The 72,089-nt window shown below is 40.3% G+C and overlaps 2 protein-coding genes and 2 non-coding genes across 4 annotated transcripts; 1 reads left to right on the forward strand and 3 right to left on the reverse strand.

Annotated features, from left to right (window-relative positions):
- Positions 1-12,175: 12,175 nt before the first annotated feature.
- Positions 12,176-12,907, reverse strand: LOC141629889 (uncharacterized). Its single transcript, XM_074442810.1, has one exon. It carries the CDS (start codon positions 12,905-12,907, stop codon positions 12,176-12,178), a length of 732 nt encoding a protein of 243 aa, XP_074298911.1.
- A 690-nt stretch (positions 12,908-13,597) lies between these two features.
- On the reverse strand, positions 13,598-14,539 carry LOC141629890 (uncharacterized). Its single transcript, XM_074442812.1, has one exon. It carries the CDS (start codon positions 14,537-14,539, stop codon positions 13,598-13,600), a length of 942 nt encoding a protein of 313 aa, XP_074298913.1.
- Positions 14,061-14,168, forward strand: LOC141635390 (small nucleolar RNA R71). The gene has a single exon (XR_012540083.1). It is a non-coding gene; the product is annotated as a small nucleolar RNA R71 (small nucleolar RNA).
- A 23,996-nt stretch (positions 14,540-38,535) lies between the features above and the next one.
- Positions 38,536-38,642, reverse strand: LOC141636678 (small nucleolar RNA R71). Its single transcript, XR_012541276.1, has one exon. It is a non-coding gene; the product is annotated as a small nucleolar RNA R71 (small nucleolar RNA).
- Positions 38,643-72,089: the final 33,447 nt, after the last annotated feature.

Below are 72,089 nucleotides of genomic sequence, written 5' to 3' on the forward strand. Positions count from 1 at the left end.
AAGAAGCATGGGAACAAGGCTAATTCGGGGACTAAATGTGCTCTAATTATGGTCACATCAAGTATCCTAAAACCGAACCTTTGCTCGTCCCGAGTAAAGAGGTGACAAAGACTAGGACCATTATTTAAACTAACCGAATAACATAGCCGATATGAGACAATTAGCGGGTCTCACTCCGCCCCTTCAACTCACAACAAGACAACCATGAGGTAGGATGCCTTCTTGCAAGGCAAGGTGGATCTTGCCAAAATGGCGACACATCCAAACATTAAGCACACAAAATCAAGTAATGGTTGCATCTACAAAAGAATAGCAACTTTCTTCATCTAAGTGGCGGAAATTATCTACAAGGGAAGCAATTCAAGGGTACACACTCCTTCATAGATGCAATTTCTTCAAACTACTAAGCCTAGAAGGATACCAATAAATAACCTCCAAGTTATGTCAAGCTAGGGTACCTTTGTCCTCAATCGTTAAATGCTTTTGTCAAGAATAGACTCCCTATGGTGTTAGAAACACTGGAGGATCACGGAATTCCCCCTCTTGCCTAGACAAGAAGAAGGGTCGTCCCCTCTCTACCATGCACAAAAGTGGATACGATGGATAAAGGGATCGATAGATATTTGAGTTTCACTTTAGGAGTTTGCTTTTGTTTTTGTTTTTCCCCCCAATTTCTTGTGGCATTTGACATTTGAGAACACTTTCTTTTGCCATTTCTTTTTTATTTTTGGCATTTCAACACTTGACAACTTTCAACTTTTCTTTGCATTTCTCTTTCAACATTTTCAAAGTCACCCCATATGTAGTGAGGGTGGCTTATATTTGAAGCTTTAGGAGTTCTATTTTTGCTCCTCTTTTCATTTGATGCATTTTTGCAAACTTTCTTTCACTTTTCATTTCATTGAACTCAAATTGATTTCTTTTTGTGCCCATTTCCTTTGATGACAAAAATGTGGTAGAACATGGATGATGGATGGATGTATGGTTTCAAGGGTCACCTTGGAATAAACGGTAGCCAAGGAGTTATCACACCACAAGGTACTCTTGACTAGGCCTTAATCCATGGGTCAAAGGATACTAGCATGACACATCCTAGGGTGTTTTACAAGTATTCTAACAAGCAAAGTCTTCAGAAGAAAAAGCATCTACTAGGGCCTATATACACTTGTCAAGCTTCCCAAGTAGACGGTTTCACAAAATTTTTCTAACATGCAAACTACATGCCATGATGCAACTAGCATATAAACATCCTAATGCAAATGATTCTACCAACTAATATGACATATAAACTAAATGCAAGTCCTAAGTTCACATTGTTGTACCGCATCAATCAAAATAAAGCCACATAGTCATTAACATAAAGAGGAAAAAGGAGATTGGAAAGATCATACCATGTGGTCTTCAATATCCTCATGTCTCGGATGTGGCGTAGTCGATCATTGTGAACAAGGATAAAACAAACACAATATATACAACAATATATACATGACTACACTACAAAGGAAATGAACTTGTTTTTGGTTTTTCAATATTTTTCAAATTTTTATGGTTTTTCAAAAAATTTCAATTTTTTTGGATTTTTGAATAAAAGTTAAGTTAGAATTCCCCATCCCCACACTAATATGGGCATTGTCCTCAATGGCCAAAATGATGGGAAATCATGCAAACATGATGCATGAATTCTACTCTAAATGCAAGCTACACTAATCTACACTACATGATGCATGGTTTTTTGTTTATGATGGAGAGCGTCATTTAGATTACCTCCTGTTGCGTATGCACGTACTTCCCCAAACCGAGTTAGACATTATTTCTAATGTCCTAAGGTTGGGTGTAGTTCATGCACACAAGATGCAATGCATGAAACTAAATTTGTCATTTTGGATTTTCAAAAATGGGAACAATGAAATAAGAACACCTCAATGGGGCCGAGGTGTTAGTCCTCTATGTTGCTAGGAATCAACCAACCATGATCAAGATTAATAATATACAAGTTAACAAAACATAAACTTCTTTCATGAAAATTGAAACTAAAGAGAGGAGATGAGGAAACTTCACTTAAACTGAGATGGGTGCCTCACGCCCGCTCCATCTAGCTATGATGTGATCCTCTAGAGATTGCCCTCATCTCCCTCTAGATCACTATCCCATATCTCCTTTGATGCATCACTTGTAGTCGAGTCCATGAACTCGTCCTATTCACTTTCAAGCTCCACCATGTCCCCTCCGCAAGAATTGTTGCTCCCTTCCTCTTGTCGCCCGTTTGCTCCTTCATTTGCCTTCTCCGAATTGGGAAAGAGTAGATCCATTTGTGCCCAAGAGGGAAATACTACCTCCTCACTAAACTTTCCCCTATGAATCATATCGTGGTATTGAGGATAGAGTGCATAATAATTGTCCACGGTAGCTTCATATTGTTGGAAGTGCAAATCTTGTAGAATTCCCGTGACAAAGTCATCACGGGGAAGGATAAAGGGGTTCGGATGGTTGTACGGTTGATAAGGAAATGGGTAGGGAGGCACTTTGATTTTCACATCTTGAGATTGTTGCTCTTGTTGTTGAGGATTTGGAGGTGGTGGTGCTTGTCTTGTTTGGGTTGGGTTTGGAGGGATGAGTTAGGATGGGATTGGTGATAAAGGTCCTCTTCTTGGGCAGATTCGTGGTAGGCCGGTCATTAGTAGATAGATCGGATCACTTCCTTTCATTATCCACTTGATCCGCTTATCAACCCCCTTATGGGTTATCCAATGATGATGAATAAGTAGAAGATCTTCATTTATCCTTGTGTTTCCCGAAAAAGGAGCATACTCATTATTCTCATTGAGTTTCGGATTGAAATGCTTCGGAAGCCTTGTAATGAGCCCTCCATTTACAATGTGTTTCATCCCATCATCATCACCATTCCTAAACTTTGCCCATTTTTCGAGTAGCACGAGAGGCGCATTGAAGTGGTACACATTCCTTCCTTGAATATTGAGGTAAGATTCCATGAACACAAGATCTAGTTGATTCACGATTGCCGGGTCTCGGCGAGCAAGGAGGGTGCCGGAGAGGAACCGGTAAATGAGTCTCAAAATAGGATTTTGAATATGAAAAGCGAGACACTCCTTGGTGTGTATGAAATCTCGGCCGGTCATGGCTCTCCACAAGGGCTCAACACTATATTTCTTTGGTTTCGATGTCCGGGTAGGCGAGACATCGAGACCAAGCAAGTTTGCGAATTCCACCAAAGTCATTATCCTTGAAACACTTTCCAACCTAAATTCTATGCATATTGTTTTATTCAAGGTTGTAATCTTCAAGAAGCTCAAAAATTCAAGCACAAGGAATCGGTAAGTTTGCTCATACATGTGGAAAAGGGTAGAGAGACCAAATACTTCAAAGAGAGCTTCCACTTGGTGATAAATCCCAAGTTTCATCAAGCTATCATGACATAAAAACTTAGTAGGGAGAATGTTCTTACTTAGAAGCCGGTGTAAGACTAGTCTTTGCACATCATTGACAAATTCGACATTTGAGAAGTCATCAAGCCTTGTAAGATCCACAATTTCTTCATGCTCCCTTCTTAAGGTGTTGATTTGGGAGGTAGAAGAACTTCCTCTTACCTTTGGTCTCCTCCCATCCCTAAAAGAAGATCTCCTTGGTGCCATTCTTTGATTATCGAGATGGAATTTTGTTTTGTTAAAGAATAAAGATGCTCCTTGTGGATTGAATGTTGTCTTTGAAACCCTAGGAATTTGGGGCTTTTTGATTTTGTGGGGTAAAAGAGTGATTGGGATATGCTTTGGAGTCATAAGGAGGTGGGTTTTTATAATACAAGTGGAAGTAAGGGTGATGTGTAACAAATTGTGTGGTGGGGTGTAATAAAATTAAGAAAAGTCAGGCCGAATTATCGCAGGAAGACGGGCGGATTCGAGCATAAGACGCTTGGATTCAAGCTTCTCGGGACGGGCGGATTTAAGCGAAGACGCCCGGATTCTGTCACAGTTAACTTTCCAAAAATATGACGCCACAAAGACGGGCGTCCCGACCCCAAGACGCTTGGATTCTTCTGAAAGGAAACGGGCGTATTTTCCCAAAGACGGACGGATTCTGAGACAGTGAGATTTCTTGAAATGCACAGGCAAAAAGACGGCCGTCTTTCTGGAAACACAGGCGGATTCCTTAGGCCGAGCGTCTTCCTTGCTGAGACGCTCGGATTCTTCGACAATCCCAAAATTTTCAATTTCACAGCTTAGAGGGACGGACGGATTCTTCCTAATACGCCCGGATTCCAGCAGCATGGGTGGATTCCAATGAAGACGCTCGGGTTCAAGCTGCGAATTTTTCCTTTGATTTCCTTTCCTCTCAGAGATGCTTCCCCACACTTGAAGATTGGTTCCTTCCTCCATTCAAAGTTCGTTAGTGACCCTCCCTCACTTACTCTCATGGAAAGAGTTTATGCTTATAATTAAAAAAATGCAATAAAATTATAAATACAAGTTAGAGGGTTAGTATATTTACAAGTGGTGGTTTAGGGAGGAGTCCACCAAACTCTCCCTTTTGATGGTTCTTTCAAGGATGAGAAGGCCCGAGGTAGGTGACCTCGACCTCTCCAATAAATGCTCCCTCATAGTATGACTTCAATCTTTGACCATTGACCTTGAACTTGCTTCTATCATCCGCCTTGATTTCAAAATCTCCATATTTTCCAACTTCGGTTATCACATAGGGACCCATCCATCTAGAGTTCAACTTTGCTGGAAAAAGTCGGTAGCGGGAATTGAATAGAAGGACTTTGTCCCCTTTGTGCAAGGCCTTTTGTCTAATCCTCTTGTCATGGAGCAATTCCGTCCTTTCTTTGTAACTCTCGGCATTCTCAAAGGATTGTAGTCGGAATTCCTCCAACTCTTGAATTTGAATCATCCTCTTTTGACCACTCAATTTTAGATCAAGATTAAGTGCTCGGATTGCCCAAAAAGCTTTGTATTCCAATTCGATTGGAAAATGACATGCTTTTCCTTAGACAAGCTTGTAAGGGGAGGCTCCTATGGGAGTCTTATAGGCCGTCCTATAAGCCCAAAGAGCATCATCAAGCTTTGTGCTCCAATCTTTTTGGGTCTTGTTCACAACTTTCTCAAGGATTTGTTTGATCTCTCTATTTGAAACTTCAACTTGACCGCTTGTTTGAGTATGATATCCCAAGCCGGTTCTATGTTGAACATCATATTTGGTCAAACGAGATGCGAGTTTCTTTTCATGAAATGCGTTCCTCCGTCACTTATGATTTCTCTCAGAACTCCAAATCTTGGGAAGATTATTTTCTTAAAGAGCTTGGTGACCGTTTTTGCATCATCATTTGGAGTGGCAATTGCCTCCACCCACTTTGAGACGTAGTCTACAACCACAAGGATGTACTTATTCCCATTGGCTGTCACAAACGGACCTTGGTAGTCGATCCCCCAAACATCGAAGATCTCCACCTCTAGAATGCCCCTTTGTGGCATTTCGTTCCTCCAAGAGATATTCCCCGTTATTTGACAAGCATCACAATGAATGATGAATTCCCTTATGTCTTGAAACATTGTAGGCCAATAGAAGCCCGATTGAAGAACTTTTGCAATGGTCCTCCTTGCTCCATGGTGCCCACCGTAGGGTGATAAGTGACACCCTTCCAAGATTCCTTGGACTTCCCATTGAGGGATGCATCTCCGGTAGAGCCCATCACTACACTCTTTGTAGAGGTTTGGGTCATCCCAAAAGTACCTCTTTACTTCGAATAGGAACCTCTTTCTTTGGTTGTGGTTTAAATTTGGAGGGAGTACTTTTCCAATAATATAGTTAGCATAATAGGCAAACCATGGGGTGATGTGTCTCTCAAGTTGTGTTTGAATGGCCATCAAGATATCGTCGGGAAATGAGTCATTGATCGGGGTATCTCCATGTTCATCATGAAACCGGATCCTTGACAAGTGATCCGCCACTACATTTTCGGCTCCTTTCTTGTCTCTTATTTCCAAGTCAAATTCTTGAAGAAGCAAAATCCATCTCAACAACCTTGGTTTTGCCTCCTTCTTTATCAAGAGATGTCGGAGAGCACGGTGATCCGAAAAGACAATCACCTTGGATCCAAGTAAGTAGGAACGGAACTTGTCTAAAGCGTAGACAATGGCAAGAAGCTCCTTCTCGGTGGTATCATAATTCACTTGGGAGGGATCAATAGTCTTGATTATATAGTAGATGGCATGAAGAGCTCTTCCTACCCGTTGGCCAAGAACCGCTCCAACGGCGTAGTTAATAGCATCACACATAATCTCGAACGGTAGTTGCCAATTCAGAGGTTGAATGATCGGTGCCGAGATTAGTGCTTCCTTGATTCTATTAAAGGCTTCAACACACTCATCAGTGAAATGGAATTGGGCATCTTTAAGTAAGAGTTGAGTGAGAGGTTTTGCTATTTTTGAAAAATCATTTATGAAACGGCGATAGAAACCCGCGTGACCGAGAAAACTTCTCACCCCTTTAACATTCACGGGAGGTGGGAGTTTCTCTATCACCTCAACTTTAGCTTTATCGACCTCGATGCCCTTTTCCAAAAGTAAGTGACCCAAAACAATTTCTTCATTGACCATGAAGTGACACTTTTCCCAATTTAAAACAAGACTAACATCTTCACATTTTTGCAACACAAGAGAAAGATTATGCAAACATGAGTTAAAGTCCTTTCCATAAACACTAAAATCATCCATAAAAACTTCCATTATGGTCTCTAGGTAGTCGGAGAAGACACTCATCATGCATATTTGGAAAGTGGCGGGGGCATTACATAAGCCAAAAGGCATCCTCCTATATGAAAAAGTACCATAAGGGCATGTGAAGGTGGTCTTATGTTGGTCATCCGGGTGTATAGGGATTTGGAAGAATCCCGAATACCCGTCAAGGTAACAAAAGAATTTGTTGGAGGCTAACCTCTCAAGCATTTGGTCAATGAATGGTAGGGGGAAATGATCCTTTCTTGTTGCGGAGTTCAATTTTCGATAGTCAATACACATACGCCAACCGGTGATCTTCCTTGTGGGTATTAGTTCATTCTTTTCATTTGTCACTACCGTGGTACCTCCCTTTTTAGGTACCACTTGAACGGGGCTAACCCACAAAGAGTCCGATGTGGGATATATGATTCCCGCATCAAGTAATTTCATAACCTCTCCTTTGACAACTTCTTGCATGCGGGGGTTCAATCTTCTTTGAGGTTGAATGGTAGGTCTATGGTCCTCCTCTAGATGAATTCTATGCATGCAAAAGTTGGGACTTATCTCCTTAAGGTCATCTAGAATATAACTTATAGGCTTCTCATGTTGTTTGAACACATCAAGCAATTTTCCCAATTGGTTCTCATCAAGTCTATCACTAACAATCACGGGTTTGGTCTTTGATTCATCAAGGTAAGAATATTTCAAATTCGGGGGAAGGGGTTTTAGAGTAGGAGTTTGTACCTCACTTTCCACCTTTGGAATTTCATTGAGAATTTGCTCCATCTCCATTAGACATTCCATTCTCATGGCATATTCAACTTGTTCTTCATTCTCATCAATCTCATCACATTCAAATTCCATGATGGATTCCTCTTGCTCTTGAGCTTGTAAAATTTCTTCTAGGATGGATTGCTCATCCTCTATAGGTTAACATGCTTCCACAAGGATGTTATGCACCAATTCGAATTGTGCATGAGTAAGTTCTTTGTTAGCTAGAGCGGCCTCAAAAAGATCTACCTCCAATTTCCAATACATATTTTTAGCCTCACTTGCTTCCAAGGCCTCCAATGCTTGCATGGGATATTTGAAGAAAGGTATACTTAAGTGGTCCTCTATAAGGTCCATCTTGCAAAATATCAAATAACTTAAAAACAATTAGAACAAACCTCGAGGAGTTTTACTTCCCCAAGGCGAAGAAAGACACAACTAATAACAATATAAGAAAATCTAAATCAAGTTAACACCGTCCCCGGCAACGGCGCCATTTTTGGTCGGAATTGTTTCAAATTTTTCGGTTACTTGTCGTTACGAGCACCTAGACCAAAACACAATTTATAACTTCACCAACAACGCTACAATTAGTAAAGAGGCAAGTAAAGGTCGGATCCCAAGGGATGAGAATTGAGATGAGATTTCTATTGCAACTAGTGGTATCTTAGGGGGTGTCACAATTGGGGTTTGATGTAGAAGATCACTAAACTAAATAGCAATGAAAGTAAACAAGCAAGAAGAATAAAAAGGGATGTAAACAATTGATAAAAAGCACTAGGGTGTCATGGGGTCATAGGGGATTCATGGGAATTGATCATACAAACATGTTCTCAAATTATAAGCAAGCAATTATTGTTGTGATGGATCGAGTTGGTTTATATCTTACAATCCTAGGAAAGTTTGGGTCCCGGAGCCGAATCGATTAGATTGTACAACACCTACAAGTCGACTTAGTCTTCCCTACTCAACAACATGCATGGTCTAATGAGACTCGAGTTGGTTTATGTCTTACAAGTCTCATTGAAAAGATAGGTGATGGGTAAAAAATGCAAGGATTCATAGGCTCACATTTCATCAAACATAACATGTGCATGAGTTGAGATCACAACAAGCAAGCAAATAAACTATGAAAGCATATTAATTTAAGCATGAATCATTCCCCATGTTGGTTTCCCCTAATTACCCATTAACCCTAGCTAAGTAACTACTCACTTATTATCATGTTGAACATGCTAGCAAGGTTGTCAATCATACCAACAAAGTGAAACATGATGAATAAATGAAGGTGATTAACAATAATTAAAGAGGGATTAAGAGAATTATACCTACTAATGATTCCAATAATAAAGCAAAGAATAAAAGAAGTACTTGATGCTTGATTGAGAGGTTGTCAATCTCCCAATAATAACCCAAATAATCTTCAATTACCCAAAATAAAGGATGAACAAAAGAGAGATTAAGGAAATAAAACTTGTATTAAAACTTGATTAATTATTGATTACAAGATTATAGAGAGATTTGATTGATATTAACTACACTAAAGATTGCTAAGAAGAACATGATCTTCTAATTAGACTAATGGGGTATTTATAGTGGGGATTAGGTGGATGAATTAAGGTTAACTAAGGGCTTAAATGACGATTAAGTCCCTACTTAAGTAAACGCCGGTCTTTTTGGAAAGACTCCGGTCTCTAGGGAGACTCCGGTCTCTAGAAAAAGATGTGAATCCTTCCTTGAAGCTTGAAGAAGACGAAATGGGTCTGCCTGGGAATCCAGGCGTCTTTAGCACGGGACGGGCGGATTCGGTGGTTTCTGCCCGAGCGTCTTGGGGTGAAGACGGGCGTCTTCTGGAGTCTTTGGCCAGGCGTCTTGGGGAGAAGACGCACGGATTGTGGTGCTGGAGACGGGCGTCTTCTGGGGAAGACGCACGGATTGTTGTGCAGTCTCGTTTCTTCTTCTTTTCTTCCTTTTTCTTCATAGAATCCTTGGGGATTTCCTCGGGGATGCAAGGATCTTTTCTCATCATTGCCCATCTACTATAGTATGTACAAAGGCCTTCTAATCTTGTCTCTCCTTGATGCTTGGTCATTGAATTCAATCAATTTAGCCTCATTTTGCCATGAAAATGCAAGGTTTGCACTCCTTTCCTACCAAGGGATCAAAACCTTAAAGAATATGCAAAACAAATGACTAAAGACAATAAATGACCCAAATATGCACTAACAAGCATGGGAACAAGGCTAATTCGGGTACTAAAAGTGCTATAATTATGGTCACATCAATGATAGGCCAAGCCTCTTCTATGGGAAACTCCATACTTAGCAAGCAATGCATCAAGTTATTTTTCACCAAAATGCGTGCCACGGTCACTAATAACCGCCCTAAGGATACCAAAGCGTGAAAATATGATTTTCTTGAACAAGGTTATTACATGACGAGCATCATTAGTTGGAGTAGCAATTGCCTCTAACCATTTAGAGACGTAGTCAACGACGACTAAGATGTAACGATTACCCTTTGATGAAGGAAAAGGGCCTTGGTAATCAATACCCCATACATCGAAAATTCCAACTTCAAGTATCCCGGTTTGAGGCATCTCATGCCTCCATGAAATAGAGCCGATTCTTTGGCAAGCATCACATGTCATCATGAAATTCTTGGCATCTTGGAACATGGTGGGCCAATAGAACCCAGATTGGAGAATCTTAGAAACGGTCTTAGATGGTCCATGGTGACCACCATAAGGGGAAGAATGACAACCTTCTAGAACACCTTTCACATCCCATTGTGGTATATATCTCCGATACAATCCATCAAAGCAATGCTTGAACAAATAAGGATCATCCCATAGATAAAACTTGGCATCATGCATGAACTTCTTCTTTTGTTGATATGAAAGGTTTGGTGGCAACTCATGACCAACAAGATAGTTGGCATTACGGCATACCACAGAGTATTGGAATCCACCATCATCAAGGAGTCATCGGCAAAAGAATCATTAATTGGAATATGAATACTTCCATCATCAACTCTCAAGCGGGAAAGGTGATCGGCAACAACATTTTCAGCCCCTTTCTTATCACGAATCTCAATATCAAATTTTTGCAAGAGCAAGATCCATCGAATAAGCCTTGGCTTTGCTTCTTTCTTTGATAGTAGATGTTTTAAGGCGGCATGATCGGAGTGGACAATGACTTTGGATCCAATCAGATAGGAGCGGAATTTGTCTAAGGCATAGACAATAGCAAGAAGCTCCTTCTCGGTGGTGGCATAGTTTATTTGAGCTTCATCCAAAGTTTTGCTTGCATAGTAGATAGAATGGAGCACTTTGTCCTTTCTTTGTCCAAGAACGGCACCTACCGCATAGTCACTAGCATCGCACATCAATTCAAATGGTAAATTCCAATCCGGTGATTGGATGATAGGTGCAGAGATCAAAGCCTTCTTAATCCTATTAAATGACTCAAGACAAGCATCAGTAAACACAAAAGGAGCATCCTTTAAAAGGAGCTCGGTAAGGGGCTTGGCAATTCTGGAACCTTAATGAAACGACAGTAGAACCCCGCATGGCCTAAAAAGCTCCTTACACCTTTAACATTCACGGGAGGGGGAAGTTGTTCAATAACTTGGACCTTAGCACGATCCACTTCAATACTTCTTTCCGAAACAAGATGACCAAGCACCACTCCTTCATTCACCATGAAGTGGCACTTATCCCAATTTAAAACCAAATCTAATTCTTCACATCTTTTCAAAACCTTGGTTAAGTTAGCTAAACATGCATCAAATGTAGTGCCATAGACACTAAAATCATCCATAAAAACTTCCATGATTGACTCAATAAAATCCGAGAAAATACTAGTCATGTAATGTTGGAAGGTTGCGGGTGCATTACATAGACCAAAGGGCATCCTACGGTAGGCAAAGGTACCATAAGGGAAAGTAAAAGTGGTCTTTTCTTGGTCATGAGGGTGAATTGGTATTTGAAAGAATCCCGAATAACCATCTAAGTAGCAAAAGTGTTTATGACATGCCAACCTCTCTAACATCTGGTCAATAAAGGGCAATGGATAATGGTCTTTTTTTGTGGCCAAATTCAACCTCCAATAGTCAATGCACATGCGCCATCCTGTCACAATTCTAGTGGGGATGAGTTCATCTTTATCATTTTTTACTACAGTGGTCCCTCCTTTCTTAGGAACCACTTGGACCGGACTTACCCATTTCGAATCGGAAATTGCATAAATAATTCCCGCATCCAAAAGTTTCATGACTTCCTTTTTTACCACATCTTGCATGTTAGGATTTAAACGACGTTGACCTTGGACACATGGTTTATGATCCTCTTCAAGATGAATTCTATGCATGCAAAAATAAGGGCTTATACCCCTCAAATCATCAAGTGTATAACCAATGGCTTTCCTATGTGTTCTCAACACATCCAACAATGAAGACAATTGACTCTCACTCAAGTGGGTACTAACTATGACCAGACACAATTCCGACTCGTCAGGAAAAGCATATTTCAAATTCAAGGGGAGGGGTTTAAGCTCGGGTTTTTGTACCTCAAACTTGGTAGAAGTAGCAACCAAACCTATGAATTTAGAGCTTTACACCAATCGTAGTTCCTCTCCATCTAATTCCACCTCCAAAGCATCAATTTCTTCACTTCAAATATCTCCATCACCTGAAAAAGATTTCAACAACAAGAGTGCCTCCAAATGATCTTTGCTTAAAGATCGAGGCAATGACTCATCTACAATAACATCAACAACATCCAAAACTTCAAGGAAATAACATGACTCCTCTAGCATTGGACTCTTCATAGCATTATTCAAATTATAAGTGACCTTGTCATCACCTACTTCCAATGTTAACTTACCATTCTTGATATCAATGACCACGCCCGCGGTATGTAAAAATGGCCTTCCCAAAATGATTGGGATTTGTGAATCTTCGGCAATGTCAAGAACAATAAATTCAACCGGAATGAAAAACTTTCCAACTTTGACGGGCACATCCTCCAAAACACCCAAAAGGCGTTTTATATAACGGTCCGCCATTTGCAAGGTGGCATTAGTACATTTTAAGACACCCATGTTTAGACTTTCACAAAATGAGTATGGCATCACACTCACACTAGCACCTTGATTGCATAAGGCTTTATCAATAGTGTAGGTGCCAATAGTGCATGGAATAGAAAGGCTACCAGGATCTTTTAACTTGGGAGGGGACTTATTTTGTAAAAGAGCACTACACTCGGCGGTGAACGCTATAGTTTCAACATTATCAAAAGTCCTCGTCCTAGTTAAAGTGTCCTTCATGAACTTAGTATAAGAAGGGATTTGGGTGATTAATTCGGTAAAAGGAACGGTTACCTGCGAATTCTTCACCACTTCCATGAACTTACCAAATTGAGTCTCCTTTTGGGCCTTCTTTAATATATGAGGGAAAGGTACTTGAATCTTTTCCGGCTCTTTGACTTAATCATCCTTCTTTGAAGGAACATCCTCCATATCTTCCACCACTATTGGCTCATCAACTTTCTTTGAAACATCCTTAACCTTTCTCAACCTATCAACCTTGTTGCCATCTTTAGCATCACCACTTTCCTCACCAACTACCCCACCATCATCGTTAGGCATAAGGGGTTCATCAAAAGTGGTACCACTCCTCAAAGTGATAGCATTTGCGGTGTCATGAGGTTGTGCACCTTGAGGTGGTAATTAACCTTGTTCTCTTTGGGCACTTGAGGTGGCAAGTTGGGCTATTTGGGTTTCAAGCATTTTGATTGTCGTATCCCTAGCTTGATCGCTCTTTTGAATGTGGGCAGCCATATTCCTTTGTGTCTCAACCACTTGTGTCAACAAAGACTCAATCTTATTTGATCCTTGGTTGGATTGTTGGTAATTTGATGATTGATCTTGAGTTTGTTGATTTTGGAAGGGTTGTTGAAAGCTTTGTTAGAAATTTTGTTGATAATGAGGCCTTTGAATTTGATTTTGAAAACCCGGTGGGGGTGCTTGAACATGCCTTGGTTGTTGTGGCACATTTTGGATTTGATGTTGTGGATTTAACACATTGGTGCTCTTTTAGGACAAGTTTGGATGATACTTTGTAGCTTCATTGTAGGTGTTGGAGATAGGACTGAGATTTTGTCTAAAACTTTGAAAAGCATTCACCTCTTCAATAGATGCCCTACACAAAGCGGTGCCATGTCCCGCACCTCCACAAGCTTCACACACCATCACTTGGCTAGTAACATTCACTTGTTCATGAGATTGGGATGAGCTTGTTCCTCGGTTATCCATTTGTTGTTGGAGAAGAGCCACTTGAGCTTTCAAAAGAGATATAGTTGTATCCTCTTCCTTGTCTTTTAATGAGGTGTTACGAGAGTTGACGTATTGGGAATCATGCACCGCCATGGATTCAATGGTAGAATGAGCAAGTTCCGTATCAATTTGGTCAAACCTCCCGTTGTTAGCGGAATCTAGAACTCGACGAGACTCGGCACAACAACCATTATAAAATGTAATGGCAAGGAACCATGGATCTAACCCGTGATGAGGGCACTCTCTTTGCAACTCCTTATACCTTTCCCATGCATCAAACAAACTTTCATAACCATTTTGACGGAATCCCGTGATTTGGCTTCTCAATTGTTGGGTCTTCTCCAGGGGAAAATACTTTTGATAAAATGCAAGAGCCAATGAATCCCAATCGGTAATTTCCATTGTGGCTCTATCAAGGCTATTAATCCACAACTTGGCTTTGCCTCTCAAAGAAAAAGGGAAAAGTATCTCCCTAATTTGAGCTTGTGTAACCCCCGGTTGCCTAATCATCGAGCAATAGTTGCAAAAAATTTGAACATGTAAATTAGGATCTTTCATTGGACTCCCACTAAATTGCTTCCTCTCATCAAGGCTAATGAAATCCGGCTTGATTTCAAAATCTGCCGCACCAATTTGGGTAGTAACAATGCCCCTAGGAAGCATTGCCGCGGTGGGCTTGGAGTGATCGGATAAACGAACCATCTTCTTGATTGCTGGTGTTGAACTAGAATCCCCCTATTCCTCAATAATTTGAATATCTTCTTCATAAGATCTCCCCACACTTTCAAGTCCTTCAATAGATTTTGTTGGAATATGTGTCCTCCGACAATAATGCGATCACGACTGTTGATCATGATGATCACATGTTTAAGTCTCATTATAAAGAATACAATTGGGAAGTAATTTTTACTGTCAACTGATCAACATATATCGGTAATGATTGCCTGACTAGAGTTTGACATTACTGTCGTGCGACGGTGGTGATCAGTTGATCCCCTAGGTCATACCTGTAGGGCAACACTCTTAATTGATCATTTAATTAATCGTATAACGTTACGAGTTAATTAAATTTCTTGAAAATTGACGGACGATTTTGGAAGTAAAATTTACGTATCACATTGGAATTTGATTAAATGAGATACGGTCTGAGTAATCGAATTGTATTATTACTCAGATGAAATTATTGTTTAAAGAAACAATTAAAATTGAATGAATTATTATAAATACAATTTGTTGTGATTTATAATTGGTAAAATATTTTGGTACAAGTAATTATGAATTACTAAAGTCGATTTTTGTATATGACGTATTTTTAATACGTTGATTTTTAATATGTTAAAAATACATAACAAATTTATATTACATATGACATGTGATATAAGACAAATTGACATTTTGACAAAGATAATATGGAGTCCATATTATCTATGTGTGCCGAAATTAAGGGAAGAATTAGGCTAATATTGTGTTGTTTAAATTAGTGGAGAACATGATGATTGTCCTAATTGTCTAGCCATGCATACCTATTGCTCATTGTGAAGAACAACTCAAGCATGCATTGGCTCTTTTCCCTTCCCCATCCACCCGGTTTTTAAGAGAAGAAAAACCATGGGTTTTTCTCATCTTTTTACCCATATACACAATAATGTAATTGTTGTTCAAAATTATTCATTCATTCACCAAAATATTTTTAGAGAGATAAAAATATTTCACCTTCCTCTTTTCTTTCTCCTACCCGGTTTTAGGAGTCAAAAACCAAATTATTTTGGGTCAATTTTTCTACAAAAATTAATATTGTACTAGTATTTATAATATTAATTTTAATTAAGAGTGAGCTTTGGGTATAAATCCTTGGGAGAGGTCCTACACTTGGGTCTTTTTTCATCCAAAAGGAAAGCTCAAGAACAAGAGAGAAGGAGATCTCTCTTGTGCCCTAAAACCGAAAATCCAATGTAAGGATGGATGATTCTTCTCTTATTTTGTTTATAGTTTGCATGCATAAGATCATTTAATTAATTTTATGACAAATTAAAATAAAACATATATGAGTATGTTAAGTATATAGATCTACTTTTCCTTCAGATTTAGCTTCAGAAATCTCCTTAAAGAAGCGTAGTCGTCTATGCAAAGTTGTTTCGGGCTCGGGATCGATTGGAAGTAATTCACCAATCCGAGAGGTTAGAGTATAAAGATTAACATATAAAACTTGTATAATTTGTGTTAAACTTGTATAATTTGTGTTATTATGATATATCACGAAACTTGTATAATTTGTGTTATTATGATATATCACGAAATTAATTTATGCATGTTAAAATTTCTGGTCCTAAAATGTTTTTAGGATATTTTGGTTAATTTACGGATTTTTATTGTTCATATTATACAATAATGGCATTAAAATATGATTTTATGAGTAAAAATGTCGTTTTCGGACTAAAATTAGCTAAACTTCGAATTTTCCAGTGATTTTTGGATATGTTGTCAGATATATTATTTTGAGATAACCTGTAAAGTTTCATAATTTTTGGACTTCTTATGCTCGAAAAATGGATTTTTCATTATTAAATTCGGATTTAGGTGAAAAATAGGTTAATATGTGATAAATTACGAATATGGTCATAGAAATTTAGTATGTTGTCACATGAAATTTTACAAGATGTGTGTAAAATAATAGGCTATAGTGAAGTCTTTTTGCATAATTTATGGATTTTTGAAGAAAAATAGCATGAATAGTGACTTTATTAGTGAAATATTGATAAAACATACTCTATGACTAAGGAAAAACATTATATGTTGCATTTTATTATCTTTTTCAGATCTAAAATTGAAAAGTTGATGTATATAATTTTTCACATGTTTTAATGGTTATTTTAGTTATAACCGATAAACCGCAACATTGTTTTTCCGGATAAAATTCGAAATTTTTAACCTAAGTTTTTGAACATTATGAGTGTCATGGTATTTTTTCCAGAATGTTCATTATTTTAAATTTTGAATTTTGAATTTATTTGAAATTTTTGTGATTTATTTGAAGTTTATAGCTTATTTTTATAATTTTAAGTCCATTAATGAACAAATTTTAGAAATATGAGTTAATTATGGTCAAACAATTAGTGAAGACTAAATTTTGAGTCCTAAGAGGTTAGGGTAATTAACTTATGCATAAATATGAATTTATGTAATTTTGTGATTATAAAATGTTGAAATCACGCAAATCCGTAAAAACCGAGTAATATACGATATTGGCTAATTAAAGGCGATTTAGCATAAAATTGGGCATGTTCATACATATTATAATGCTGCATTTTCTTTATGATTGTCATAATTTTAATTTATGTAATTTTTGAATTATGTAATTTTTACTTAGTACGACCTTAGTTTTTAATTGGTATTTCCCGAAATCTATGGGAATATCGATTCGGTTGTAATTTTATTGTGATCTCGTATCACCGTTTTGTAATTTAATATATTTATTTTATTTTAGTTACAAATGTATAATAGGAAATTATGTAATTTTATTCATTTCGGAGTTCCCAGAGACGGATTTCTTCAAGATGGCGATATATAAAGACGGTGTTACCTCGAGGTGCGTGCCACAACCGAAGTTCAAGGGACCAATGGAGTTGGTTTCCGAATATGTAATAGTTAAATAGTTTTTCTATTTTAGGAAGGCCATACTAGGATTTATTTTTATGTTTTGCATTTTATTTATATGTCACATGCATCGCTAAATCGCCATAACTAAAACATGCATCTTCATCTTCATCGAGTTTATCGACCGTGTCAATTAGAATTATCGTAGTTCACCGCTTTAGTTCACTTAAAACGTGATAGATAATAAATTGACATGACCTCTCACTAAAATAATCAATTGAGACATAGCCTTACCAAATAGTAGAAACCATGAAAACCTATTTCGCGAGGGAGTGCACTCGGCCCTACCGGGGTACAAAACTTGTTACGTAGGGGAAGTGGGTGATAAATGTCTATCCACCGAATTCATGTTGATAAGGGATGAATCGGCCCTACCGTGCCCGAGTTGATGTGGATTTGAATCATGGACACATTTATTCGAAATTTGGATTGAGCTCAACGGAAGTATTCGTGACTGTAGTCGCATGTGTTCCGGGCTATAGATAAACATTAGAGTAATTTTATCGACCAAGAGTTCTAAAAGTAGAATCGATTAAACGTTAATCCACCGAGTTATATTGATAAAGGATGAATCGGCCCTACCGTGCCTAAGTCGATATGAATTTGGGTCTTGGAATCATTTCTCTAGTTGGGTAGAGGTCACTAGAAAAATGCATAAAACTTGTTTAAATTATAAATTTTTACGAGTATTATTATTAAAACATTTGTTTTACTCCTTCTATTTTGTTTTGTAGACCACTTCTTTTTCTCATAACAAATGGCAACACCAACCCCTATTGCCACGCCTCTCGCTAATTCATCATGGCTTCGATCCTTCATGGATCGATGTAAACTTGAAAAGAATGGGTCAAATTTCTCCGATTGGGATGCCCAACTCAAATTAGCCGCCCAAGGTGACGACAAGCTTCGTTACCTTACCGAGGCCTCTCCACCCGAACCTACTACTAGGTCGACCGCCGCCACTAGGGAAGCATATGAGGCTTACCAAAAGGAGTCCGCCGCAATGAAAAATGTCTTGATATTTGCGATGGAGGCGGATCTCCAAAGGAGAGCCTTTAAAATGGGCAACGCTAATGAGATTTACTCCAAGCTTGTGACAATGTTTTCACAAACTCCGCGGATCGTCCAATATGAGGCGGCCGCGGCATTCTTTGATCTCGACTTCAAAGAGGGCCAAAAGGTTAGCCCTCATGTGCTCAAACTTATGGAGCTAGTTGAGACCTTGAAGATTCAAAAAGTTGAAATCCCCAAAGAACTCATTGTAGATAGGATTCTACACTCCTTGTCCAAAGTCAAAGCATATGTTCAATTCCGGGTGAATTTTAACATGCAAGACAAGGATGTGTCTCTTGAAGAATTGCACAAGTTTCTTGTGCAAGCCGAGAGGGACATGGGGTTAAATGTGAACCCTCCAAAGGATGTGCTTAACATAAGCACTAAGAGTAAGGGGAAGTTCAAGAATAATGGGAGGAAGGGTAAGAAGCAAGCTCCCACTTTCACCAAAGATAGGACTTGTGAAGCTAGCACTTCGAAAATCAAGAAGGGTCCTCTTGATAAATGCCATTATTGTAATGGTATGGGACATTGGAAAAGAAATTGTTCCAAATACCTTGGTGATATTAAGGCTGGAAAGATTACTCCAGTAGGTAAATGACTATCCTTTCTTTTATGTTTCTAATTCAACTATGGTATTGTGATACAAAGTTGTGATAATGTATCTTCCTCTTTATTGTAAATAGGGCCTCCACCAAGCAAAGACAAAGGAAAAGAAAAGCAAGCTTAAGAAACCATCAAGGAGCTAGGAATAGCTTTCATGGAGCTTCGCTTTTCATTGTCTTATTTAAATTATGTTTTGGATTTTTAGAACCTTAAGTTTGCGTGTTTGACATGGAAAGGTATTTTGGATAATTGGTTGTATTTTGGATAATGGTGACTTGGTTTGCAACCCAAGTCACCCGTTTTATCATTTTATCCTTTGTTCTAAAATTCGTGTTTAAATGCTTACTCTTAGAAACATATAACTTAAAGTGATCTAATAGACAAATATAATGACGGGTTTCATTATATGTCCACATGCTTAAGGCTTGTGTATGGTCATTTATAAAGTGATCTTGAGTCTATGAACTCTATCAAAAGAATGTCAATCACCAAGTACACTTACGAAATCTAAAACTATTAGTCAACCTATGAGATAGTTCTCCTTATACTTCAAATTCATTATTTGTGTCTCATATGCTATCTTTGAATCTCTAGTGTATTTATTCTAAAGATAGAGTGGGAGAAAAATGAGGACACAACATACGACGCAAGATATATTGTGTACTTGTGTAAATGAGATCTACGCAAGGTAGAATGATTTGAACGAAGGGTATATCTATTCACATAGTATACCCAATAGATGAGATCTATGGTCTCAAGTAAGTTCTATATGACTATAGAGACCAAGTGAAGTAATCATAAGAGTATGTTCTCAAGATAACTACACGAGGAGACCAAAAGAAAGTTTTGGAAGAAAAATGACTAATGTAAAGTCTTAACAAGAGGTTTGACTAGTTTATGAAAATTTTGACCAATAGTTTCAACCTTGATATTTACTTAAGAGCCTAAATGAATCAATGTAACATCCTAGTAATAAGCGATATTTATGACTAGAGGTTGCAAGGATTGATATACCGATATCTTCAATAGCCAAAGTTTTAAACCACGCAGATGTCATTACTTAACCTCATTATGAAAATGAATTGGTTAAACCTCCTTCTAAAAGGGATATTTTGAAGGACGTGTATTAGATATTACTTATATTTAAACAATGACATTGCTACGAATCATTATGACATGATCGAGTTAGAGATTGAAATCTCTTTCCATAAGGTTAAGATGAGACCTCTTGAAAACAGAATTTTGAAAGGATATGATGGGAACATATATGGCTTCATCTTAATAACTTTGCAAAGCATCATACATTCCAATTTTGATATGTTTTCGATTAAGTAATCAATTTCGAAACATGTGGAATTAAGTGGGAGTGTAGAAATTATCATGTGAAGACATGGAATTTAGTGGGAGCTATCATCCTTTGAATGTTTACAACTCATCACTCATTGAAGAATGACGAGCTAATACCTTCTTTCATAAAGAAGCATTTGAGTTTTCAATTCTGGATGAAAATGGACCATGATGAATCCAACTACATCATGAGATATTGGATTAGTATTAAGAGATACACATCATACCAACATACACATAGGTTATTCATGTAGATGAAAATGGAATTGCCATTAGCAGTCATGGTCGTTCATTGAACCTATAAACGGTTGATCTCATGATTATTAGTAACTAATGTTTCCGCCATTAGAATAATCATGCACCTATCCAATAATGAATCATTTGCATGAAAGCATGATGATTCATTGGCAAGCCATACAAGAAACGTCATGAATTCTCGAGGAGAATCCGATGAACGATTTCAGTGTTTGACAGAATACTCTATTATGTGTTAAGAGGTTACACATATTATAGAAAGTCCGAACACACGTAAAGATTTATGAAAATCCTAAACTTTTCAAGTCAAAAGAAGAAATAAGAATTTTTGGAAAGATACTTAGTTGAATAAGAAGTTACTCAAAACTAATCTTTCCTAACTATGCTAGGACTTATAAGAAGTGCTAGGCTAATCATCTTGACAAATTGTTGCAAGACTCTACAAAACATGTACCTAATGCATTGTGTGTGGATGGAGTACTTGATCAGTACAAGTTATATCATTCACCACAAATTCGTTCGTTATGTGATAATCGATAAGGAAGTTCTTTCAAGATAAAGAACCAAAAACGAGGCCGGGAACCTTGATGTGTACTTGGTAAGGTCCATGCTATGAGAAGATAACATGAACATAAAGGAAAATGCGATTATAAGATGTTTGAACACATGGACACATGACATGTTAAACTTCTATTGCAATCAACAAGTGTTTATACACTTACGATTTGCATCACAAGGTTGTAATATGGTATTGACTACCCGAGTGTGATGTCGACAATTGTCGTTTGAGTTATTATTAACTCACCTTATACATTATTATATCCAAACGGGTTGTAGAGACAATTGAACCCCGTTAAAGTGAACATGGATTAACATTGTATTTGCCCATAGTCACTTGCATGAGGTGACGTCTCGAAGTGACTAGAGTGTGATGCGATTGATGGCAAGTTCAAGTGCCATAGAGTCATATGAGAATGACTAGTCGATCATATACGCAGACTGTTAGGAACTTTTTGTCGGGCCTAATGACCGCTTATAGAGTTCTGGCAAATTTATATAGCCTGGTCGTGGCGAGAGCTGCTATAGTATTCAAATGAGTCGATTCTTTAGACTAAAGGCTATTCGCCTAAGATGGCACAGTTTCAGATTAACTTTGATTTGTGTTGCTACGACCTTCGTAAATGGGGTCAAATGGGCATATTTTGGGTTATGATGGCTGTGGCTAGTCGAAGGGAATGAGTGCGATAGGAATTGTCCACCCCTAGTCAGGGTTATAACAATATCTCAGGGCCACTCGAGGAGTAATGAACTGGAAATGCGTGGCCACGCTCGGAATGTATCCATGGTGGATAAATCCGGTCAATCAGTTTTCTCCAGATCGAGGAAACCACTCTCGATATGATCACTTGCAAGTACGACCTGAAAGACACCTTGCATTGAGTGGGAGATAGTAATAGGACAAGAGAATTGGTGACGCACACTTGTCGAGAACAAGTGGGAGATTGTTGGAATATGTGTCCTCCGACAATAATGCGATCACGACTGTTAATCATGATGATCACATGTTTAAGTCTCATTATAAAGAATACAATTGGGAATTAATTTTTACTGACAACTGATCAACATATATCGGTAATGATTGGCTGGCTAGAGTGTGACATTACTGTCGTGCAACGGTGGTAATCAGTTGATCCCCTAGGTCATACCTAAAGGGCAACACTCTTAATTGATCATTTAATTAATCGTATAACGTTACGAGTTAATTAAATTTCTTGAAAATTGACAGACGATTTTGGAAGTAAAATTTACGTATCACATTGGAATTTGATTAAATGAGATACGGTCGGAGTAATCGAATTGTATTATTACTCAGATGAAATTATTGTTTAAAGAAACAATTAAAATTGAATGAATTATTATAAATACAATTTGTTGTGATTTATAATTGGTAAAATATTTTGGTACAAGTAATTATGAATTACTAAAGTCGATTTTTGTATATGACGTATTTTTAATACGTTGATTTTTAATATGTTAAAAATACATAACAAATTTATGTTACATATGACATGTGACATAAGACAAATTGACATTTTGACAAAGATAATATGGAGTCCATATTATCTATGTGTGCCGAAATTAAGGGAAGAATTAGGCTAATATTGTGTTGTTTAAATTAGTGGAGAACATGATGATTTCCCTAATTGTCTAGCCATGCATACGTATTGCTCATTGTGAAGAACAACTCAAGCATGCATTGGCTCCTTTCCCTTCCCCATCCACCCGGTTTTTAAGAGAAGAAAAACCATGAGTTTTTCTCATCTTTTTACCCATATACACAATAATGTAATTGTTGTTCAAAATTATTCATTCATTCACCAAAATATTTTTAGAGAGATAAAAATATTTCACCTTCCTCTTTTCTTTCTCCTACCCGGTTTTAGGAGTCAAGAACCAAATTATTTTGAGTCAATTTTTCTACAAAAATTAATATTGTACTAGTATTTATAATATTAATTTTAATTAAGAGTGAGCTTTGGGTATAAATCCTTGGGAGAGATCCTACACTTGGGTCTTTGTTCATCCAAAAGAAAAGCTCAAGAACAAGAGAGAAGGAGATCTCTCTTGTGCCCTAAAACCGAAAATCCAATGTAAGGATGGAAGATTCTTCTCTTAATTTGTTTATAGTTTGCATGCATAAGATCATTTAATTAATTTTATGACAAATTAAAATAAAACATATATGAGTATGTTAAGTATATAGATCTACTTTTCCTTCAGATTTAGCTTCAGAAATCTCCTTAAAGAAGCGTAGTCGTCTATGCAAAGTTCTTTCGGGCTCGGGATCGATTTGATGTAATTCACCAATCCGAGAGAACCTGGGCATAAGACAAGAACCTACAGGAGATCGTGAGTAAACCGTCTTAAGGAACAAGTGCTCCTTAAGACAAAGAAAAACAAGATAGAAATAAACTAATCACAAAGCAAACAAAACCGTGCTCCCCGGCAACGGCGCCAAAATTTGGTAGGCTTATCGCGTACCTAACAAAGTTAAAATACCATAGGCATAGCTAACAACAAATGAATGTAGTTAGGGAAGTAGGGGTCGATCTCAGGGAGACGGTGGACGCAATATGACAAGCTTGAGTAGAATTCTATCAAGGTCGGTCACGATTTGGTTTGGTTTGATTTGATTAAAGTAAAAGCAATGATAAAAAAATAAGTTGTAAACAATTATGAATAAGGATCTAGGGGGAATGGGGTCACACATGTAGATTAGCATAAATCGATGTCAAATCAGACGAACATAAAATCAAATGTTGTTTAGGTTATTAGCAATTTCCTCTCGGTCTATTACCCAACCATAGAACGATTACTAACGAGCTCTCGCACAAATTAGATCGAACTATTAAAACATACTTTGCCTAATTCAATTCCTGACTTTCGCTCTTAGGAAATGAATAACAAATTAATCAACGATTATGGCCAACAATCAAAGATTAACAATATGAAACAAGCATGTATTATAAGCAACAATTTGATAATATAATTCTCCAATTCAACATGTGTAAATGGCTAATCAAACCTGGCTTTCCCTCCCCTAGATTAAGAAACTACTCACACATAATTATGATAGACTAACAACAATAATATGAATAAATATGAACATGGTAACAATATATAAATTGGTCAAATAATAGCATAAACAATATTAAAATATAATAAAGGTAATTGATGTAAATAATGAGAGAATGGATAGAATTTAATATGGAACTAATTATTTTATTGTTTGATGTCTATGTCTCTATGTTTTTTGTACTTCTCAAAAGCAAATCACCTCCATTATATAGGCGATCATTTGAGCTTCCAAATTTAATTATACATGTATGTTTAGAACAAATAATTAATATAAATACATTACATATAAAATTATTCCTACGGTTTTGTGCTTTTAGTGCATGAAGTTTCTTCACATAAAGAATGTTTCATGAATTAAAGAATTAATTTGAGATGTTTCATGTTGTAATTATCAGAATAACTCTTCACCCATGTAAATGTTGCATGCGTTTTGCTCGTAAAAATCCTTCAATGTAACATCATCAAATTGAATGCTTCAAGACTTGATGTTCAATGCACTAACTTCTACGAATATGCTTCTTTATTTTATCATTTGTAAAATGATGGTCTTGTCAACATTAATCAATAGTTGGCTTTCATTTTATTTTGGACGGCTTCGTTTTTATTTTGTGGACTTGGAGATTTTGAGTCTGAGCTTGAAGTCCTTAATTGTTTTGCCAGTTTTTATTCATCGCCTCGCTGAGCTGTTTAGCTAATATCAGCATCAAAATAGCTCCTTCCTACAAATAATTATATAATTGCAGTAAAATGTTATAGGAAGGAATTTATTATTAAAATACACTATAATGCTTAAAATCAATGTAAAATTATGGAAAATAAGTATATAAAATATAGTAAATTATATGCTTGGGGTTGCAAGATTCTTCCCAAAATGACCTTCCATGGCCAAGACTCGTCTCAAGTAGCCACGTGATTCTCGGTGAATGCCAAAATGATAGGAAAAATCCGACAATTGCTTCATTTTCTACAAAAACACAATAATGCATGCAAAGCACCTAGAACACGGAATTAGCTCATAAAATCATTTTATAAAGTGCAATTGTCAAGTAAAATCGAGCTAAAAGAGGGGTGAAAATAATATAAAAATACGACACATCAAAACCCTAGACGTAGTTTGAAAAAATGTACAGGAATAAATGTTCGAAGCAAGAGCTTGTAATGAACTTAGAAAATAAGCATGTGATTTACTTACTCCTAAGGAAGTGCAATCTAATTTATTTGATGATATGAGGACGTCAAATGTCAAAACTCAAGAGCGAAGTGTCATGAGCTTTTAGCGGGCCAGGGGCCGGTTTTATTACGTGTCGCATAAGCGGCACGTGGGTCACGCGAGGCGCATTCTATCCTATTTATAAGGGTAGTACCGTTTTAATTGGTCTAGGTTGGGAGGGTTAGAAAACTCATTCCCGTCTAGCTCTGTGATCTTGACCGCACCCCCTGAAAGTATGGACTTGACCAAAAAAGGTCCCGCCCAATTAGGCTTAAATTTACCCCGTGGATCGACAGGTAAGAGAGCTCTGACTAACTTTAGTACTAAATGTCCTTCCTTGATATTTCTGGGTTTGACCCGTTTGTTAGATGCTCGTTTGATACGTGCCTAATATGTCTACACATTATGTAATGCACGTAGTCTTCGTTCGTCCAAGAGGATGAGTTCGTCATACCTATCCCTTTTCCAATCAGCTTCTGGGCTTTGACTTTCGAGTTGAATGCGTAGAGATGGGATCTCTAGCTCCACCGGTTGTACAGCTTCAATGCCGTAAGTCAAATAGAAAGAAGTAGCCCCAGTGGGCGTCTGACGTGTGATATCCCCATAATGCAAAGGGTATTTTTCTAGGCCAATCGCGATAATTGTCGATCATTTTCTTGAGGATTGTGACGACATTCTTGTTAGCTGCCTCCATCGCGCCATTAGTTTGAGGTCTGTATGGCAAAGAATGGTGATGCTTTATCTTATATCTGGCTAGCAATCGCGTAGCTTCGGCCTGAAAATGTGATCCATTGTCACTGATGATTTCATGTGGAAAACCATATCGACAGATGAGGTTGGTTTGTATGAACTCTGCCACATATTTGGCTGTGAAACTGGTGTAAGATGCTGCTTCAACCCATTTAGTAAAATAGTCGATGGCTACTAGAATGAAACAGTGACCTCCTGTCCCAGCTGGAGTGATTTTCCTGATGATGTCTATTCCCCAGCCAAGGAGATGTCATGGTATATAGCATTAAGGGAGGAACATGTTGTATATTCCCGAAGATCTGACAGTTATGAAAATGCCTAACATATTTGATGCAGTCTGACTCCATTGTCGTCCAATAATACCTTTGACGTGTAATCTTCTTTGCCATCATAGGTCCACTCATGTGAGGACCGCATTCTCCATCATGAACTTATTCTATTACTTTCTGTGCCTGTGAATGATCAAGGCAACGCAAGACGACACCAAGAGGTGTTCTTTTGTATAACTCTCCCTGTATGAGGAGGTATTGAGAGGCAAGTAGGCGTATGGCGCGTTGTCCCCTCTTATCCATATCTGGTGGGTATGTACTGTTGAGCTTGAAATTGAGAATGGCCTGGAACCAATGTTCCTCTGGGTTTTCCTCTTCATCTATGAGGAAGTGTACATAGGCTAGCTCTGATCGTCGTTCGATGCATAAGGGCATTTCAACCATGTCGTCAGGCATATTAATAAAGGATGCGAGTTTTGCAAGAGCGTCTGCAGAGTGATTTTCTTTGCGAGGCAGGTCTAAATAAGTAACCTGATCGAAGAATTGAGCAACTTGATCTATCCTAGCCTGATAAGGTGATAGACTTTCACTTCGGATTTTCCAGGATCTAGTTATCTGGTTAATGATCAAGGATGAGTCGCCGTGAACTCGAAGATGCTTGATGCCTAAACTCACGGCTGCTTATAAACCAATGAGGCACGCCTCATACTCTGCTGCGTTATTTTTCACCTCGAAGTCGAGCTTGACAGAATGTGGTGTATGCTCGCCTTTAGGAGAAATGAGCAACACTCCTTTTCCGAATCCTCTCAAGTTGGATGCCCCATCAAATTAAAGAGCCTAAGAATCCATACTGGTTTGTAGAATATCCTCATCTGGAAACGACCACGTGTCTATTGCTTGTGTATTGTTGATGGGATTGTCTGCGAAGAATTCAGCCACAACACGTCCCTTTATGACTTTCAAAGGTATTTATTTGAGATCGAACTCTGAGAGCATTAAGGTCCATCTTGCTAAGCGTCCGTTGAGAACGGGTTTCTTGAAGAGGTATTTGACGGGATCCATTTTAGAATACACCTTGACAGAGTAGCTAAGCATGTAATTGCGTAGCTTCTTTGTTGCCCACACAAGAGCGAGGCATGTCTTCTCGAGAGGTGTATACTTACTCTCGTACTCTAAGAACTTCTAATAAGGTAGTAGATAGCTTTTTCATCCTTTCCAACAGTCTGCGCGAGCATAGCCCCCATGGCTGTTTCGGTGACTGTGAGATATAAACCAAGAGGTTGATCTCGTTGGGGAGGCATTAGCCCGGGTAGCCTAGCCAATATCTCCTTTATCCTGTCAAATGCCTTTTGACAGGCTTCATCCCATATGCGATGGTCCATTTTCTTGAGCTTTTTGAAGATAGGTTTGCAGATCATAGTGAGTTTCGATATGAATCGACTTATGTAATGCACTTTGCCCAAGAATCCTCTAACCACCTTTTCTGTCTGGGGTTATGGCATTTCGATTAAGGCTTTGATCTTGGATGGATTAATTTATACCCTTCTCTAACTGACGACATATCCCAGAAGCTTGCCTAACAATACTCCGAATGCACATTTCTGAGGATTGAGTCTCATGTTGTACTTGCGCAATCTGAGGAAGAATTTGTGAAGGTTATCGATGTGTCCTTTCCTATCTTTAGATTTGACAATCATATCTTCCATGTACACCTCCACTTCTTTATGCATCATGTCATGTAGCAAAGTGGTCGCAGTGCGTTGGTATGTAGCCCCAGCATTGATTAGCCCGAATGGCATAACAGTATAACAGTATGTGCCCCACTGAGTGACGAAAGCTATCTTGTGCATATCTCCCACAGCCATTTTGATTTGGTTATACCCTGCATACCTGTCCATGAAGGATAACAACGCATGATCGGATGTATTGTCTGCCAATATATCGATGTGAGGTAGAGGGAAGTCGTCTTTAGGACTCGCCTTGTTCAAGTCTCTGAAATCAACCCAAACCGGGATTCGCCTATCCTTTTTGGGTGCGGGGACTATGTTAGCCACCCAGTCTGAATACTCGGAAACTTTGATGAATCCGGCTTTGAATTGCTTTTCGACTTCATCTTTAATCTTAAGAGCCCACTCTGTCCTCATCTGACGAAGTTTCAGTTTTACAGGCTTGAAACCTGGCTTGATTGGAATGCGATGTTCTGCAATATCTCGGTCGATCCCTGGCATGTCTTTGTAAGACCAAACGAAGACGTCTTTGAACTCGTGTAGGTGATCGATGAAATTGGCCCTTTGAGTTGGGTCTAGGGTTGTCCCTATCCTAAGTTCTTGGGGTTCTAATTCTATTCCTACGTTGATAGGTTCGGTGTTTTCTACAACTGGTGCCCCTTCCCCTTCTTCTAGTATTTTTCTGATTATATAGCGAGGTAGTAAAATTGAGTCTTGAGTCAGGATCATCCTCATTATCATCGTAAATAGAATTGCATTCAGAATAACTCAAGGATTAAGCAGAATCAGATTTATTCATATTAAAATTTGAAAATAGCTCAAGCAAAGAAGCCATGTGCGCAGTAGTCAGTGGTGGTAAAGGGACAGTTTCTGCGACATTCCCAAAGCAACTGTTGCTAGGCAACGCTATGCTAGGAGAAACAGAGGGGTGGGGAATGACGACCGGAGGAGACTCTCTAGCGACTTCCCTAGACTTAGGTTCTGACTCCAACCCTGATTCCGAGTCTGTCTCGAATTCATCGTCTTCGGGTTCTCCTTTGAACATCTCTCTTTCTCATGTAGTGACCTTGAAGCGCTTTCCTTGATTGTTGATCCATTTGATCGACATTCTCAATCCTTTCTACTAATTTGAGTTTGTGTCAGTTATCATTGTTGTAGGGTTGAAATGGTCATCTTGAAGTATCATGGTAATGATCTCATCATGTGCTGTCCTGACGAATCGATCTTCTCCAAACAGGAGGCTAACAGCCTGTTCGTCGAGACAAGGTGTCTGACGAGTTTTGACGATAGGAACCGTTTCCGAAGGAATGAAGTAGCAATCGTGGAAGACCTCGATTCCAGCTAGTTGAATGTCTTTGTACCTCCAAGGTTCGGGAAATGCATAAAAATGTTCGCAATCCCCTTCTGTGACGAAGTAACCATTTAGTGTAGGGAGATAGGGCTGTATTTGGATTCCCTTATTCTTGCGATTCCTAACTTGAGCAAGCATTTCAAGAGTTTCGGCTTTCGTGGGTTTGTACCCCAAGGATAGTGGTATCTTTTGGGAGTCACATTCCTTAATAGGTTTAAAGGTACTCTCTCTAATAGGGCTTAACGGCATTCCTGGGAAGTATCCCTGGGATTTGAGCATGTGGTTGACCACTAAGTTGTAGTATAGGTCGAAATATAAAGGAGTCAGCTCGCTCTCTATAAGGTTTATGATTTGAAATCCTCCAAGTTCATACACTGGATCTGAAATTACTTGATTGCTTGACATTTTCTTTATCACGACCTTGATAGGTGATGAAGTGATCGTCACTACCTTGCCATCTAGAGGGATCTTGATCTTCTGGTGTAATGTGGATGTTACCGCTTTGGCAGCGTGAATCCAGGGCCTACCCAAAAGTATATTGAAAGATGCCTCGATGTCCACTATCTGAAAATTAACCTTTCGCTCGATTGGCCCAGTGGCGACGGTAAGGTTAACTAGCCCCACTACTTTACGTCGTGTTCCATCGTACGCCCGAATCCCTTGGTTAGTAAGAGTCCAGTTTGATTCTTTCATGCCTAACTTGTATGCTGTTTTTAGTGGTATGACATTGACTGCGGAGCCATCATCCACCAAAGTCATGGGTACATTTTTCTTTAAGCATGTGACTGTGATGTATAGAGCAAGGTTATGAGTAAAACCAAAGGGAGGCAAGTCCTCATCTGAGAAAGTAACTGGGTTACTTAGCTTGAGTGAGTCTTGGAAGACTAGGTTGATGACGCCGTTAGGTGTGGAGTTATATTCTACATTCAATTTAGCCAATGCTTGCAGTAAAGCCTGTCGATGAGGAAATGAACTTGCAACTAGTTGCCAGACTGAAAGATTATCCTTTGTCTTTTGAAGGTGCTTAAATAAATGGTCAGGAGAAGTATCTTCGCCATCGTTTGGTTGTGATGGCATTGGTGTTAGTAGTAATTGGACCATTTGCCTGAGTGACATTTTGATATGGACGTCCTAAGTGAGTAAGTTGGTCCACATCTTGATCTTCATTAGCCTTGACTAGAGGATGTTCTGTGAGGTAAACATCTTCGTCGTCATCCTCCCAAACTCCATTGACGATAGTGAGCTCTCTAAGACTTATGATTTCAGCTTCTAGGCTAATTATTTGCTCGACTAGATCGCCGATCACTGCGATCACTTCTTGCATTGTGGATTCTTGAGATAAGATTGGAACCACTGACCTGTTTTCCCTAGGTATAGTGCTTAGACTGCGTAGGGATGCCACTACAGCTTCTAGCTCTGAAACTTGTCTACTTACATTCTTTTCCCATGCGACAAAATCAGCGATAGTAAGGGTGATGGTGGAATAACTCTCCTCATTTTCTAGTGCATTGACCACATTTTCAGCTGGAAAAATGAGGTGTGATCATCAGAATTTCAAGAGAATTCTGAGTATTGTTAGGCTTGCTTGCAGGAGGTATAGGTAAGCACCCATCCTCAATCATGTCCTAAATGACATGTTTTAATTTCAAACATTTCTCTGTATCATGCCCTTTGCCTCTATGGCACTCACAGTAGGCATTCTCATCCCAAAATTTAGACTTCTTCTTTGGGTTAGGTGTAGGTCATATAGGTTAGAGCTTACCCCGCTTCATTAGTATTTTCAGAGCATTGGAGTACGAGTCACCAACGTTTGGTGAACTTCCTCTGTGGGCCATTCTTCTTAGTAGATTATTCGACAAGGTTGACCACACCGGTCTTACTAGTCGAGCCATAAGAACGACTCGTTGTGCCTTAATATCCGTGACCTACCGTTTTGGACAAGAGTCCTTTACGGATGTCGTCTTCGATTCTTGTTCCTAATACAGTTAAGTCTTTGAAAGACTTTATGTTTTGGTATCTTAGGTGATTCGCATAGATTGGCCTTAAGTTGACCACGAACTTTTCATTAAGAGTAGCCTCGTCTGGGAGTTCGAAAAGTTGTGTTCTAGTCTTTCTCCACCTACTTACAAAGTCGGTAAATCCTTCTTTCTCTTTTCGGGTAAGAACCTCTAGAGTGTGCATATTGACTTGAATTTCAGCATTATTTGTATACTAATTGGTGAACTCGATTGCAGCATCATCCTAAGTAGCAATTTTCTGGTGCTCCAAACAGTAGAACCATTGCTTAGGAATAGTATCTAGAGATTAAGGAAAGATCCTTAGGAACATCTCTGGCTTGATGCCTTTGATAGACATATAATCTTTGAAGGCACGAATATGGTTCAACGGGTTTTCATGCCCCTTAAACTTCGAGATGTCAGCCATGTTGAAGTTGGTTGGCAGTTGAGCATTTGCTGCCTCATATATGCGTTTGTTTTCCCTGTAGATGTCATCTCTTTTGAGGTACATTAGTTGTTCCTCCAAATATTGGAGTCGTTTTTTAGCTTCAGTAGGACCTGGTAGAATATTGACTTCTGGTTGCCCAACAAAAGGTGGGATATTATCGTGTATAACCATGTCAGGAATGGCATCCTCTACAGGAGGAAGTCTAGCTTCTACAGCAACAATTCGGCCTTTGATGCCATTAAGGCGAGCATAAGCTTGCTCTTGTCTTGTTCGGAGACGAATGAGTGCAGCGAGGATTTGATCATTACCATTTATGGACGGCTGGGTTTGACCATTAACGCTTCCGTGAGTAGTTCCCACCATTTTGGAACTTAGGATAAGAGATCAACGAGGAATCAAAACACGATCGACCATTTTAGCACACTTACTCAAAAGAGACTCGATTCGTGAAGTGGGTGTGTGCCACTGTGTCAAGTGGGGTTTAAAAATGACAAATTTTTGAAATGTTCGTCCTAGACAACTATAATGTAGTTGTAGGAGTGCTGACTCGAAGTGAGGTTTGAAATGGGTTTGAGGCCCGAATTTTGACTCGACAGAGTTTCGGCTTATTTTGCACTATTTTAGGCCATTTCGAAAATATTTACATTAAAAAAAGGATTTTATTTTACAAAATTTCGTCATGATTTTGTTTAAAAAATGGTTATCTCGTATATGACAGAAACATACATATATGCACATTATAATGGTATGTTGCGTGTATTTAAAGGGTTTTGGTTTAAAAAGGTGGGTTGTCATACCAAGCAATCAAACCCTGGTCTGTGGAGAGGTCCGTGCCAAACATGAGTAAGGTCGGTTCCTAGTCCATTTCCTCGAGTAGTGAAATCCTTTGATACAAACATGAGTATGTACAACGGTGTGGTTGACGTCAATCGCTATCTATCCTTAGGCCCAGATAAGAATTTGGACCGTCTAGACGAGACGATTGGTCGAATGGGTTAGACTAAGCCTATGAAGGCAGAATGAAAGGACCTAAGAAGGCCGAGTAATGAGAACCGACAACTGTCTCGTATAAACTATTCCCTAACCTCGTTCAAGTTTCACCCTGGGTAACACGTAAGTGTATGATCCCCAGCGGAGTCGCCAAACTGTGGACATTGGCCACCTGCGCCGCGTGCACCTGCACGTTGGTTTCGAGGGGGCGGCACTTCTCCCATGGAACCTTGGTTTGCCAAAGCACGTCTTGGGCCGTTACCGATTTGTGAGGCATTGAAACCGGCGAAAGGTTGAATAAGCCTGCATTTGTGGAGTCGCCACTAATTTATTGTGGAAAAATTTGAAACCATTCAAATACTTCGTGTCATGTCAAGACACAAAGTAATGACATGAACACTAAGAACTCGTTATCCTTAGCATTCTATGTCTAGAATGACTCTCGAAGATGCCAATGGACACGGATGTCCAGAGATAACTGGAGTAAGGGGTGAGGGTATGTATTAAGAAGCTCTTTAATCGAACACCTAATCCCGCCCACCTCGATAGCGGCCTCTACTAATGATTAGGAAATCGTTCATATTTGATATGTCGTCGACGTAATGCATGCAATGCAACAAACATAGATTGATCCTAGCATGTGAATTTAGACTATGCCGGTTAACACGTAATTTAGCAAACAATTGGCCCAAGTAGGATTTTAGATTAAATTACATGTGAAGGCCAAGTAAATAAATCATACATAATAATAATTACGATAAATACAGACTACGTCAAAGCGAGAGAGAGTTCAGGGATAAAAGCCAACCCAGAACAGGCGCAACATCTGCTGCGTCCTCTGGAAGAGGCGCATAACTTTCTGCGTCTGTTCGTGAGTTGGCAACTGGCTGTGAAGTTAGAATCGCGGATTGTTATCGTTCATTGGTAAATTTAAGGTCGAGTGTTGATATTAGAACTCAAGTTGAAGTAATTTAACAGATTACATACATCTCGAACCGTCATAAAACAGATTAAAGATGAGAATTTACAGCGATTTACATGATTATATGAACTCGTGTCAGAAGTACAAAAAGAACGAACTTTGAACTCGAAAATTGAATAGAATTTGATAAATTGGAACCAAATAAAGAGAATTATGTACGAAAGACGGATTCCAGAGAATCGATATGAGAAAATCGAACCTCTAAAATCCGGGTTTGAATTAGATGACGAAAACCCACAAATATTGAATTATAAGGGATTTAAGTCGAATTATGTGTTATAATTTGAAAAGGATTTATTAAGACATGATTATATAGTGATATGGACAAAAGAAACGAAGGAAAAAGAGAAATAAGAAAGTTACAGAAGGTCGAGGAAGAAGAAGAAGAGCAGCAGCAGCAGCAACCTCAGGAAGAGGCGCAACAAGTGCTGCGACCCTTCGAAGAGGTGCAGCTGCTGCTGTGTTTCTTCTCGACGTCAGACCTTTGATGTTTTGTAAATATGGTTTAAAGGATGGTTTTTAAGACGGTTTTGAACGTGCTTTTGATATAGACCTTACATTAGTGATACAAAATAAAAGTACAATAATAAAATGGGATTTTACACCCTCAGACTTACATGTTTGACGAAACGAGATTGACTAAAGTTATAATTTATTGATTGCTCGACTCGAATATGCGTGGAAAGTTCCCTTTTTAAAGGATTTATTAGATTGATTAAGTGGAGTTGGTCAAACTGGTTGGTCTATGCAACGTGACTGGGACTCAGAATGATCTAAGCTTACGTGGTCGAGTGATCAAGCACGTAGGCGCCGAAAGCAAAGGTGTGGTCTAGAATGCAAAGAGAGAAGAAAAGGGCAGACACTCGCATGCCAAATATGGAGACCGAAGGTCTCTATTTATACTAAACACACGAAGGAGTTTAGGAATGACACGGGTACGGAAACAAAACACGGAAATATTCTGGAAAGCATGAAATGAGGGCTGGGGAAGAGGCGCAACAGCCACTGTGACCTCTGAAAGAGGCGCAGCACCTGCTGCGTCATTTACCTAGAGATTTCCTCCTCAGCAAGAAAGATTTCCGCGTTTTTTTATGGAATGTCGGTAGATTTACACTTCCTTATTCCATGAAACACAATATGCGGTGGATATTTCCTTAAAAATATTTATTTATTTACACCATGTCGGGCAGAAGGTGTTGTTGTTTGATGCGTGACTGCGCTTGTTTCCTGGTAACCTGGAGTCCAGGTGGAGTGGCCCTTATACAGTGACTGGTGTCACCAAGTTTGGCTCCGTTGAGATAGAGAATTCCGAGGGCAGAAGATTTAAAGTGAACGACCATCATGTGAACCATTACTATGGTGCAAATGATTTTGTTGGCAATGTTGAAGGTTTCTACTTCAACCATCTAGATGAGCAAGATAATAGAAGCCAAAAGGTCGTGCGGGACTTCTTAAACCTGCGCTAACCGGGAGGCAACCCGGCTTGTAATTTATTATACTTTGTTTAAAACAGTTAGTTAGTTTTGTGTGCTTTAGTTGCCAGTTTTACAGCCGATAGACTGGAACGTTTATACTTGTTTTGTTCGTTCTGTTGGTCGTTTGTTGCGTGTTTGCAGGTGCTTCAAATGGCGCCTAGGAGTACGTGCATAGAGGGCTCTAAATCGAGAACATTTTTCTCTCGATCGAGGACCCTTAGAAGATGATCTCTCGATGGAGTACTTTTATCTCTCAATCGATCACCCTTAGAAGATGACCTCTCAATCGAGTACTTTCCTCTCTCGATCGAGCACTTCCGCAGTCCAATTATACTCGATCGAGAGCCACCTACTTCGATCGGGTTCGCTTGTCTTACCTTACGTCCAGTGATGTTGTTATGAGGTTATTTACGACCTGCCTTGTTGCTGGCTGGTTTGGGGAGGTCCTTACTTCGCGTTATCTTGTGAGTATTCCGAGGCTACACTCTTCTTTTCAATTTGCATTCCCTTTCCCTATTTTTGTGTACAATGAAGGCATTGTAAGGTTTGGTTTAGAGAGGGTATATTGATGTGACTCATATTTGAGCACATTTAGTCCCCGAATTAACCTCGTTCCCATGCTTTCTAGCACCTATTAGGGTCATTTCTTATCTTTAGTTTCCCATTTCGCATATTTTTTGAGGTTTTGTGTCCTTGGTAAGAGAGGATGACTAGCCTTGCATTTATGGAGCAACATGGAGCTAAATGGATCGCATCTAATGACCAAGCATCAAAGAGGAGACCGACATTGGAAGCCTAAGCAAATAAATGAAGAGAAATGGGCAATGATGAATGATCCGTGCATCCCTAAGACAGTCCCCACGGATTGTTAGGGAGCCAAGAACAAGAGAAGAACCCTGTCCCACGATCCGAACGTCCTGAGCTTAGGACGAGCGTCCCAGAGCCAGGTTCCGAGCGTCCCGACAGTCAGCCCGAGTAGATCACCCCACATGACCAAGCGTGCTTTAGCTTAATCCGCGCGTGTCCCTGAGGAGTTGCTACTCAATCCGCGCATGTCCCTCGGGAGTTTCAAACTATCAAGCTTCTCTTAGGGTCTTAATCGTCATTTAAGCCCTTGGGAGCCCTAATCCTTGTACTTAATTTTAGTATAAATACCCTATTGTAATAGTTTAGAATCATCTTATCATAATCAATCTCTTAATTTAGTCTTAATCAAAATTATAATACACATTTCAATATTAATCACATCTGAATCTTTCCTTAATATCTCAATTATTCTTAGTTTTATTTGGGTAATTAGAAGATTATTTGGGGTTTATTGGAGGATTGACAACCTTCCATCAATTATCAAGTTTAATTCTATTATTCTTTGCTTTATTATTTGGATCATCTCAAGTAGTATAATCTCTTTTTACCTTTTCTTAATTATTGTTAATCACATCATTTGTTCATCATGTTTTGCTTTGTTAGTATGATTGACAACCTTATTAGCATGTTAAACTTGATCATGAGTGAGTAGTCCTTTAGCTAGGGTTAATGGGAAATTAGGGGAAATAATCATGGGAATTGATCTACGCTTAATCTAATATGCTTTCATAATCACTTGCTTGCTTGTTGTGATTTCAACCTAAGCACATGTAATGTTTGATGAAATGCTAGACAATGAAACCTTGGATTTTTTACCCATCTCTTATCTTTTCAATATGGCTTGTAAGACATAAACCAACTCGAGCCTTGTTAGACCATGCATAGACTTGAATAGGAAGAGACTAGGTCGACTTGTAGGTATTGTAAAGTCTTGATCGACTCGGCTCCGGAACCTAAATCTTCCTAGGAATTGTAAGATATACACTGACTCGATTTCATCACAACAATAAGTTGCTTGCATCTATTTGAGAACATGATTGTATGACCTATTTCCATGATTCCCTTATGAACCCATGACACCCTAGTGCCTTTAATCAATTTTTTACAAACCCTTTTTATTGCTTTACTTTGTTTTCATTACTTTACATTCATCTTGTTTATTAGTTTAGATTACATCTCATCTCAACCCCAATTTGTGACTCCCTAAAACATAAACTACTTGTAATTGAAATTCTAAATCAATACCCGTCCCTTGGGATCCGACCTTTACTTACCACTCCACTAAAGAGTAGTTTGTAGAGTTAGAAATATTTTTTTGGTTGGTAGCTTTGACGACGAGATAAATACCACGCCAAAAATGGAGCCGTTGCCGAGGACGGTGTTCAATTGATTTTAATTTTCGTTAATTGTTTTTAGTTGTGTCTTTCGTTACCTTGGGGAAGTCAATCTCCTCAAGGTTGTTCTAATTGTTTTCTAGTTGTTTAATGTTTTACATGACTAGGAGATCACAAGGTAATTTATTACCTATTGATTTCGAGATTGAAAGGACCTTAACCAACAATAGAATAGTTGCTAGAGGTACTTCAAGAGTCATAGGTATTGGAGAGATTGTGGACATTCAACCAAATAACATTGAGTTTGTCAATCCTTTTGCAAGAGAAGGAGAGCATAACTCAATTCCAAACCAACCACAAAATCAAACTTCAGTGCCTAAATTTTTATCACATTCTGTACCAACCGAGGAGAACCTACCAAACAGTACTCCTACACCACCACATTTAACCGCTAATTTCATTGCCAAATCCGCATTCATACAATTAGTTGAGAGAAGTCAATTTGGAGGGATGCCTAGAGAAGATCCTCATTTACATATGGAGACTTTTTGTGATTATTAAGATGCAATTCCTCAAACCGGAGTTACTTAAGACCAAATCCGATAGGTATTGTTTCCTTTTTCCTTGATCGGTACCGCAAAACAATGGTTGAAGAGCCTAGACAAGGCTACCCTTGGTATTGATTCATGGAAGAAGTTAGCACTTGCCTTCTACAAGAAATTCTATCCTCCATAGAAGACAAATATGTTGAGAGCCCAAATCACCGGGTTCAAGCAAAGGGATGAGGAGTCATTATATGAATCATGGGAGAGATTTAAGGACACTTGTCGATTTTGTCCACACCATGGACTTAGTTAGTGGTTCCTTGTGCAACAATTTTGGAACGGCTTATACGAAGACTCACACAATGTGCTTAATATGGGATCCAATGGGAGGTTTACTGAAGTTGATGACACCCAAACATGGGCCAAAATCGAAGAGATTGCGGTTCATAATTCCCAATATAGTAGGCCTCGAAAGGCCACTAGAGGAGGAAAGCATGAGGTAGATTCCATAACACAATTGGGTGCTCAACTAAGTGCTCATATCGACACCATCAACTTGAAGTTTGAAAAGGCCATGGCTAAGCTTGATGAAGCTTCAAAATCACCCAAACAATATGTTAATGCTATGGTGGCATCATCCTCAATCCCAAATAGAGTATGTGAATGTTGTGGAACCTTGGGACATGATCAAAACGAATGTAGGGGAACAAACGAACAAGTAAATGTTTTCCAAGCATACAAGAGTGGTACCCCTTATTCTAACTACTATAATGAGAACACCAAATTCCATCCAAATATCACATATAAGAGCCAAAATGTTCAAAATCCTCAACCAACATATACTCCACCTCCAATGAGAAACCAAGCTCAAAGACCCTTTTTCAACCAAAGCCAAGGATATCAAAATCAACCTTCCTACAACCAATCCAATGACCAAAGCTTTAATGTTCAAAAAGCGGTCCTCCAAATGCAAAAGAACCAACAAGAATTCTTCACCCAAATGTAAAAAGATAGCCAAGCTAAAGAAATCACCATCAACAACATACTTGTCCACACCAAAATGTTAGAGACTCAAATGACCCAATTAGCATCTTCTAGCACCCAAAGACAAAAGGGGCAATTACCTCCTCAAGGTAACCTGCCCACAAGACATGAGACGGTTAGTGCCATCCATTTGAGTGAGTGGTACAAGATATAAGGGGCCAAATAGGTCAATTGATGAAGATATTGCGGATGCTAGTAGCAAGCAAGGAGTTGTGGAGATCTCTAAGGAAGAAGAACCTACTACCAACGAACTTTCTAAGAAGAAGAGTCAAGGAAAGGCTAAGAATGTTGATAAGGAGCCTATTGTGATTAGACTTCTATTCCCAAGTTGTCAAGCTAAGCCTAAGCTTGATGAGCAACTTGGAAAGTTCATGGAAATTGTGAAGAACTTAGAAGTCTCAATCCCATTCACGGAATTGATCAATCATGTTCCGGCTTATGCAAAGTATATAAAGGATATTCTTGCCAAGAAGAAATCCATCCGAAATTTGGAGACTATTGCCAATACCAAAGTGAGTAGTTCTATTCTTCAAGGGAGTTCCCCTCCAAAGCTCAAAGATCCGGGAAGTTTTTCTATTCCATGTACCATTGGCGACACTACAATCAACAAAGCATTATGTGATATTGGAGTAAGTGTAAGTGTCATGCCATACTAGGTATGTAAGAGGCTAGGAATGGAAGAGCTCAAGTGCACTAACATTATTACTCTTCAAATGGCAGATCGATCAACACAGATACATTTAGGGGTATAAGAGGATGTGCCCGTAAGAATTGGCAAATTCTTCATCCCGGTAGACTTTGTCATGGTAGACATGGAGGAGGATTCCAACATCCCTATCATCTTAAGAATACCTTTCTTGCATACCGCCGGAGCGATAATCGATGTGAAATATGGAGAGCTCACACTTGAAGTAGGGGATGAGACAATTACTTTCAATATTTACAAAACAATGAGATCTCCCCGATTACATGAGCCATGCTTCATGGTCAATCACTATAGCCGAGAAAGTGATAGGAAGAAGTTAGAATCTCTATGCAAAGATCAAGCCATGGGTAAAGAAACATCACCCACATGGACGGAGAAAGTGGATGACCTTCAAGTAGCTCTATTTGGAGAGCATGGAATTTTCAACAACAACAATGAGAGCTTGAATAGCTCACCCATCATGACAAGTAATGAAGAACGCCTCGTTGGCCAAGATAACAAGAAATGAGAGTTTATCTTGCCAACTCTTGACATCATTGGGGAACAAGCTATTGAAGTTTGTGGTCTATGGGGCGATGAATTTGAAGGATTGGTCAATCCTTATATTGGAAATGCTATGACCTTGGACCAAGGCTTTATTGATCCTTGTCATCACTTTGACTCGGAGCACAACAACGGACAAAACAATGCACAAATATCCATGCAAGATCTTTATCATGAAAATGAGCAAGCCTTCGATTACTTCTACAAGGTGTTGGGCAACATCAACAACACCTTGCCTTTGCCCCCTCGATACCTCTCACAAGAAGGAGAGTTTGGTGGAGTCCTCCCTAAAACACCATTTGTAAATATTCTAAGCCCTTAACTAGCATTTTATTTCCTTTATTGCCTCTTTGTCATTTTTGGATTTGCATTTTTGTGCTTTATTACAAGATTTTTGACATGAGAGCAAGTGAGGGAGGTATCTTAACATGTTTTAATGTGTAGTGTTTGATCAAGTGTGGGGGTGATAAATGCCTAGGCTAACCAAGCCTTTTTAGTACAACCCACAACAATTAACAAGGAAAGGAAGAAGGAATGACAAGGGAAGAGGAACCCCCATGAGCAGACCTCAGCTCATGGGAGCCGAGGGCAATCCAAGCGTCTCCAGGCTCAATTCGCGTGTCCTACTGTCAAGACGTGGGAGCTGGGAAGCATTAATTTATGGGAGAATGTCCTGTAAGAAAATCTGTGCAAGATGAGCTCAGGACGCTCGTCCCTAACCTCAGGACGCTCGTCCTACTATCGAGCCACGGGTCCTGGGAAGCTCCAACCTAACGAATTTTTGCTAAAGAAAAATCTGCACGTCCCGGGCTTAATCCGAGCGTCTCTGGCGAAATCCGCTCGAGCTAAGCTCAATCCGCGCATCCCAGAACTCCTTTGCCATTTCAGAAAACTCTTTGAGACAATCCGCACGTCACGACTCTGATCCGAGCATCCCAGACCTGTTACATAAACAAACACGGGACATCCTCTTCTTACCAATTCATTTCCATCTTTCAAAATCACAAACACATACATTTTCCCTCACCTCAACCTTCAATCCCCTCATCCAAAATCACCAATTTCTCAACAAAATTCACCACAAACAAAACAAAACTTGCTCAAAACAAAATTAAATCACTCCTTCATCAACAAAAGACCCTTTAACCATCAATTTCCTCACAAATTGAATCAATTTTCTAGGGTTCGGGCAAAATTTCGAAAAACCCTAATTGATTGAGGAATTGTTTGAAGTTTAAAGAAGCAAGGAGCAACCAAGGAATATCTTAGTTTGTTGATACCAATTTGACAAGGAGCATATAATGGCGAGGACTAAAGGCAGAACCAAAGCACCCAATGCTTCAAATTTGTCAAAGAGGCAACAAGCTCTTCTAGCATCCAAGGCTTTGGTAGTAGCTTAAATAAGGGAGGAAGTCCAAGGAACCGTCAATCCTATTGAGAAAGCTACCACATCTACTCCGGTTATAGAACAATTGCCAAACTTTCTGGAGGTAACTTTCTTATTCGATAAACATAGGATTGCGTTTTTATCCCTTGCCAAAAAGAAAGTTTTAGCTACCAAGTTTATTTGCCATGATACTTTGCAAAAGTTGGGTGTCCTTGAGCAAACTAGAGCATTTTTCGAGTCCATGAGCTTTACAACCCTCTTTGATATGGATGAATTGACTTACCCCTCATTAACCATAGAGTTCATAAGCTCCTTGAGTGCATACAAGATAGAGACTCGAAATTATGTTGAGTTCCGGCTTAAGAACAAGAGTAGAAGAATGACTAAGAGTGAATTTGTTTAAGTGGTTGGTCTTGTGAGATATGATCATTATGAGAAAAAACCTTTGAAATATGATGCCGCACCCCTTTGGAAGGCTATAACCGGTCGAAAATTTGAGTCCTTCCAGGAGTGTCATGCTTTGTATGTCCACCATCCGGGCATAAGAACTTGGCACAAGTGTGTGGCCAATACTTTGATTGCTAGGAAAGGCACCAACCACTTCACCAAACTCGATTTTGTCTACCTTGAGTCCTTCTTGAATATCAATGGAAAGTCCACCCGAAAATACAACATTCTTCAACTATTGATTGATCGGTGGCTAGAGATTAATAATGAGAAAGAGGGAGCGGCCTTTATTGTGAATGGGGGCTTCGTAATAAGGTTAGCTAAATACTTTAACCCAAAGTTCAACCAAGATAACACCTACAAACCGGTTAAGGGAATCTACCTTATTGATATGAGCACTTTGATCAACAAATTTCATTGGGTCAAGAATGACAATCTTGACAACAAATATGAATGGCTCATCAAGGAAGCCAAGTCCATTGTCTTGCCCACCAAGATTTGCCGTATCTCTGCCCATAGACCAAACTACCTCATCCCCGTCTCCAAAGAAGCCGAGGCGATAATCAAGCAACAAAGGGATCCAATTGCAAAGCCCTCCTCCTCTACCATTGTGACTCCACCCTATCCTTTTCCCCACCAATAGTTTAAACCAAGTGGCTCTAATATTGTGGTAGGCAATGATTACTTGACCCAATTAATGAAACAAATGCACAGAGAAGCTCATCATAACCGGGTAAATGCTTATCGAGCCCAATATGCGCCACTTCTACATCTAGCTAGGCAAGGACTTCTTCATCCTTCATGTGCTTTGCCTAGTTGGGCGGATAAGGAAGTGTTCCTCCCTACTACTTCTCAAGATGCCGAAAAGGATAGTCGGGTGGCTAATGGAAAGGAGGTTGTTGTTGATGAAGACGGGGAAGGTATTGGTTCATGCCAAGAAGAAGAGCAAGGTTCAAGTTCCAATGACGAAGAAGTTGGTGAATCCTCCAGTCCAATTGAGGTCGATGGTGATGATAATTCCGATCATGATAATGACGGTGATGAGGCAGGTGATGAAGATGTCGCAATGAGCGACAATTGAGGGTTGACAAGGCTATTGGAGGATACCACACGTGTGGGGTTTATTAATTGACTTCAACCTATTCCATTGTGAGTTTCCTAAACCTCCTTTTGGTTTGTCTTTATATCATGTTATTAATCTTTATCTTGAGCATTTGTTTTGAGTCCTAGCACCATTCAAAGGACTCCCACCTCGGTTCCATTGAGGTGTCTCATATCTTGTTCCCATTTGGAAAATCCAAATTGACAATCAGAATTCATGCATTGCATCCATTCCTTGTGCATGAACTCCCCCTCTTTTTACACTAGCAATAGTGTCTTATTTGGTTTAGGGAAGTTCACTCACAAGGGATGCGAGTTAATTCAAATTAGCTCTCCGACCAATCGAAAGCATGCATCATATAGGATAGATTAGATTGCATTCACTTGTTATATATGTCATATCGTTTGCATATTAGTTTAGAAATCATGCATATTCATATAGATTGCAGTACATAATTTCCTATCGTATTGCCCATTGAGGACAATGCCCATACTAGTGTGGGGATGGGAAATTCTAACCTAACCTTTTAAAATAAAAAATGTTAAAAATTGAAAAATTGAAAAATTCTTAAAAATTCATAAAAATTGAAAAATTTCTCAAAAATCCAAAAACATGTTCATTCCTTTGTAGTGTAGAATTGTATATGTTGTATATATTTGTGTTTGTTTGTCACTCTTATCACATTGGATCGACTACGCCACATTCGAGGCATGAAACAAATAGAAGATCACATGGTATGATCTTTCCAAATCTCCTTCCTCCTTTTATATATTAATGACAATGTGGCTTTATTTTGGTTGATGCGGTACAAACCAATGTGTTGTTAGGAGCTGCATTTAGTTTATATGGTATATTAGTAGATAGAAGCATTTGCATTAGGTTGTATATATGTTAGTTGCATCATGGCATGTAGTTGCATTTTAGGAAAATTTTATGAAAACGTCTATTTGGGAAGCTTGATAAGTGTATATAAGGCCCTTGTAGATACTTTTTCTTCTTGAGACTTTGTTTAGGTATTTTTTACCGAATTGGTTGTTTAGGGTCAATGCGATCTTACTCGTTGGTTGATCGTATGATTGTTCGTATGTTGATACGTAAATAAAGAAACTAAGTGCGAAATATTAATTAACACGTGAGATTTGGTGACGCAGAAAACCCAATGTGGGAACAACCGCGGGAGGGACGGTACCCTTCCAAATATTGAACTATACTTGAATAGGAGGATGATTACAATAGTGTCGTAGTGCTAATCTTGCTGGCACGAGGTACCCGGCCTGCAAGACCTTGGGCGGATGTATATGTGAGTATGAGAATATGCTGAGGTCTTCACGTCAATGTGTGAATATGTGGATGTGTTTAATGTCCTTCTTGATTTTCTTCCTTGGCTATTTATAGGGTGAGAACCCTAGACATATCCTACCTTGATTATGGAAAGGGAATATAATTTCCATAAGAACTATTTCCATATTCGGCCGTCTTCCCCAATTCTCCCTCATCTCCCTGACTTCTCCCTAACTTCTCCCTGACTTTTCTTTCCTTAATCTGGACGTCTCCTCTGATGGGCCCCTGGTCTTCTTTCCGTATACGCCAGCCCGTTCCCCCCTTCTCTAGTTACGGGCTTCCTTCCTCCTTATCACTCCTCCCATAGCCTTTTATTTTATCAAGTGGGCCTCCCCTTTATAGTGCTATTTTTAACCCAAACAGTTTGCCACAAATTTATTGTGAAGTACGCTTCGAGGTGTCGAGCAAGGAATTTACGTAATCGAATGCTAAAACCCTAAGCCGTCATTTGTACTTCTTTTCATGTAGCTCCATCACGATAGCCGCCCACTCCTCTTTTCTCGCACCCTACTTCCCCTCTCCTCTTTATAACCCCAACCCCCACTTTGTACTTCCATTTACTCCAAATCATTTCAAAAACTCTCCCTCTCTCTAACCAACAACCTTCCTCTTCTCTTACCTCGCCGACTTCACTGTTCCGCTTTCCATCGTTACTCTCATAAGGTATTCTTATCCTTTTCCTTCTTTGATCTTCATTTTCTCTTTTCCACCATGGGTAAAACCCGATCAACCTCTGCACCAGCTAACCGCAATCTTGACCCAACCTTTCCTTCTCGGGGACTCTTTAAGTATCTCCACGACTGCGATTCTACTTTGACTGCTGCTGACATTCCAACGATCAAGGGTTTGATTGGTCTTGGTGACGGGGTGGATATTGCCATCCCTGAACCGGGTCATAAAGCCGACGCCCTTCGTCCCGGATGGGTTTGTTTTTATTTGTACCCGTTTAAATGTGGCCTTCGTGTTCCTTTTCCCAAACTCATCCAAGATTTCATTTTTACGAATAATTTTACCATGGCACAAATTTCCGCTGCCATCTAGAGGGTTCTTCTTTACTCTCTGGCCGCCGATCAAAACACTGGTAATTCTATCACCTTGGGTGATCTAGCCCATATGTACAACATCAGGTCCCTAGGTACGGGTCAATTGTCATTCCGGGGCCGTGGAGAGGCTCCGTTCAGGTATGTGTCCAAATCCCGTGATGAGAAATGGTTTGAGGACTTCTTCTTTGTGAGGAAGGACTCCATCCAGCCTCCTGCCGATTACATCTTGGAGAAATGGGTTATAACTTCGACTAAGTAGCCTTCCTGTCACCTGATTTATTTATCTCGCTGCTTACTAGCTTACTTCATCGTCTTCGTGCAGGCCCCTGTGACCTGACTCGCATTGGTGCCAAGATCCCTGCCTGCAGCAAATTGTTCAGTATCTCTGAATCTGAGAGAAAGTTCCTAGACCTGCTCCCCGGTTTTTCACCTGCTTCCTCTTCCAACCCTCTTCAATCAGCTCACAGCATGTGTTCTGGTGAGCTTACCACAATCGTTTCAGTTTGCAGCTTTTATTAATGCTTCTGGTGAGCTTACTACATCTGCTTGCAGGCTCAAAAGTTGATACTTTAGAAATCGTCCTCCAAAGCGCCAAAAGGAAGAGACCTTCTGCCAGTCCTGACGTGGCATTTGCCTCTAAGAGGAGTGCTCCTGTTGCTTCCTTCCAGACTCCTCCTATGTATTCCAGTTCTGCTGTTCCTGAGCCCTTAGAGGTTGACCCGTTGTCTCGCCATCCGCCTACTCCTCCTGTCAGTCCTCGTGCTTCATCTAGCGGAGGTATTACTGCTCATTTCCCAGAGGGTTTTGGGAATGTGGACAAGGTACCATATTGGCCGGAGATTGACTAGCTGCTCTTCCCTCCTCTAAAGGAGAAATTCTCAGATTTCTCCCCATAGGAGATGGCTGAGAATGATGTGCACAACGCCTTCATGGTGAATGCCCTTCATCTTCTACCTGTTTGTTTGCTTTTCTTTAGATTCTGCCCTTCGACTTCCCTTGCTGACTTCTGACTTTCTTGCCCCAGACCCACTAGTCTGCACTCTATAATAGGAAGATGATCAACATAGTGCAGACCACCAGTCGTGCCAGCAACGCCAAAAACCAGGAGTTGAAGGGGACAATTGCCGATTTGGCGCAGCAGCGGTCTGATCTGAAGGAGCGTGTGGTGGAGTTAAAGACTGGGCTTACTGTAACCAAGAAGAAGCTGAAGGAAGGGGCTAATCAGGTGGCTCGCACTCAAGAGGTGTGCAGCACTTTCTCTGACTCCCTCAAGCGCTCTGATGAGAAGATCAGCGAGCTGATCTCCCTGGCCACCAATGTTGTTGCCTATGCTACCTGGCGGGGAAAAATCAGCGGGATGCATGCTGCTCTTGAGGAGGCTTCCACCCAGCAAGCTATAGAGGAGGAGGAGAAACAGCTGGAGATGCTCTATCCCACCCAACCTGATCTGAGTGCGCTGATGCCTGAAGTTGGTGAGGTGAATTCTCCTGCATTGGCTGAGCAAGCTGCTGGGGGCGATGCTGGAATGTCCTAGGATGCTGCTGACGGAGCTCAGGAAGCTATGGCAGCTGAGGATATGCAAGCTGGTGCGGTACCTGAAACAGGAGGTCAGCAGGCAGAGGAGGTGCCAGAGGTGGAGGTCATTAATGTGACTGATAATTAAGTTGTTGTTGTTTTTTTTAACGAACGTTTTTGCAGTCTGGCCCAGAGGTGGCAGACTTGTAAGTTTTAAACTTTTTATGGCTGTTCCGCCAAGGTGGCGGTTAAAACTCAGGGGCCGTATTTTGGCCATATTTTGGAATATCCTTGCCGGGGTTTTGGCAAGGTTTAATTTATATCTTGTGCTTATTTCTTATATTTCCTTAGTTTAGGAAACTGCCGTGTCAGCCAGTCTGGCTGATTTAGGCGAGTCATGTCGTCCTGAAAAGGTTGACTTTCTGACTCAGCTAGCTGTCGTGTCAGCCTGATGGCTGATTTAGGCATATGCCGCAATGTAAGGAGGAGTGGCCGTGTCAACCAGAGGCTGATTTAGACCAGTCTTGTCATCCTAAAGAGGCTGATCAAGACTAAGCTAGCTGCCGTGTCAGCCTGATGGTTGATTTAGGCGTATGCCGCAATTTTGGATTACTTAATCTTGTTCATGACGCAAGGTGTGTTCATCACGTTTAAAGCCAACAGGGGCGTAATTTTGGCAAGTTTATCATCATTCTAGGACCAATGTGACGCTGCAGGATTCTGGTAGCGCAGAGATCCCTACGTTCCATGTTCGTGTGCATGCATGCTGGGGCCCTGATTAATTGCGATTAGTGCGATCTACGTCCAGGGGGTGGTATCAGGGGTAGCTGGGTAAGCATGTTAAGGTGTTAACCAGGCTCCCTTTCGTATGTTCTACAGTCCGCCTGGTGAGGGTGCTCCTTGTGGAGAAAATAGGTTAGGCATGTTGGAGTGCTATGTGCCTTGTCTCCCCGCGTTGGCAGTTGACAGACCTGCTAGATACCCTTTCAAAGTACCAAAGTCAACAGGATTTTGAGTGATGTACCTAGAGAAGTCTGAAAATAGAAAAATCTACTAAAATGGTGTGAAGTACCTGTCTCCATCTCATGGGGTACCAGATCAATTGTGATCCCAGGACGCTACCAGACCACACCATCTAGCAGTAATTTAAAATTTGAAATAGTTAGAGATACCAGAAATAGGAGTGAAATTGGCAGTATGCCTACTACCGGGTTTTTATTTTAATTTCGAAATGTTTTAGCTTTTCATAGTACATCTTTCTGAAGCCTAAAGTCTACTTTTTATTAAAAGTAATATCTCTTCAGGTGAAGTATGTTCCATGGGCGTTGTATGGTTTGACCGTCCATAGTCATCAGTCTGTATGCACCATGGCCAACAACTCGTTCTACCTGGTATGGTCCTTCCCATTTGTAGGCGAATTTGCCTGCTTTTCGATTCTTAGTGTTTTGAAACACCTCTCGGAGAACCAGGTATCCTACCTCCAGGAGCCTGACTTTCACATTCTTGTTATAACTCCTGGCCACTGACTGTTTGTAGGCAGCCAGACGTATTTTTGCGCTTTCTTGTAGCTCGTCAATTGTGTCCAGGCTTCTGAAAATCTCTGCATTGTTCAGTTCCCCTGTCATATTTTCATACCTGTAAGTGGGAACTAGAACCTCTGATGGAATGACTACTTCTGCGCCAAACACCAGGCTGAAGGGTGTTTGACCTGTTGCTACTTTTGGTGTCGTCCTGTCTGACCACAATACAAGTGGCAATTCATCTGCCCACTTTCCTCCTAACTCCTGTAACCTCCTTCTTAGATTATCCATGATGATATTATTGCTGGACTCAGCTTGCCCGTTGGACTTTGGAGTCCTGGGTGCTGACTTTTTTAGGGTGATGTTCCACCTGGCACAGTATCCCTCGGTGTCGTTGGAAATGAATTGTGAGCCATTGTCACATGATTTCTGATGGGATACCAAACCTACAAATGATGTTTCGTTTTATAAACGAAATGACTTGTTTGTCCTTTATTTCTGTGAATGCTTCTGCCTCTATCCATTTGGAGAAGTAATCTGTCATTGCCAGCATTCAGGTTCTGTTTCTTGTGGCTCATGGCAGAGGTCCTACTATGTCCATGCCCCATGCCATTAATGGCCAGGGAGAAATGATAGGGTGCAAGGGTTCAGCCGACTACTAAATCATTGGTGCTGAGCGCTGGCAGACGTCCCATTTGCGTGCGTACTCTGCTGCATCTGCCTTCATTGTAGGCCAATAGTATCCCTGCCTGAGGGCTTTATTTGCCAGAGTCCTGCCCCCTGCATGGTTTCCACATTCACCACTATGGAGAGCATGCAACACAGTTTGTGCTTCTTCCTCTTCCAGGCACCGTAAGTAGGGTCCTGCCAGTGATTTTCTGAATAGTGTATCGTCAATAAGTATGAACCTGGATGCCTTAACTCTAAAAGCTCTCACTTCTTTCTTGTCATCTGGTAGCTTGCTATGACGCATCCAGTCTAGTTAAGGTGTACGTCAATCCCAGTCACTTGCCTGTTCGGCTGTTTTGTCAAGCGGTTTTCCGGTTGGTTGAGAGTTCTCGCCTTCCTCTGTAACTGCCTGGACTCCTTCCCCGTTCTATGAATCCTCCAGTTCTCCCTTATCTATTTCATCTGCCTTCTGGATGGAAGGCTCTAGCATATGTGCTATTGGAATGCTGGATAGTTCTGTTGGCTTGAATGTTGCTCCCAGAGTTGCTAAGGCATCTGCTTCCACATTCTGATCTCTAGGGATCTGCTTAAGCTTGCAAGTTTCAAATTTTTGTTTTAATTCCTTCGCTATCTTCAGGTACGCGATCATCTTTGAGTCCCTGGCTATAAACTCACCATTCACGTGATTAACTATTAGTAGAGAGTCACTGGATATGCACAGGTGTCTAACTCCTAATTCCGGAGCTAGCTTCACTCCTAATATCAAGGCCTCGTACTCTGTTTCATTGTTGGTTGCCTTGAATTCACATCTTACTGCTTGTGCTATCAGGTCTCCCTGTGGTGATCGTAGGATTAATCCCACACCTGCCCCCCTTTGGTTGGAGGCTCCGTCAATGTACATCTGCCAGACCTCTGTCTCCTTGCTCCCCTTTAAGGTGAGGATTTCCTCATCTGCCAGATTTTGGATGGCTGGGCTGAAGTCTGACACGAAGTCGGCCAGTGCTTGTGATTTGATCGCTGTTCTGGGGTCATATTGTATATCGTATCCACTGAGGTGCACAGACCATTTTGACATTCTGCCTGATAGTTCAGGCTTCCTCATGATAGATTTCAGCGGGTAATTGGTCACAACATGTATGGTGTGGGACTCAAAATAGGGGCGCAGTTTGCGAGATGCTACTACCAGTGCTAATACTAACTTTTCAAGAGATGTGTACCTGGTCTCTGCCGGCAGCAAAGACTTTCTCACGTAGTACACTGGTTTTTGCTCCTTTTCCTGCTCTCTGACCAGAACAGCGCTCACTGCCACCTCTGTGACGGCCAGGTATAGGAATAGTGGTTCTCCTGGCTCCGGCTTCGACAGCAGTGGCGGACTGCTAAGGTAGTGTTTCAGGTCCCTGAAGGCTTGCTCGTGATCTGCGGTCCATTCAAACTTTTGACTTTTCCTTAGTACGTCGTAAAACAGCCTGCATTTATCTGAAGATCTTGAAATGAACCTGCTCAGGGCTTCTACCTTTCCAGCTAGTCTTTGAACATCTTTAGTCTTCTCAGGTGACTCTAGTTGTAAGACGGCTTTGATCTGCTCGATGTTGGCCTCTATCCCTCTTTGAGTTACAATATATCCTAAGAATTTGCCAGAATATACTCCGGAGGTGCATTTAGATGAGTTTAGCTTCATTTTATATTCCCTGAGGGTGCTGAATGTTTCTGCCAGGTGCCGCATGTGATCTTGGGCTTTTTATGATTTCACCACCATATCATCAATATACACCTCCATAGTTCTTCATATCTTCTCTTTGAACCTGCGGTTAACCAGCCTTTGATATGTGGAGCCTGCGTTCTTTAGGCCGAATGGCATGACGTTGTAGCAATATATTCCTCTTTCGGACATGAATGCCATCTTCTCTTGATCTGCAGGATCCATCTTAATCTGATTGTATCCACTCCATGCGTCCAGGAATGTTAACATCTCATGTCTAACTGTCGTATCTACCATTGCGTCAATATGAGGCAGCGGGAAGGGATCTTCTAGGGCACGCCTTGTTGAGGTCGGTGAAGTCCACACATACTCTCCACTTCCCATTCTTCTTAGGCACCACCACTACGTTAGAAAGCCATTCTGGATATTTTACTTCTCTTATTTTCTTTGCTGCCAGCAGACTATCTACCTCTTGGTTGATCACCTTGTTTCTTTCTGCTATAAACTTTCTTCTTCTCTGTTGTATGGTTTTACACTTTGGATCCACACTAAGCTTATGCGTTATGATGGACGGATCTATTCCTATCATGTCATCGTGTGACCATGAAAAATAATCCATGTTATCCTGTAAGAACTTGATTAGTTGCTGTCTCAAGCTTCCTGCTCCAATGAGCACAGTTCTTTCTGGGTGCAGTTTGTCCAGGTTGATTTGATACGGCCCTTTTGCTGGGGGTTTGATGTATTCGTCCTGGACAGGCTGCTTCTGTAGTTGCTATGCGGGTGGACTGGCAGTACACTTAAGTGCCTTCTTATAGCAGCCTCTAGCTTCCTCCTGATCTCCTCTTATTATCTCTACTCCCCATGGTGTGGGGAACTTTATGCACTGGTGATATGTTGAGGGGATTGCTTTCATCTGGTGTAGCCACAGTCTTCCCAAGATGACATTGTAGGTGGAGGGGCCGTCTATAACCAGATACCTGACTTGCTTGTTCACTCCTCCCACATAGGTTGGGATGACTATTTCTCCCAGCGAGTTAGTTGTTTCCCCACTGAAGCCTACTAGAGGAATAGTCTTCTTCTGCAGATCCTTCTCGCTGAATCCCATGTTCTCTATGGTCTTCAACATGATCAAGTTGACCGAGCAACCTGTATCTACCAAGACCTTCTTAATTGTGCAATTGGCCATTGATAAGGTGATAATAAGTGCGTCATGATGTTCTCATTCGTCGTACGTATCTCCTTCATCAAAGCTGACAGCTGGTAAGTCGCTGTGAGAAATTCTGCAAGAATTTGCTGGCATGTCTCCTTTGGTCTCGGTAGCACGTCTCTTGGCTGCTGAGTATGTCAGACCGCTTAGGTCTGAGCTGCCTGTTATCACATTTATAATTTTGGTGCATGTGGGTGGGTTTGCAGGCTTGGCGGATCCTACCTTTTCCTTGCGCTTGATCTCTCTTCGTAATGTGTAGCAATCCTCAGTGTTGTGCCCAATATCACGGTGGAACTCACACTTCTTTTTGCTATCCTTTCTCCATGCTTGCTCTCCTACTGGTGGGTTGGGCCACCTGACTCCATCTCCCATCTCCCTGAGTGCCTTCATGATTCCTCCGATACCTGTAGTGAATCCATATTCTGTCAGAGTAGGGAGTTGCTGAATTTCCTCGATTCTGTAGTGAATCCATATGGTTTGTACCTCTCGTCTTTCTTGCTGGTGGTTTGCTTTCTTCCTGATTTCTCCACGACTGAGGTACTAGAAATACTTGGCGTGCTAAGTAAGCTGGCTCTGGCTAGGATATCTTCCTCCAATCTGATTGCGGTAGCTGCCTTCTCTTGCACCGCCTCGAAACTATGGCAGGGATGCATAGTTAGCTGCTTGTATAGGTCGGAGTCGTTGTGGAGGCCTCTTCTGGAGGCTTCTACTGCTGTCGAAATGTCGCACTCTCGTACTGCTACCTTCTCATTGTTGAATCTAGTATTGTATTCTCCAATGGTTTCTTCTGCCCCTTGGACGATCCTGTACAGATTTCCTGCGTGCTTCTGTGGTTTTCTGCTGCTTGCAAACTGTTGAGTAAACGCGTTCACCAATTCAGCAAATGTAGATATCGACCTGTTGGGCAGGCTAACAAACCATCGAAGTGACGGCCCTGCTAGGGCGGATCCGAATCCTTTGCACATGCAAGCCTCCTTGACTTGCCCTACAGTTGTTAATGTCATCATCTTCTGCATGTACTGGCTTATATGATCAAAGGGATCTGTTGTGCCGTCGAAGAGGGGCATATTTAGATTTGTGAATCCCTTTGGCATGGTTGTGATGGATATGGTGTCCACGAATGGTGAGTCGGCATAACTGTCTAGTGTTGCTTTCTCGAGTGGGGGTGGCAACCCTGGGACCCTACTCAGTATTTCTTTTAACTCCAAGTACTACTGATTTGTTATGCTGCCTGAGTCTGGGGTTTGTCTGTCAGTTGCCTGCTGATTCAATATACTGCTTCCTGATCGGGGCTCTTAAAGTTTCTGATATGTTCCAGCTGCTAGAGGAGTTGTTGTAACGACTGTCCCCTGCTGCCAGTTCATTTGTTGGCTTGACTCGGATCCTGCTCCAGGGTGTCTGACCGATCGTTGCAAGGCTGCTGACAGGGATGCCACCTGCTCGTGCTTCCACGCAGCTGGCCGCAAGCCAGTTACCCGACGTGAGGTATCCCAGCCCTTGCGGGGATATCCTTCCATCAGATGGTATTGTGGACAGATCTAACCTGATTACCAGTTCAGTCGGTATCTGTCGAAGTGGATTCCTGCTGCCTGATGCTCCCTGCGTTAGATCTACTAATGGAGACCTTCCCACGTCTGCCCTGCCCGCTGGGGTGGCAGATTGCTGCTTCAGGATGTCTATCTGCACCCAGAACTCTCTGTCCCTCTTTCTTGCTTCATCTTCAGCTTTCTTCTGGTCTTCTCTCCTGTTTTCCATGGCTTTCTGAAGATTTTCTATGCCAGTGAGCAAGATTTGTGTGGGGCTAGGTGGCGGGGTGAGGCGTGAAGTTGTCGCTCTCTTATCTAATCTGGCCTGGGTCGGGACAGCAGTTGTCCTAGGAGGTAGCGAGGTTTTTGCTGTTGGTATGATTCTTTAGGTGTGTCCGGGAGCCTGTGTTGCCACTTTTGTTGTTTGATTTTGAGTAGCGGGCGGTGGTGGCGATGGTTGTCTGCTCCCTGACACGGCGTCCGATGCTTGCTTATCCATTGTATATTTAGAGTATCAACGATTGACAACCACAATGCCCCACGGTGGGCGCCAAACTGTTTAGGTATTTTTTACCGAATTAGTTTTTTAGTGTCAATGCGGTCTTACTCGTTGGTTGATCGTATGATTGTTCGTATGTTGATACGTAAATAAAGATACTAAGTGCGAAATATTAAAATAACATGTGAGATTTGGTGACGTGGAATACCCAATGTGGGAACAACCGCGGGAGGGACGGTACCCTTCCAAATATTGCACTATACTTGAATATGAGGATGATTACAATAGTGACGTAGTGCTAATCTTGCTGGCACGAGGTATCAGGCCTGCAAGACCTTGGGCGGATGTATATGTGAGTATGAGAATATGATGAGGTCTTCACGTCAATGTGTGAATATGTGGATGTGTTGAATGTCCTTCTTGATTTGCTTCCTTGGCTATTTATAGGGTGAGAACCCTAGACATATCCTACCTTGACTATGGAAAGAGAATATAATTTCCATAAGAACTCTTTCCATATTTGGTCGTCTTCCCCAATTCTCCCTGATCTCCCTGACTTCTCCCTAACTTCTCCCTGACTTTTCTTTCCTTAATCTGGGCGTATCCTCTGATGGGCCCCTGGTCTTCTTTCCGTATACGCCAGCCCGTTCCCCCTTCTCTAATTACGGGCTTCCTTCCTCCTTATCACTCCTCCCATAGCCCTTTATTTTATCAAGTGGGCCTCCCCTTTATTGTGCTATTTTTAGCCCAAACAGACTTTGCTCATTAGAATACCTCCAAAACACACTAGGATGTGCCATGCTAGTATCCTTTGACCCATGGACTAAGGTCTAGTCAAGAGTACCTTGTTATGTGATGAATCCTTGGCTACCGTTTATTCCAAGGTGACCCTTGAAACCAGGCAACCATCTTCCACTTATATCATCATGTTTTGTCAACAAAAAGGGAATGGGCACAAAAATCTGAATTTGAGTTCAAGCATCAAAATGAAAATCAAGAAGCTTGCACAAATTGCATCAAAGAAAAGAGGAGTACAAAAATAAGAACTCTTAAGCTTCAATAAAAGGACCCTCGTTACAAATTGGGGTGACTTTGAAAATGTTCAAAAATTGCGAAGAAAATTGCCAAGTATCAAAATACCAAACATCAAAGAAATGGCAAGAAATTGTTCCCAAAAATGTCAAATGCCACAAGAAATTGGGGGGAATAACAAACTCAAAAGCAAACTCCCACTATGAAACTCAAAATCTTATTGATCCCTTTATCCATTGATTCCACTTTTGTGCATGGTGGAGAGGGGACGACCCTTCTTCTTGTCTAAGCAAGAAGAGGAACTCCGCGATCCTACAGTGTTTCTAACATCATAGGGAGTCTACTCTTTACAAAAGCATTTAGCAATTGAGGACAAAGGTACCCTAGCATGACAAAACTTGGAGGTGATTTGTTGGTATCCTCCTAGGCTTAGTAATTTGAAGAAATCATATCTATAATAGAGTGTGTGCCCTTAGATTGCTTCCCCCTTAGATAATTTCCGCCACTGAGATGAGGTAAGTGGCTATTCTTTTGTAGATGCATCCATTACTTGCTTTTGTATGCTTAATGATTGGATGTATCGCCATTTTGGCAAGCCCCACCTTACCTTGCAAGATGGAATCTTACCTCATGGGTGTCTTGTTTTGAGTTGAAGGGGCGGAGTGAGACCCGCTAATTATCTCATATCGGCTATAATAGTAGGTTAGTTTAAATAAAGGTCATAGTTTTACTCACCCCTTTACTCGGGACGAGCAAAGGTTCGGTCTGGGGATGTTTGATGTGACTCATATTTGAGCACATTTAGTTCCCGAATTAACCTCGTTCCCATGTTTTCTAGCACTTATTAGGGTCATTTCTTATCTTTAGTTTCCCATTTCGCATATTCTTTGAGGTTTTGTGTCCTTGGTACGAGAGCATTGCTAGCCTTTCATTTATGGAGCAAAATTGAGCTAAATGGATCACATCTAATGACCAAGCATCGAAGAGGAGACCGACACTAGAAGCCTAAGCAAATATAAGAAGAGAAATGGGCAATGATGAAAGATACGTGTGTTCCTAAGATAGCCCCCACGGATTGTTTGGGAGCCAAGAACAAGTGAAGAACCCTGTCCCAGGATCCGAGCATCCTGAGCTCAGGACGAGCGTCCCAGAGCCAGGATCCGAGTGTCCCGACAGTTAGTTCGAGCGGATCACCCCACAGGAGCAAGCGTGCTTCAGCTCAATCCACACGTGTCCCTGGGGAGTTGCTACTCAATCCGCGCATGTCCCTCGGTAGTTTCAAACTATCAAGCTTCTTTTAGGGTCTTAATCGTCATTTAAGCCCTTAGTAACCTGTTAAGCCTGGAAATCCGCAGACCACCCTGATCAGCATTTCATCTAAACCTGACTGTCAGGCTCTCAGGGCACATGAAGATAGGCGCCAGGCCATGGAGAGGACAACGGTCAAAATATCAGGATGATATTTGATCATATCCGCGTATATTAATGGAAATAAATACGCAGCATTAAGTATAAAGATTATGCAGTAAATACGGTAATTAAGAGGGAAATATTCAGCAATTATTACCAGCAATTATGGAGAATATTCAGCCTTCAATGCTTGATCATGCAGCGGTTCAAGATGGGAAAACTATATAAGAGACACTTTGAAGATATAAAAAACACATCATTCGTACACAAGCAGAAATATACACATTACTTAAAGAAATAGAAGCATTGTTATTATAATATCATTATTCTCCCAAATCATATAGTGAAATCCTCTCCTGGCTTGGTGCCCGTGGTTTTTTCCCATTCAAGGGTTTTCCACGTACAAAATTGTTTGTCTTGTCATTGTTGTTATTTTATTTATAGCTCAATATCGTACCCTGACGACCTGACCTATAATCTAATTAGAGCTAGTTAACCCTGCACAATATCACCCTGACCTGATTTCGCCCCGCGCAAAACCCACACAAAACAATTGGCGCCCACCGTGGGGCATCTAGCTCTCTAAATCCTTTTTTCTTATCTTACAAAAAACTCAAAAACCTACAAAAATGGCCCAACCCACCGTTGAAGAGCAATTGAATATAGCTCTCCAAAAAATCACTGAATTGGAAAACCTGAAAGAAAAAGTGGCCCAAACTAAAGCAGAAATCCTGCAACTGAAAGAATCGAGTCACCAAGCAAAAATTGGAAAAAACCCAAGGGGCAGGCTCTAGATTCCAACCAGGAACCCCGTTTTCATCAATCATTAAGAACATTGATTTTTCCAGCTTTGGGAGCCCAAGTACTCCTAAAATCACTAACGTAGATGGTGATGATGAACCAAAAGATAATGACAAACCTGATGAATCTGCAGCAGCCATCATGATGGCAGTAGTTCAGGAGATCAAAAAACTCAACGAAAAATTCGATAAAATACCAGGAGTACCTGCTAGCATGGAAGAAGCTGTCCCTGACAGCTATGCTGATTCACCCTTCATAGACGAAATAGCCAAAGAAGATCGACCAAAGAAATTTACAATTCCATCCATGAGGGTCTATGATGGAACCACGGATCCACAAAATCACGTGGCTCTTTACAAGCAGAAAATGTTGGCTGCATCCATTCCCAGCGAGTTCAGACAAGTTTGCATGTGAAAAGGATTTGGAACGACCCTGACTGGTCCTGCCTTGTAATGGTACATTAACCTGCCTACTGGCAGTATCCATTCCTTTGCCAACCTGATCAACAGTTTTAACCAGCAGTTTGCAAGTAGCAGGGAGTTGGAAAAACGATCCAGTGACCTTTACCGAGTTACACAGAAGCCTGATGAAACTCTCAGGACATTCCTTGCAAGATTTAACAAAGAGAAAGTATCTATACCCAGGTGTGACGTTGGAACAGCAGTGGAGGCATTCAGACAGGGGTTACTACCACATAGTGACTTATACAGTGAACTCACTAAGTATCCCTGCCACACCTTCAAAGATGTTCAGGCCAAGACCCTTGCCTTCATCAGGCTGGAAGAAGATAAAAGCTACAAACTTGGATCACCCAGTGGACCAAAGGATCATGAAAGAAGCAATAGGAAAAGCAACAGAGGGAACAACTACAGACCTACTCCATATTCCAGGCCAGATCAGTCAGACGCCAACCTGGCTTATGAATATCAAGGTAAGGTTAAGGCTTATCCACCTATCTCCGAACATAACTTCAGTGTTGATATTGCAGGATTGATCCAGAGACTTGACAACATGGGAACAGCTGTTAGATGGCCTAAGAAATCAGAAAATCCAAATCCCAGGAGAGACAATTCAAAATGGTGTGAATTTCACATGGATATTGGACACACCACAGATAACTGTTTCACCCTGAGGAAGGAAGTAGCCTACCAGCTAAAGTCAGGATACTTGAAAGACCTGATCAAGACGAAGGGCAGGAACGCAAACCAGGATAAGGAAAATTAGGAGCACAGGCAGGATCGCAATCTCCCTCCACCACCACCACTCTATGAAGTAAAATTTATATCGGCGGTTCGAGAGATTTGCGGCTGACAAGTTCAAAGAAGAAAAGATAGCCAGACACCGGGACTGTGTCACCCTGCAAGCTGGATCCTGTTCCAACAATCACTTTCAATGATTGTGACCTGGTGGGCATCCCTGATGTTCATCACGATGGCCTGGTCATTTCTATGCAGATTGGAACAGCCACAGTAAGAAGGATCCTGGTAGATGAAGGCAGCTCAGTAAACCTGATCATGCTTGACGTACTAAAAGCCATAAAGATAAACGAGGATCAAATTACCAAAAAATGCAGCGTCCTAGTAGGATTCAGTGGTGAAACCAGGAGCACTCTAGGAGAGATCCACCTCCCAACCTATGTGGAAGGAGTCTCATCCTATGAAAAGTTTGGGGTCCTTGACTGCTTGTCATCTTATAACGCCATCCTGGGCAGACCCTAGATTCACAATGTCAAGGCCGTACCATCAACCTATCACCAGTGCATCAAGATACCAACAGACTGGGGCATAGCCACAATCAAAGGGGATCACAAGACAGCCCAGAGTGCTACACGCGAGCCTTGAAGCCTTCCAAGGCGGGTAAGTCCCTGGCATAGCAATTACAGTACCTTGTCAGGAGCACTTATGTAGCACCTCCCAGAATGGAAACAGATCAGGTAATTCTAGACCCTGAGTACCCTGACAGGTATGTTTTGATAGGATCTGACGCACCAAATAGTGTCAGGCCTGAACTGGTAAAATTCCTTAAAAATAAATCATCTTGGTTTGCTTGGTCACATTTTGATATGACTGGAATTAGCACTGATATAATTACTCATAAGCTAAATGTTGACCCATCTTTTAAGCCTGTACAGCAGAAGAGACGCAAATTTGCAAACAAAGAAACACCATAATAAACGAGGAAGTAGAAAAACTCTTGGATATGGGGATGATCGGGGAAGTAATGTACCCTGAGTGGTCTAACGTAGTTGTTGTGCAGAAAAAGAATGGAAAGTGGAGAGTCTGTGTAGACTACACTGACCTGAACAAAGCCTGTCCTAAAGATCCATTCCCCCTGCCTCATATTGATGTCATGGTAGACGCAACAGCAGGCCACGAAATGCTGACATTCATGGATGCTTCTAGTGAATTCAATCAAATAAAGATGCACCCTGCTGACCAGGAGAGTACTGCATTCATTTCAGACCGAGGCATATATTGTTACACTGCCATGCCTTTCGGCCCAAGAATGCGAGGCAACGTATCAAAGCGCCGGTCAACATGATGTTTAAAGACCAGATAGGCGACATTATGGAAGTATACATAGACGACATGGTAGTAAAATCCAAGAATGTAGAAGACCATGTGAAGCATCTAGAAATAGCATTTGAGATATTAGAAAAGTATAATATGAAGCTAAACCCTTCAAAGTGCCACTTTGGAGTCTCTGCAGGCAAATTTCTTGGATATATGGTCACAAAGAGAGGCATAGAAGCCAGCCCTGAACAGATAAAAGCTATCCTGGAACTGCAGTCACCCAAGTCTGTCAAGGATATCCAAAAATTGACAGGGCGGGTAGCGCCCAACCGCTTCATATCAAGATCCTCCGAGAGATGCAAAACATTCTATAATCTCCTCAGGAAAAATAAACAATTCCAGTGGACAGACGAGCATGAGGCAGCCTTTCAGGATCTAAAATCCTATTTATCATCTCCACCCTTACTGGCTAATCCAGAAAAGGGAGAACCTTTGTCAGTATACCTATATGTCACTGACACAGCAATCAGCGCAGTCCTGGTGAAAGAACAGGACGGACAGCAACATCCAGTCTACTATGTAGGTAAAAGCCTGCTAGATGCGGAGTTAAGTTATGGACTACTTGAAAAATATGTTTTAGCTTTAATTATGTCATGTACCAAGTTGAGACCCTATTTTGAAAGTCACCCCATTATAGTCAGGACCAACCTACCCATAAAATCTATCCTGCGTAAGCCTGAACTTTCAGGCAGGATGGCCAAATGGTCGGTACAGATTAGCACTTATGACATCTCTTTTGAACCCAGGGCACCGATCAAATCGCAGGCCCTAGCAGACTTTGTGGCTGATTTTAGCCCTAACCTGGAACCAGGCCTAATAAAAGAGGTCAACCAACTAGAAAATAAAACCCTAGACCAAGAATGGACCCTACTCATAGATGGGGTATCCAACACTAGGGGGACAGGGTTATGACTAGTACTTAAATCACCACAGGGAGACGTGATAGCTCAGGCTGTAAGCTGCGAGTTCAAAGCTACCAACAATGAAGCAGAATATGAGGCCCTGATAGCAGGCTTAAAGGTATGTCTAGACCTCGGTGTTCAAAACCTAAAGGTAAAAACTGACTCACTCTTAATTGCTAATTAAATAAAGGGAATTTATACAGCTAAGGATGCAAAAATGATTTCGTATTTAGAATATGCAAAAAACCTTACCGCTAAATTTGCTTTATTTGACATAGATCAAATATCAAGAGACACGAATACCTGGTGATGCTCGCCACCTAGGTTCAAATTTTACCCCCGCTGTTTTCAACAAAATACCAATTGTGCACTTACTAGAGCCAACTATTAGCAAACCTAAACAGGTCAATCCTGTCAATCGGGACAATAACTCTTGGACTAAACCCTATTACGACTGGTTTCTCCAAGGAATACTACCTCAGGGTAGGCATCAGGCAAGGGCCTTTAAAATTAGAGCTTCAACTTATGCTATCACCAATAACACCTTGTTCAAGAGATCGCAGGCTGGACCCTACCCGAGATGCTTGGAGCCCACGAAGCTAAACTAGTACTTCAAGAGATACATGATGGACACTGTGGCAACCATAAAGGAGGAAAGAGCCTGGCAAGCAAAGTTCTCGGACAAAGCACATCGCCTACACCGAGGGCTGCCTGCTGAATACTCTTCAAAATGCGAAGCCTCGCAAATTCATGCACTAATTATACATCACCATCTCAACTCCTTCATTCAATCTCTCGCACCCTGCCATTTATAAAGTGGGGCATGGACATTGTGGGAAAATTGCCTGTAGCTCCAGGACAAAAAGTCTTCATGTTAGCCATGACTGATTACTTCTCCAAATGGATTGAGGCTGACTCTTACAGGCAAGTAACCGAAAAAGAAGTAATATCCTTCATCAGGACAAACATTATTTGCAGATATGGAGTCCCATCAGAAATAGTATATGACAACGGAACTCAGTTCGTGGGGAAAAGGACCCAACCATTCTACCAAGAATGGAATATCAACCTGGTAACATCGACCACTGGATACACAAAAGCTAATGGCCAGGCAGAGTCAAGCAACAAGGTAGTCATAAGCTGCCTAAAAAAGAAGCTGAAAAGAAGACGAGGCGGATGGGTGAAGAACTTCCATTAGTACTATGGGCAGACAGGACAACTCTAAAGACTGCAACAGGCCAAACACCTTACTCCCTGGTGTATGGCTGTGAAGCTGTCATCCCTGCGGAAGTACGGGTACCAACATCCATATGCAGCCTAAACAACGTTAAAACAAACAAATACCTGATGCAAGACAACTTAATCCTGACAGAAGAACTAAGAGACGCTGCCAAAATCAGGATGGCATCATATCAACAAGCAGTTGCCAGGACTTACAATAAAAACGCCAGGGTCAGGATCTTCAAAGAAGGAGACCTTGTCCTACGCAAAGTATTTCCAAATAAAAAGAAAAGTCAAGCAGCAAACTAGCTACCACATGGGAAGGCCCTTACTTAATTGACTCAATTGTCGGACAAGGAGCATACAGGCTCCAAACACTAGAAGGGGAAATGATCCCAAGATCCTGGAATGTAACTCATTTAAAGTTATTCCATATGTAAAGATTAGGCTACAATCAGGTATAAAATCAATCATTACTCAACCCAACATGCTATGTGATGAATTACATGTTCCACATGCCTTGTCTGTATTTTATACCTGTTCAACTAACCCATCTATTTAATTTTTGAATCCTGAACAATTATACATAATAAAAGATTATATGCATAAATATTCAGGATTGAGGGCTACTCTATTATACACTCCTGAAACAAAAAATTCTACACTTAACTGTGCCTAACAAGTTGGTAACCACCACCAGATACATTAAAGAGTCAGGACCAATCAGGCATGAAATAATTGCCTTACCTGACTAGGTTTACTGCCACTTATTACAACCGGCTTGACGCAGCAAGACAGGTGCAAGGGTGTTTTATCCCGACCATCAGTCTAAATGCCCTCTAGACAGGCCGAATACCAAGCCCTCCAGCTAGGCAGGGGACATAAGCCCTCCTGACAGGCCGGATTTCCCGCCCCTTCAACCATTATAGCAAAACACTATACTTGGTTGAAATACTCATGACAAATTAAAACAAAAATAATGTGCAGGTTATTTAAGCAGAATAATGTACAAATCATGCAAACAAAATATTTGATAGGTCCAACAGGATGAAACTCACAAATCAAGCAAAAACAAAAGTGAAATCAGCCAAAAGAAAGCCATCATGCCTATATTAATAAACCTTTACCCCCTGGGGCAAAGGCGCCAAAATATTCATAAAAGCCAGGGAGAGTCCCCCTGACCCAAGACAGAAAAATAAAAATAATGTTTGTCCAGGGACATCCCCCCTGGATGAGCCAAAATACCAACGAGAATTAAAAATATTATCGCTTCTCCTTAGAAGCAAGAACATCAACAACTCCGCTCCCCACTCTTAGCCGGCTCGGCCTCAACGCCCCGCTCCCCGGAGAGTCAACCTCCTGTCATTCTCCAAATTGTGCAGGTCGGATACTTTGAAGCAAAGAAAAGCCATCTCAAATTGCAGGGTCCCATTTAGCCCGGCCTCGACAGCTCGACATAGCAGCTGCCCTTCCCTTGATATAGAAATAGAGGGAAGCATCATCCAACATGAACTCCAAGTCATCCCTCTCCTGGGTAAGCTCTTCATTCCTATCCAAGGCCTCTTGCAATAGCCTTTGCTTGAAGTCTGCCTCGCCTTAGCAAGATCCCTCTCACCGCACCCTTGTCAAGTCGGCGGTTTTAGCAAATGAAGTCACCTTTGCAAATTCCAAATCGACTTCAACCTATCATAACTGATCTCATCGATCAATCCTCGCCACCAAAGAAGTAGCCTGATAGGCATTATGGAGACAGGTCGCAGCACCCTGGTCAAAAAACAAGAAAAGTATGAGTAACTTATACCAACAATAGAAAATTACCAAAACAAAACACACATAGAAATTATTCCAGCTTACCTCCCTCACAGCAGCCATTGCACCAGCCAACAGGCTGACTGAGTGATCCACTGAAGCAACTGCCTGAGTAGCAGTCTCAACAGGGTCAAGGGTAAGCATGACATTCGATTTAGAAGCTGCATAGTCCCTAATTTTCACCCTAGCAGCCTCCATATTATCCAACCTGGCTCTCACCTCCCTGACCGGGGCAGAAACATCAACATCTTCAATTCTCCTTTTCTGGGCTGCTGAACTTGTCTCAAATAGGGGCGGCAGTGCGAGTGACCTTGGTAGCATCAGACTGCTCAGTCAAGTCAATGACAGGTTCAGTATCCCCGCTTCCCTGAGGACCTTCCTCCTTGATCTTAGCCAGCCTGGCTGAAAGGTCAGCCATACCAAACCTGGCAAGGCGAATAGATGACCTGGTAGCTGCAACACGAAATGCTATATCAGCAATATAAACCAAGCATCATCAGGAAGCCCAGATAAAATGAAAAGAAAGTTTAAAATGGACTCACTGCCTGAAGTAGTGGCACTAGTAGCCCCTGAAGCTTTGGCCGCCCTGGGAACACCGTCAGCTTTCAAACAGCGAGGAAGGTGACAAACCACACAACAAAGAGGCCAGGACCTCTTCAAAGGAGGAATAGCAAGGAAAGCAGAAACATTGGGAGTAGGATACTCGGTTTGAACTACATCAATCACATTACAAAGAGGTATGACTTATTATTTTCATTTCATTTTTTTCACTAACAGGAAAAACATGCAGGTCAAAGAAAGAAACCAAGAGACTCACCAGCCACACAGGCCTTATGATTCAAATACGCCAGGTCGGACCCATGACTGGTCCCGACAAACATATAGCCAGCAGCCCAGCCCTTATCATGGCCGCTGTCCAAGTTACTCAGAAGAGGAGTAGTTGACGCCCTGACCTTAAAACTTATACGGCCAGGACTGTTTGTTTTAACAGCATAACAGGTCTTCAAATGATCAAGAGAAAAAGAAATATTGTGTTTTTTACAGAGGTCCTCAATAGAACATATAACCTTCCATACCATTGGCATCAATTGATAAGATTGAACACCGTTCTCCTTAATAACCTCAGCCATAAGAGGAGAAAAAGGAAGCTTACAGCCTGCCCTGAAAGCCCAGTCATGGATGCAGAACTAACCAGGACAAGCCCAGTCAGCCCTGATAGGAGAATCCTCAGGAATCCAGACTTGAAGATCGTGAGGATAATCCCCTTGTCCTTCAAAATCTTCTCAAACTCAGGCTTCAAACGGTTTGCAGGAGACTGATCCTCATTTAAAGCCTTGGTAGGCTTGAATTGAAAAGCACCATGAGATATTGAAATCATCTCCAATGGGGGATCACTTGGCTTATCTACTGTGGGAGATGGAGCAGCAGAAGAGGCAGGCAAGGTTTCAGAAGAAATCTCCTCAGGATTCTGAGGAGGAGGAGTTACAGGAACTGCTGCCCTAGTGGATTTTTTCTTTGCGGCCATTATTTGAAGAATTATGGAAGATTGATCAAAGATTTGGGAAGTTAGGAATTAAGAAAACTGAAGAAAAAAAAAGTTAAAGAAAGAAGATGAGAAGAAATTGTGTTGATGATTTCAACTTAATGAAGCACACAAGTATTTATAGTGAGGAAGATTAGGGTTTCAAATTAAAAAATCATTAAGGAAGTTGCAGTAAATAAACCACGTGTCAGCAATTGCAGTAAAAGAGCCGTTACAGGAAACTGATCAGGGAAAATTTAACCGTTGGGTGATCTTATCAAAATTGAAGTTATCTCCTCATTTTTTCGTCCTGGCACTACCAATAAAGAGAAAAGGGGCAATTGTTAGGCCTGGAAATTCGTAGACCGCCCTGATCAGCATTTCATCTAAACCTGACTGCCAGGCTCTCAGGGCACATGAAGATAGGCGCCAGGCCATGGAGAGGACAACGGTCAAAATATCAGGATGATATTTGATCATATCCGCGTATATTAATGGAAATAAATATGCAGCATTAAGTATAAAGATTATGCAGTAAATACGGTAATTAAGAGGGAGATATTCAGCAATTATTAACAGCAATTATGGAGAATATTTAGCCTTCAATGCTTGATCATGCAGCCGTTCAAGATGGGAAAACTATATAAGAGACACTTTGAAGATATAAAAAACACATCATTCGTACACAAGCAGAAATATACACATTACTTAAAGAAATAGAAGCATTGTTATTATAATATTATTATTCTCCCAAATCATATAGTGAAATCCTCTCATGGTTTGGTGCCCGTGGTTTTTTCCCATTCAAGGGTTTTCCACGTACAAAATTGTTTGTCTTGTCATTGTTGTTATTTTATTTATAGCTCAATATCGTACCCTGACGAACTGACCTATAATCTAATTAGAGCTAGTTAACCCTGCACAATATCACCCTGACCTGATTTCGCCCTGCGCAAAATCCACACAAAACATAACCCTAATCCTTGTACTTAATTTTAGTATAAATACCGTTTTGTACTAGCTTAGAATCATCTTATCATAATCAGTCTCTTAATTTAGTCTTAATCAAAATTGTAATAGACATTTCAATATTAATCACATCTTAATCTTTCCTTAATCTCTCAATTGTTCTTAGTTTTAGTTGGGTAATTAGAAGATTATTTGGGGTTTATTGGAGGATTGACAACCTTCCATCAATCATCAAGTTTACTTCTATTATTCTTTGCTTTATTATTTGGATCATCTCAAGTAGGTATAATCTCTTTTTACCTTTGCTTAGTTATTGTTAATCAGATCATTTGTTCATCATGTTTTGCTTTGTTAGTATGATTGACAACCTTATTAGCATGTTAAACTTGATCATGAGTGAGTAGTCCTTTAGCTAGGTTTAATGGGGAATTAGGAGAAATAATCATGGGAATTGATCTATGCTTAATGTAATATGCTTTCATAATCACTTGCTTGCTTGTTGTGATTTTAACCTATGCACATGTTATGTTTGATGAAATGCTAGACGATGAAACCTTGCATTTTTTAACCATCTCTTATCTTTTCAATAAGGCTTGTAAGACATAAACCAACTCGAGCCTTGTTAGACCATGCATAGAGTTGAATAGGAAGAGACTAAGTCGACTTGTAGGTGTTGTACAGTCTTGATCGACTTGGCCCCGGGACCTAAATCTTCCTAGGAATTGTAAGGTATACACTAACTTGATTTCATCACAACAATAAGTTGCTTGCATCTATTTGAGAACATGTTTTTATGACCTATTTCCATGATTCTCTTATGAACCCATGACACCCTGGTGCCTTTAATCAATTATTTACAAACCCCTTTTATTGCTTTACTTTGTTTTCATTATTTTACATTCATCTTGTTGATTAGTTTAGATTACATCTCATCTCAACCCAAATTTGTGACACCCTAAGACATAAATTACTTGCAATTGAAATCCTAAATTAATACCCGTCCCTTGGGATCCGACCTTTACTTACCACTCCACTAAAGAGTAGTTTGTAGAGTTAGAAATATTATTTTGGTTGGTAGCTTTGACGACGAGATAAATACCACGCCATATATGCATCCATATCCTTGTGTCTGCATATTGTTTTTATTGCATTTCAGTTTGCACGTTTATTTTTGCATGCATTGTTTTTTTCAATTTCAAAATTCAAAAAAAAAAAATTTAAAAATTTTGGAAATATCAAAAAATTCCACGTTTATTTTAGCATAAAGGTTTAGTCGGAACGGTGAGACTATTGTGCTATATTGAGTTTTTTACCTTTGCCCTGCAATTTTTAACAATTTTATTGGCATATTTATTTGTATAATGTACGAGTTTTTATTTAAATTTAGCTGAACGAATAGACTTGACTCTACTATTGGGAAACTACATATACATTCTAAGATTTAGAGCTTGATAAACTGGTGACATTCATGACCGGTTTTATTTAGGATGTGAGTAGTACTCCTTATAAGACATGTAACATCAAATTGCACAAACATGACACTCTTTTCTTAGTACCTGTATGCATTCCGGTTCATGGCGGTGACACATGTGGAGAGGTAACTTACGATCCCTTCCTTCATTTCTACCCATGAGCCTCACATAGCCAAATCGACATGTTTTGACCCATTATTTAACTACGATCCTAAATTTAGCCTACCCAAGTCAAGCTAGTTTAGCAGTTATTTTGGGTATGTTGTGATTATCAATTTGGTGTTTTGTCTTGAATTAAGAAGATGAAGAGAAGGAAAAGGAAAAAGTGAAATGGAAAAGATTGAAAAAAAATGAAAAAATGATGAAAGAAAGTTGAAAGAAGAAGGAAAAAAATAATGGAACGTATGAAAAAGATTGCTGGATATTACTCCCATGCTTATCATTATTTTTCATGGGGTCTTTTGATGGTGTGAGTGATGTTTTGCTACAAAGGCACGGTTTTACGTTTTGTATATTGAGTAGTGAAGCAGGATGAGTTTATTAGTTCGTTACGTTTATACTAGCTTCGCTTTACCTCCACTCGTCCGAATTGTTTTGCCCCTTCTTACCCAATTACTTCACCTCACATTTTATATAAGTCCTCGGCATGTGTCTTGGTCCTGATTGGTTGGAATGAATATGTACTGTCGGTAGAAATCGGTTTCATGTTAGGTTGCATGCATGTTCTTATAGGTCGAAGTTAGGTGAGCGGCTTCATTTCTTTCTTTCTCACAAAATTATACTCACCTTATGCTCGAACTGTGTGATGAGCGACCCGTGACAGTCCGATATATATGAGTCTTGCAAGGTCGACGGTTCAGTAGTTTCAAAACAGTGATTTAACTCGTTTGCATTCGACCCATTGCTATTTTGTTAATTTGTTGCATTAAATTTGTTTGGGTGGACAATTTGTAGCTGGTAAGTTGGTCCCGTTCCACTAGTTGGTTTTAGTTGCATTTATAGTTTTCTTCGGGACAAGAAAAAGTTTGGTTTGGGGAAGTTTGATGCGTGCGTTTTATATAAGGTTTTTATCCTATATTTACACGTATTTCTATGTTATTTATGTAGCATCTAGCGACATATGCACCCGAATATTCTACTCTGTTTTGTTTGGCATTACTTGCAGGGTTGGACCTGAGTTGAGCTAAATTAAGCTGAACCTGTCCCTTTTGCATACATTTTGGAGATAGAAGAATCGTATCCTAGAATATGTCACATAGGGATGCGTGAAGTGGCTTCAGAAGGTGTTTTGAGTTCATCCGTGCTGACACAATGGTAGCTAACTCGATCGACTAAGTTAACTGATAAAACAGGTCGATCGAGAACCCTTTTGTGCCGAGAATTCTCGATTGAGAGGATGTTTACGCTCGATCGAGAAGGGTGTATGATGAGTTCATCGATCGAGTACCTGCTTTGCTCGATCGAGGGGTTTTGACCTTTTTTATGATCAATCGAGTAGTTTGCTTTTACTCGATCGAGAGGTTTTGACGCTAGAATATTTTTTACGCAATCTTTAAGATTTACCTATTGGGTATTTTAATTTTATCTTAGAATAAATTAGAGAGGCGGCAGGCAGAACTCTTCTTCCTAGCTTTTTACTCCTTAGACCTAAAACTCTAGTTTTTCCAATTCATTGTATTGGGTATTTTTTTCCATCCTTAATTTCAATTATTAGTTACTGCAATTGTTCTAGTTTTCCATCTCTTTCCTCTATTACTCTAGTTCTTATTTTCTTTAGTAATTAATTTCTAGTATCAGGGTTCATAATTTATCTCTTTATTAAGATGTTCAAGTTAATTATTTTGTTTGTTATTATTAATTTCTTAATTTTCATTATGTATAGCTAATCTTCTAATGCTAGGACTTAGGGGAGCCATGGTAATTAGGAAGGTTAAGACTAGGTGACTAGGCTTGGCTAGAATTAGGTTTGTATTGTTAATCACCGCAATTAATAGCAATTAGCTGCTCGAGTTGACACATTTAGCTAGTTGATTAGATACACCTTGACTTAGATCAAAAGATTAAGAGGGGTAAGACCTACAGTGAACATTAGGATATTCTAATGAGGGCGGAAGCTAAATTAGTAATGTTTAAGGGTGAAAAGCGGACCGGAAGGACCTTTTCATTACCCTGCAGACCGAGTTTAGGCCGACCTTTAACCCTAGATTGGATCTCTAGAAAAACCCATGGTGAGCCGACTGTCCTAGCTGTTTCTCAATTTCTAATAATTTCTAATAATTTCATTAGAACTTATTGCTTGTTTCTTTATTGTTCCTTTTCTCTAGATCTCCGTAGTTTATAATCAAACAATCAATCCCCAAGAAATGGATACCTAGGCAGACTTAGTGTAGTATACAGAATTCCCGTCTCCCTGTGGATACGATACCTGCCTACCTCTACTACATTTTATAGAGACCGGTTGGTTTTATTTTTGATAGGGTTGCGACAGCCGTGTCAACCAGCCCTATCATCACCACACTTCACCTACCTCGGTAAGAAGAAGAAAATAATAGAAGAGGTCATAGGCTATCACACACCTAACAAAGATATCCTAAACTCGGTTAACAAATTAATGTTGTAGAGTAGGGGTCGAACACAAGGAGACAGGAATTGCGTAGTGAATTGCTATGAGTAGAATTCTATCTAGGTCGGTTACGATTGTTTGGTTTGTTTAATTGATAAACTTGTAAGTAAAATGATGTAAATTAATAATGATAAAGGAGTCTAGGGGAGTCGGGTCACACATACAAATATGTAGATGTTCATGTTAAACTAGGAATAGATAATATCGTTAATTGTTTTGGTCTTATGACAACCACGTCTTGGCCTTATTGTCAACCATAGAACGGGTCCTATTGAGCTCTCGCTATGGCTAGGTCAGTCTACTAAAAAATGCTTAGACTAATTGATTTTCGTGCCTCTCGACTTATATAAATGAATTAAATTAATCAAAGATATCAATTATCAAAGATTAGCAAATATAACATGTATGTGATAAAAACTATTATTATTATAACATCCTATTTTGACAATTACAAATATTATTCATGCATGGCTACCCTAATCCCTAGACAAAATGGACTACTCACTCATGTTGAAATTTAAACTAATAACATATGAATTAATAAACATGATGATAATAGAAATATAACTAAATGAAATTATAAGAATTATAAATATCCTAAATGATGATAACATATGAATTAGTGAGATCCTAATGAAAGGATATATAAATGAAATTGATAGAATAAACTATGATGATAATTACTTCATAATGAATTGTAACAAACTAATAACAATATGTAAAATGCCAAAAAAAATAATGAAAACTATATGATAAAGGAAATGACGAATGAATTAACGATGTAAAGCTAGTAACGAAATTACCGTGATAAAGGAAATAGAACTTGAACTAGAAGAACTCAAATGACATACCCAAATAACTTGCGTGGAAAGATTGTATTATAAAGAACAAATGCTTAATGGAATTGTTTATAACAGAGGAATGCTTAAAGTAAAACTAATAATTCTGAAAAATAAGAGTATTTGTGTACTTAAGAGTGCATAAAAGATGATAAAAGATATCACTAATGACAGATTAAGCACCCTTTATATAGGAATAAAAGGTGAAACGTAAAATTTAATGACGAAGGTGACCCCGATCGGGGACACCCCACCCTGATCGGGGACGTGGGTTTCTCGGTCGAAAGCTTTAAATCCTATACTCCGTGTTAATGCTCCATAATTCCTCGAGT

This window comes from Silene latifolia, chromosome Y, assembly GCF_048544455.1.
Source record: "Silene latifolia isolate original U9 population chromosome Y, ASM4854445v1, whole genome shotgun sequence".
Classification (NCBI taxonomy): Eukaryota; Viridiplantae; Streptophyta; class Magnoliopsida; order Caryophyllales; family Caryophyllaceae; genus Silene; species Silene latifolia.

Coding starts and splice junctions, on each gene's coding strand:
- LOC141629890 (XM_074442812.1), bottom strand. CDS start 14,539: ATGGTTCGTTTATCCGATCACTCCAAGCCCACCGCGGCAATGCTTCCT.
- LOC141629889 (XM_074442810.1), bottom strand. CDS start 12,907: ATGGAAGTGGTGAAGAATTCGCAGGTAACCGTTCCTTTTACCGAATTA.